Source organism: Hibiscus syriacus, unplaced genomic scaffold (assembly GCF_006381635.1).
Source record: "Hibiscus syriacus cultivar Baekdansim isolate YM2019G1 unplaced genomic scaffold, ASM638163v2 tig00110927_pilon, whole genome shotgun sequence".
Lineage (NCBI taxonomy): Eukaryota > Viridiplantae > Streptophyta > Magnoliopsida > Malvales > Malvaceae > Hibiscus > Hibiscus syriacus.
The window spans coordinates 4922-77010 of NW_024062914.1; the positions used below are offsets into that span (position 1 = coordinate 4922).

At 35.9% G+C, this 72089-nt stretch overlaps 3 protein-coding genes across 3 annotated transcripts; 2 read left to right on the plus strand and 1 right to left on the minus strand.

Annotated features, from left to right (window-relative positions):
- Positions 1 to 7905: 7905 nt before the first annotated feature.
- LOC120146474 lies at positions 7906 to 10257 on the minus strand. The gene is made up of 3 exons (XM_039160016.1): positions 9601 to 10257; positions 8809 to 9475; positions 7906 to 8543 (listed from the first exon to the last, which is right to left on the minus strand). The coding sequence occupies exons 1-3, from the start codon at positions 10255 to 10257 to the stop codon at positions 7906 to 7908; spliced, it is 1962 nt and encodes a 653-aa protein (XP_039015947.1).
- Positions 10258 to 19101: 8844 nt separating this feature from the next.
- Positions 19102 to 20005, plus strand: LOC120146480. Its single transcript, XM_039160022.1, has 2 exons — positions 19102 to 19357; positions 19445 to 20005. The coding sequence occupies exons 1-2, from the start codon at positions 19232 to 19234 to the stop codon at positions 19679 to 19681; spliced, it is 363 nt and encodes a 120-aa protein (XP_039015953.1). The 5' UTR covers positions 19102 to 19231; the 3' UTR covers positions 19682 to 20005.
- Positions 20006 to 26916: 6911 nt separating this feature from the next.
- LOC120146479 (probable serine/threonine-protein kinase WNK7) lies at positions 26917 to 29916 on the plus strand. The gene is made up of 7 exons (XM_039160021.1): positions 26917 to 27032; positions 27356 to 27393; positions 27565 to 27792; positions 27898 to 28118; positions 28259 to 28416; positions 28498 to 28912; positions 29003 to 29916. The coding sequence occupies exons 1-7, from the start codon at positions 26937 to 26939 to the stop codon at positions 29665 to 29667; spliced, it is 1821 nt and encodes a 606-aa protein (XP_039015952.1). The 5' UTR covers positions 26917 to 26936; the 3' UTR covers positions 29668 to 29916.
- Positions 29917 to 72089: the final 42173 nt, after the last annotated feature.

A 72089-nucleotide genomic window follows, 5' to 3' on the forward strand; every position in this document is an offset into this window, starting at 1 on the left:
CAACACGTGAATGTCTTCAATCAAATCGTTTTTGATTTGGCTCGGCTTGATGTAAAAATTGAGGATGAAGACAAAGCGATGATTTTGTTGTGTTCGTTGCCTCCCTCTTACGAACAAATGGTGACTACTCTTATACATGGGAAAGAGACTATCAAAGTTGAGGAGATTACTGCAGCCTTGTTGGCTCACAACCAGTGGAAGTAGAATGCAAGGGAAAGCTCTCAAGCTGATAGCTTATATGTCAAGGGTAATCGAGACCGTGGACGGAAGCCAGAGAAGGCAGGGTCTGGGAAGCGGAATTTCAGATCCAAATCTAGGGATAAGAAGACAATTCATTGTTACAAGTGCAAGGAGGCGAGACATATGAAGCGAGACTGTCCGAAGTTGAAAAAGCAGACTGATGAGAAGCGCGATGACTCATCCAAGTCTGTGAATGTGGTCGAGGATGACAATTCTGATTGCAGTGAGGGTGATGTGTTCTCTATTTCAACAACGTAATTGACGAATTTTTGGATTCTTGATTCTGGATGTTTTTATCACATCACGCCAAATAAGGAATGGTTTTCGACATACAGGTCGGTTAATTCTGGTTCTGTTTATTTGGGTGATGATCGATGTTGCAATATTGTTGGTATTGGTGAGGTCAGAATTAAGATGTATGATGGCTCTGTTCGGACGTTGAGTGGTGTTTGACATACCCCAGATTTAAAGAAGAATTTGATTTCTTTGGGCACTTTGCACAAGAATGGTTTTATCCCTAAGACTGATGAGGAGAGTGAAACCATTCGGATTGCTAAATGAGCTTTGAATGTGATGAAAAGAAAGATGATTGCAGGGAGTATTTATAGATTATTATGGAGTACCGTTATAGGTGGAGTTCATTCGGTTGAGTCCTGTGATGATACTACCAAACTGTGGCATATGCGTCTTGCTCATCTTAGTGAACGTGGTATGGCTGAATTACATAAAAGAAATCTGTTGCATGGTGTTAAAAGTTGTAAGCTCAACTTTTGCAAGTATTGTGTTACCTTTATTGATGATTTTCATGGAAAGTTTGGGTGTATTTTTTGAACAGAAGTCTGATGTTTTTGAGAAGTTCAAGCTGTGGAAACCGAGGTAGAAAACCAAACAGGACGAAAAATCAAGTGTGTGCGGTATGACAATGGTACGGAGTACACAAATTCACAGTTTCTACACTTCTGTAAGGAGCATGGGATTAAGAGACATTTTACAGTGCGCAAGACACCATAATAGAATGGTGTTGCGGAACGGATGAACATGTCATTGAAAGAAAGAGTCAGATGTTTGCGGTTGAATGCGGGGCTTCCCAAACACTTCTAGGTTGAGGCTGTTAACATGGCGTGTTATCTTATCAATAGATCGCCAAGGGCATCATTAGCTGGGAAAGTTGCAGAAGAGGTATAGACTGGTCATGATGTACTTTTGATCACTTACGGATTTTTGGTTGTCCTACTTATGCACATGTACCTGTTGATGAGAGATCTAAACTTGATGCAAAATCGAAGGAGTGCATTTTTCTGGGTTACAAGAAAGGTGTCAAAGGATTCAAGTTCTGGGATTCAGTTGCGAAGAAAATTGTGATCAGTAGAGATGTTGTTTTTGATGAACATCCCATGTTGCACCAGAAGAAAGACATGACAGTGGTGGATTTCGAGCAGTTTCCAGTTGAGAAACAGAAACTTCTCAACCGACTTCTGGTGGTTCCGCCACGGATGATTTGCAGGATTATAGTCTCGCCAGAGACAGGGTGAGACGGACGAATATAAAGCCTTCGAACAGATTGGGTTTTGAAGACTTGGTCTCTTTTGCACTTACTGTTAGCAGTGATGATCCAGTTACTTTTTATGATGCAATTACTAGTCAGGAAAACAATAAGTGGATGATTGCCATGGTTGAGGAGATGGAGTCTTTGAATCACAATCGTATATGGGACTTAGTTCGCCTTCATGAGGGTAAGAAGCCGATTGGTTGCAAATGGGTGTATAAGAAGAAACCAACAGTAACAGAAAAAAGGGGGAGAAGTTCAAGGCTCGTTTGGTAGCAAAGGGTTTTTCACATCAGAAAAGAGTTAATTATGATGAAATTTTTTCTCCTGTGGTCATGCACACTTCAATCCGATCAGTACTTGCATTGGTGGCTAGTTGGGATTTGCATTTAGAGCAGATTGATGTGAAAACTACTTTTTTGCATGGTGATTTAGAGGAGTAGATCTACATGCGGCAGCCTGAAGGTTTCACTCAACCTAGAAACGAGCATTTAGTTTACAGATTGAAGAAATCTTTGTATGGGTTGAAGCAGTCTCCAAGATAATGGTACAAACGGTTTGACTCCTATATGATCAAGATTGGCTACAAGCGATGTGAGTATGATTGTTGTGTCTATGTTAAGAGCCTTGATGATGGTTTTTTTATTTTTCTGTTCCTTTATGTTGATGATATGTTAATTACTGCGAAGAACATGGATGATGTTATCGGTTTGAAAACTTTATTGAGTCAGGAATTTGATATGAAAGATTTAGGTACTGCAAAGCAAATTCTTGGAATGGAAATTTGCAGGGACAAAGACTCAAGGAAACTGTGGCTATCTCAACGGGGTTATGTTGAGAAAATGCTAGAAAGGTTTGCGATGAGCAGCGCAAAACCAGTTAGCACTCCATTGGCGAATCACTTTAAGCTCTCATCAGAACAGTTCCCTAAGACAGATAAGGAAGCTGAAGATATGGCAAAGGTTCCATATTCTAATGTTGTTGGCTGCTTGATGTATGCAATGGTATGTACTCGTCCTGATTTAGCTCATGCTGTTAGTCAAGTTTATAAGTACATGTCTAAACCTGATAAGCAACATTGGAAGCAGTCAAGTGGATCTTTCGGTACTTAAAGGGTACTGTGGGACATGAAATTGTTTTTGGTAGTTAGCGGGATAATCCTTTGGTTGTAGGATATGTGGATTCAGACTATGCAGGTGACTTGGTTAATAGAAGATCTACGACATTGTATGTCTTTACTCTTGGTGGAGGGCCTATTTGTTGGAAGTCTATTGTTCAATCTGTGGTGGCACTATCTACAACTGAAGCTGAATACATGGCAGCGGCTGAAGCTGCAAAAGAATCTTTATGGCTTACTAGTTTAGTGAAGGAGTTGAGTGTTCAGCAAGGTGGAGTTCAGTTGCTTTGCGACAATCAAAGTACTATTCATTTGGCTAAGAATAAGGTATATCGTGCTAGAACTAAGCATATTGATGTACGTTTTCACAAGATCAGAGAGTTGGTTTCATCTGGAGAGATTTTGTTTCAGAAGGTACATACTGATGAGAATGCCGCTATATGTTCACCAAGTCAGTTACGACAGACAAGTTTAAGCATTGCTTGGACTTGTTGAATGTTTCGAGTTGTTAAAGAAGTAAGGTAACCCAACCCACATTGAATGCTTCCTAAGGGACAAGATATTCGCCAAGGTGGAGATTTGTTAGGTATGACTCATAAATGTACCGGTAAAGAGGACAGAGGATGGAGCGGAGTGAGCGAACATCAAATGTCCTTACAAAGAAAGTCTCGTAGTGGGGGTTATGATTATGTGAGTTAGGGGTGCGTGGGCGCAGCCCCCGCGGCAAGGTACAGGTTATATTTGTAAATATGTACCAGGGTTATATTTGTAACTATGTATCATGGTTTATTTATTATAAATAGAGATGTAACCTAAACCTATGAGACATAGAATAAAACTTCTAGCGCCGCCTAGGCACCGAGGACGTAAGCACATTGCTGAACCTCGTTAAATTCTTGTGTTCTTTCGTTTTACTTTACCCGATTCTTCAACATTTTTCGTTGAAAATTGGTGGCCATTTGAGTTAACCACACTACAAGAAAATATACCTTTAATGACACACGAACAATGACACACGCTAATTTATGACTTGCAAAAAATGTGTCATTAAAAAATGTCATGTTTTTTAAAATCTGAACGATTTATGACTTACAATAATGTGTGTCATATTTAATAGTCATAATCTAAAAAATTTAGCAAAAAAACGGAATACACTTTTAATTGTGTGTCATATGTAAAAGTCGTCTTTTAATTCTCCCCTTAATTTTCATCATTTCCTGCTTCTTCCCCTTGATAATCATTTCAAGCCTAATGTTTTTCACTCCTTTCATTATCTCCTTTTCTCTCCTGCTTTTCGTCCCGATTCTCTTCTTCTTGTTAGTCTCGAGTTTGAATCCCCAGCCTATGCCGCCCATTTCCGCCTCCGATGAACTCGATGATATCCGTCTCTTCCACCGCGCCACCGTCTCTCCCTCTACCTCGTCCCACCTCTCCTCCTCCTCCTCCTCCTCCTCCTCCTCCTCCTCCTCCTCCTCCTCCTCCTCCTCCTCCTCCTCCTCCTCCCCTAAAATCGCTTTCATTTTTCTTGACCAACACCGACCTCCATTTCCTTCCCTTTGGAACCGTTTCTAGGAGACAGAGACTCCTCTTTTTTATTTTTCTTTTTTCCCCCTTCCTTTGGATTCAAAGCTATATTTTTGGGGTATTGGTTTGGTTAAAACCCTAAATTCCCTCTCATAGTTATACGAAGGTAATTTATTAACTCTTAGATTTGTTTTTTTCTTTCAATTTGTTTTTGTATTTTTTAATTTTCTCACATCCATTCTCGTTTTAGTTTTTGACGTTTCTTTGCTTCCTTTCGGTTCTGCTGAGCTTAGTTCATCTGTATGTACGCATAGAAGCTTTAAATTTACAATTTTTTTCTTTATCCTACAATTGATTTTTCTTATTTTTGAATTATTATTCCGTTTTTACTTGATTTTTTCTATAATTCACAGGCATTGTTGATATTTTGCTAGTCAAACGAGCTTTTCATTCTGGATTTTATTTCTGCTTTGTTTAGTGTCTTTCTAGCGAGTGTTTCGTGATGTAAAGTAATCAGATTTTGTTTTTTCTTTCTCAACGGAGCTTGTAAAAGTGGTGGAAAAGCTTAAATCTCTTTTGTTGGGCTTGTGGGTTTTTAGCTCTGGATTATGCTTTAATTAGAAAACGTTATTTTTTCTTTGGAGTGAAGTTTTTAATTTGCTTATCTGCGATTTCTAGTAGTCTAATTTTGGTTTGATTTTGTGTTGCATTGCGAAGAATTGGTAAGCTGAATATTAAGATTTATTAATTTTGACAGGGGGAAAGCAAAGCTTAGCGGGTTTCAACATTTCAATTATGGGTTTAGAAGACAAATATCTTGCTAAAGGTATATATAATCATATTTGCTCTCTGTTTATTTTATAATTTCATGTTTTTATTTCTTTAACCGTTCCTATGTAATCTGTGTTCTTAGAAGAGATTGTTTGTCGAAGATGAGTAATACAATAGTTGTATCAGTCCAGCCTCATTTTGTAATGCTTTTACTATTGTTTGAAGTACCGATATAAATGATTTTAGAACTTGAGAAAAGATACTTTATTCATATGGGATTAGAAGGTTCTATAAAGATTTTACTCGATTATAATTGATGGAGGTTGATGAAATGGTTTGTTTGAAGATGAGTAATAAGGTTCTGTAAAGATACTTTATAATTGATGGATAGTATAATGTTCAGTCATTTGATTATGCTACTTCCAATAATTCCACGAAAGTTCTCTTTTTTATTTGATTTAAGGTTTCATGGTTTACATATGTACTCGGAATTTATTATCACTGGTGTTTACAAGTAATGTGCTTACAACTTTCTCTATGATCACTGATCAAGTTACAAATATAACTCTTTTGATAATTCAAACTTGTTTGAACGGTTGACTGCATTTATATATATCTTTAGATGATTTGATCCAGTCCTCACTGCATTTATATTTCCTTTATAGAGCATATAAATATAAGTGACTCTCTTGAATCCTCACAGTATTGGATAATTTGACTCGGGCTGATTTGCAAACCTCTGTTGCAGCCTGCTCCATGAATTCACTTCAGGAGTGAAATTCCTACAATTTGTTTCTTTTTTCGTTGTAGAGAAGGATCTTGTGTCTATCAGGTATATCTTGGCCATTTATAATTATATTTGGAGTGAATGATTTGTCTCTCTTTTTGTTTAGTTCACCAGTACAGTTAGCTTTTATGCATTTTTCTTTTCTTTCGGTAATGTTTTTGTTTAACAAACATGTGCCTTTTGCTGTCATTTTTAAAATAAATGGGATTATTTTCTTCATCTGTTTTTATTTTTTAAACAAAAAACTTAAGCTTCTTTTTGTTTCAAATATTTTATTTTATGCAAAAACCATAGTAAATTCTTGGATCATCTATATTCCTATTTTTAGTTACATTTGATATGCTTCAGTGACGCGCAGATAGCATGGGTCTTAAATATTTGAATTTGGATTATGCTTCGCATGAATCTCATGTAAAGAATGGAACTTAAATTTTTGATTCACCACTTTTCCTTCTTGTTTAAGTTTTTAGTAGAAATAGGTTGAATTGCATCTAGTCATGGATATATATAATAATGTGCTAATTCTCAGTGAAATTGTAGGAGTAAATAAAACTAGAGCATTCAACAGCCTATATTGATGCTAAATTGTAGGAGTAAATAGGTTGAATTACATTTACGTTATTGTTCCTTCTCTTTCTAGTTATTTTAGTCTTCAAATTATTGGTACTGCCAGCATCTTTTAGAATTTAGATGCAAATTCCTTATACTTGCATAGCTTGTCTAGTTCTGCTTATATTGATGCTAATATGATCTTTTATCTCCTTTTTTCTTATTCAATTTTTTCAGTTTAACTTGCTGAAATTTTACGGTTAAATTTTGCTTTCCGTATAAATATTTTGTCTTTTGAGAACTAATTGGCAGCTTTCAATAGCAAAATTAAATAACGAGTTAAAAGACTCCAATTTTTATCATGAAGTTTTTCAATAATGCGAAAGTCTTTAAAAAGAGCCCAGTTGTGAAGTTACAGATGTTAAGGGGTTGAGAATAGAACCAAAAAGTATATAATCAAATGGTTGCCACAAATCTCAGGCTACTTAATATTGAATAAAGGAACTTATAAATGAGGGTTCGCTGGGAAGAAGAGGAAGTTATGTTTCATGCCTATTGACATGGAACACCAAAGCTCAGCTCCTTTCACTACATTATTTATCCACAATATTAGCACTTTTTTATTTTTTAAGCTGTCTTTGAAAGTTCCATGGCGTGGTATCTTTTTTCTTATCTTAATACCTTGGTTTTTGTTCCTACTAAATCTTTTCAACCTCGCTAATAACTTTCTCATGCTTCTTTTCTCCATGCAGTTTCTGGCTTACAAAGTTTTCTTCAAGTGTGCAAAGTGTCATGGACTTAGCCTAGTTGGTTCGGTTGCTAATCCGTGTGGCACTCGAAAGGGACGCTTCCCAACCAAGTCAGCCTTAATCTCGTAGATCTGATTAAGCATAAACAAACATCGTGTTAGATCTTTATAGCCACATGGTCCTTCGACCAATAATCCGAGCCCGTGGGGCATAGCGGATGCACACCTCAACCCCCGGACTTCTCCGAGAGAAAAATGTTTTATTAATAAAAGAAACATCGGGTTACAGAAGACTCACCCACACCATCGATTAGGCCGTAGGGGCGGCCCTCGATGGTGTTCACAAGACACGTACCTTTACCTGTGGATTAGCCCAAACTCTGCCGGCTGTCCACCCCCTACATATATGCGAAAACAAAATAACAGAAATGCTACCTATAGACGTTGAAATGTTCGAACAGGGGACAGTAAGTCATACCTCCACTCCCTACCTAAAACATTGAAATGCTTGAAAAGAGGACAAGCTTATTCTACCCTGCCACTAGGCCCTATACATGGTTGGCCTTGGCGTACCTACCCGGTTGTGGCCCCATAAAAGGGACGGTCACGACAATCTCCCCCACCTAATTTGTCGACGTCCTCGTCGACTGCTTGGCCTGAAACTCTTCAATCTTTTGCTTGAATGCCCTGAGATCATACTCTCTTTCCCAAGTGTTCTCTTCCTGATCAAAGCCTCCCCACTTGACTAGATACTTCCGTCTTTGCTTTCCACCCACCTTAACAATTCTCCCTACCAGAATCTCGTCAACATGACGCTGTGAGGGTGGTTGTGTGCCGATTGACTCCCTGGCAGACATACTCTGATTATCGATATTGGGATCGGTGTGAAACGGCTTCAAATTGCTCACATGGAAGACAGGGTGAACTCTCATCCAAGTAGGAGGGTCAACTTTGTACGAAGCATTCCCCACCTTTGCTACTATTGAGACTGGACCCTCGTACTTACGCACCAAGCGACGATCCCTCTGGCGCAAAAATCTAAGTTGTTCTGGCATCAACTTGACTAGCACCAAATCTCCAACCTGAAAGTGTAGGTCTCGCCTGTTACGATCTGCGCATTTCTTCATACGCTTCGCTGCTTTCTTTAAGTAAGCCTTGGCAATCTCCATATTCTGCTTCCACTCCCCCATAAAATTTGAGGCACGAGGGCATCTACCTTGAGAGGTCTCATCCATAGTGTGAGGAAGTCTTGGCTGCTGACCTGTCACCAGTTCAAAAGGGCTTTTATTAGTAGATGAACTCTTTTGTGAATTAAAACATAATTGCGCCACATCCAATAATGGAGGCCAGTTCTTCTGATTGGCCTGAATAAAGTGCCTCAGGTACTCCTCCAAGAGTCAATTAAATTGCTCAGTCTGACCATCTGTTTGAGGGTGGTAACTCGACGAAAAGTTGAGTTGTGTCCCCAATAACTAGAACAATCCTTTCCAAAATTTCCCAATAAATCTTCCATCTCCGTCACTGACTATGCTCTGAGGAATGCCCCAATATTTTCACCACATGTTTGAACACCAACTTAGCAGTCTCTTCCGCTGAACAATACTTTGATGCTGGTATAAAAGTGGCGTACTTCGAGAACCTATCCACTACCACCAAAATTGATCCAAGATCTCCTACTCGAGGCAAGCGTGATATAAAATCCAAGGAGATACTCTCCCAAGGTCGAGCGGGCACAGGTAGTGGCTCGAGCAACCCAACAGTCCTCTGTCGATCTACCTTATCTTGTTGACAGATAAGACATCTCTTGGTGTAATCCATCACATCTTGGTGCATTTGAAGCCAATAATACCCTTGTCCCAACAAAGCAACAGTACGCCTCCAACCAGGATGCCCGGCCCATGGGGTATCATGACATTCCTTCAACAGCTTCTGTCGTAGATTTCCAGCTCGAGAAACAAACATTTGTGGCCCCTTTGTCATCAATAAGCCATTTTCTATCCAAAAACATTTCGAAACACCCTTTTTAACCATCTCCATAAGGGCCACCACTTGCGGATCTTGCTTGGAAAAGTTCACAATGAGCTGACGAATTTCATTGGAAACTCTACTAGCGGATATAGGGGCCACACATCGGAGTGCTGCCAAATTTGCCCTGCGACTCAAAGCGTCAGCAACCTGATTCTTTTTCCCCGCCTTATGCTCAAAGTTGAAGTCAAACTCGACCAGAAACTCTTGTCATCTAGCTTGCTTTGCTGTTAGTTTCGGTTGTGTAAGGAATAATAATTGGCCAAACCAAGGAAAGATCTAAGCTCACTAACATTTTGTGGGGTCGGCCACTCCTGGATAGCCTTCACCTTCTCTTTATCCATACGAATGCGCCCTCGTTCAATGATGTGGCCCAAAAATTGGACTTGCGTTTGGGCGAAAACACATTTCTCCTTCTTCACAAACAACCGATTTTCCTGTAATCTCGTCAGCACCAACCGAAGATGCTCCAAGTGCTCTTCTATAGAAGTGCTAAAAATCATTATATCGTCCAAGTAGATGACTACGAATTTATCGAGATAGTCATGGAACACCTGGTTCATCAAAGTGCAGAAAGTAGCGGGAGCATTGGTTAGTCCAAAAGGCATAACAAGAAATTCAAATGCTCCATACCGAGTTACACATGTAGTTTTTGGCTCATCCCCTTCGGCCACTCTCACTTGATGGTATCCTGACCTGAGATCCAACTTCGTGAAATACTTAGCATTACTCAGCTGGTCGAACAAATCGACAATCAACGGAATGGGATATTTATTCCTGACAGTCACTTTGTTTAATGCTCTATAATCAACACATAATCTCAAACTCCCATCATGTTTTCTCTGGAATAACACGGGCGCCCCGAAAGGTGACTTCGAGGGTCGAATAAATCCTGCTTGGAGCAACTCATCCAATTGTTTCCTCAACTCTGCCAACTCCGGAGGACTCATTCGATATGGGCATTTCGCAGGAGGTTTTACTCCCGGGATTAATTCAATCTCATGGTCCACCAACCATCTAGGGGAAACTCTTTCGGTAATTCACCCGGCATTACATCCTCAAAGTCTCTCAGCACTTCTTGAACATTCTTGGGCACCGTGCCAAGATTGTCATCCTCTTTGGAAATTGGAAAGACTAAGAAGGAGGGCTCCCCCTTTTTCACCCCTCTCTTAAATTGGATAGCGGACAATATCTTCTTCCCAGGACGAGGGAGAATCGTAGCTGGTACCATACATGGCTGCTCCCCCATGAACATTAAACAACTTGATGCCGGGACAGGAATCACCTGGGTTGCCATCATAAAATCGATCCCTAATACCACGTCAAAATCATCCATATGGGAAACAGTGAAATCTACACTTCCTTCCCAAGACCCAAGCTTGATACTGACCCTCTTCACACCTCCACATATCATTGAAGCGACAGAGTTAACTGCTTTCATTTTTCCCATCTCCTTGGTGACAATCAACTTACATCTCTCCGCTTCCTCAGGAGAGATAAACGTATCTGTGGCCCCTGTGTCGACTAGAGCTTTAGAAGTTTTCCCATTTATTGAGATGTCCACATACATCAATCCCCTCTCTGGTTCTTTCCTCAAGTTACTCAACTGAGACTGTAATGCAGTTATGAATCGGATGGAGCCCATTCTAGCCGGCTCAGGCTCAGTATCTCCCATCGGAGCGTTCACTCTTTCTCCGTCCTTTGTTGTTGCGACCATGGCATTAAAAGCACTTCGTTGTAGACACTCTGCAACCCGATGGGGTCCATTGCAAAGAAAACACCTTAACGAGGGTCTATTCCCTCCATTGCTCGATCCAGGACCAGTAGGTACTTTATGTCCCTTCCAGGGACTCTTCTATTTGCTCCCCAACTCGATGTCTTCTCCCCTCGAGCCAACTTGTTCCCACTAACCTGTTGGGTGTTAGCTCCACTCATAGAAGGCATCTTGCGCTTTACAGGATGATCGTTATAATCATTAAGGCACTCGGCAGTAGCTATTGCTACTGTCAAATCTTGCACCTTCTGTCTCTGCAACTCGAGTCTAGCCCATGGCTTGAGCCCTTCAAGAAAATGAAACAACTTATCTCTTTCTGACATATCCTTTATATCCAACATCAAGGTTGAGAACTCTCTCACATACTCCCGTATAGTCCCAGTGTGGGATAATTCCCTTAGCTTCTTACGAGCGTTGTAATCTACATTCTCGGGGAGGAAGGAGGTCTTCAACTCCTTCTTTAACGCATCCCAAGTCGTAATGGAGCACACTCCATCTTTGAACTTGGACCGCCACCATAACTTGGCGTCACCACCTAGATACATCGAAGCCATTGCCACCTTATCTTCCTCAGACTCCGTGCGCATAGCTCGAAAATACTGCTCTATGTCAATTAAGAAATTCTCAAGCTCTTTAGTATCCCTCGCTCCATCAAAGCGTTGAGGATCAGGGATCTTGGCTCGTACACCTACTCTTTCAATAGGGTTTGCAGTCAAACTAGTTACCGTTGCCTGAAGCACATTGACTTGAGCCTTCGGCTCATCATACCCAAGTTGTATCACGCCTATGGCATCTCTTGCCTTATTGCCCAAATCAGTCACTGTCTCGAGCAAATCTTCTTGGGTCTCCTCTACTCTCCTCATACGATCACCAGATATCATATGAGCTCTAAGGGCCGCTAGTGCGGCTTCGATCTCTTCTAGCTTCCGTCGATCAACCGAACTAGTCTCTTGCACAACTGGCTCAGTAGCTTCCTGCTCTACACCTCTGTGAGAGCTTGTCGATCCGCCATTTCGTGTGCGAACCATTCTCGGTGCAACCGGCTCAATAACTTCCTGCTCTACACCTCTGTGAGAGCTTGTTGCTCCGCCATTTCGTGTGCGAACCATTCCTTGTAACTCACTGGCACCTCTATGCCTGCAACACAAATAAGCACAATCGTGCCTAAATTAGGAAGGAAAAGAGCACCGCTGTGCTAAATCCATGACACCTCTGTGCTAGAATTAACGATTGAGCACCTCTGTGCTTCAATCGAGAGCTGACACCTCTGTGTAGCCAAAAGTGATTGAGCACCTCTGTGCTTCAATCGAGAACTGACACCTCTGTGCAGTTAAAATAAATGACTGAGCACCTCTATGCTTCAGCCGGGTGCTGACACCTCTGTGTAGCTAAGACGATTCAGCACCTCTGTGCTTCAATCGAGGACTGACACCTCTGTGCAGCCAAATATGACTGAGCACCTCTGTGCTTCAATCTAAATTCTGGAACCTCTGTGCATTGGAATGATTGAGCACCTCTGTGCTACAATCTAAAATCAAGCACCTCCGTGCTTTTATAAATGACCGAGCACCTCCGTGCTGCGACCTGAGGCGAAGCACCTCTGTGCTAGGTTTAGCACTTGTGCACAGCTGTGCCACAAGCAGGTAACAACCACTATCATGCTTTGTAACACCCCCAACCCATACCCGACCCGGATATGAGTCAGAGATACTACATTGACTTTAAAACACAACTCTTAATAAATAATAGTAAAATATTTGATCTTATATTAAGAAAATACCATAATATACATACTGTAATATAAGTTTACCAAAATATTCAGAGCATACACAACTTAACCCTTTAATTACATGCCAACTGCCATTTACATAACAAAATGACCTACTGATTAAGTTGCTTCTGATCTGATGGTTGCAGGAGTAATACTGTCAAGCTGCTTCACCTGTCTCGTCTATTTCCTCGGATCCTACGTGTGAAACACTCACACGCTAAGTCATCGACTTAGTGAGGCAATAATAATAAGGCAATTGTAATGAAAATGTCATGATCATATGAGATGAAATGCAAACATGTACTTAATCAATGTAGTATACATCATCAATACCCATACCTGTAAGCGTATGACTGTAACATTTATAAATCTGTATTAATAAGTTTATTGGCCCATGATAGCATATTGAGAACCTAAGGTATTTGAGTAATGTGAGGTTGTGCACTATGCTGTCACCACAGCTCGTATAAATGCACCGAAGTGCCCCGTAGAATTGCACCGAAGTGCCCGTAGAATTGCACCGTAGTGCCATATAATGATGTCCATAAGGACCACATAGAATTCCTTAAGAATCATATACATATACTATGGATCAAGTATGTGTCTTTCAAGACTTCACACAGGTTCCAAAGGATATACATATGTCCTAAAGAACCGAGTATACCCTCTACCCTTGGCATGCCAACTATACCTATAGTTCTCATCTACATAACATGGGCTTATACATTTCCCGTAGTTCATATCACGTAGTCATATTATTTCCATACCTTTATCACATAGCTCATATAACTTTTTCTGCATATTCATGTCATGCAATACATATCATATGAATTCATGTCATGTAATACATTTAATATAAATTCATGTCATGTATCATAATATGGAATGTGATCATATGTCAAAATATGGAATCTAGACTTATCACAAGTCTAGAACTGAATATAATACTATATTCATGCTATGCATATGCACTCACCTATACTTCTTTGTTTTTTCCTCGATCGATCCTACTTGTAGATTGTTCCCGAACTCGAGTAGGCTCGGTATCTACATAAACATAATTTTTAAGATGATCATCAGATGTCTATGTCTTGAAATTAAGCTTTAATAGCTTACTAATTTAAGAAATTTATAGATTAGTCTATCTTTCTTTTCTTTCTTCTTTTTTTCTCATGGGGGAATCGGTTCCCCCCCTGGGGGTATCGATTCCCCTCAAGCAATCTGGAATTTCATATACGATGAGGGGGTATCGGTTCCCCCCTGGGGGTATCGATTCCCCTCTTGCATTCTGGAAATTCATTTCGTTGAGGGGGTATCGGTTCCCTTGAATGGGTACCGATTCCCCTAACCCAGAAATTCTATTTTGAGCCCGGAAATCATCTCATTTCAACTCAAACATGCATATTTCAATCCCTTAATACTCTTAGCTCTCATACACTTACTTAAACTAATTATTATCCATTAAATACCTCTAAAACCTAGAAATCTAATTCTCCATGTAGAATTTAAGAATCCAACCCAAATTCCAATATGTTCTAATTTGAATTCTAACACCTCATACTTCTTAGTTAGCTTCTTGACAAGTCAAAAATCTTATTCAAACTTCAAAAACTCATTCCTATCAAAATTTCATCTAAAAATTCATTTTCCAAATCTATCTCTAAAACACTTATCTTGTTGTTTTAATGTCATATAAGCTTTCCTTTAGCTTATATAACATCCAAACTTTCATTTCCAATCTTAAAAATCAAAGAAACTACCAAGGTTCAGATTCTTACCTTTACTTGCAAGCTTCACGTTGAGAGAAGGAAGAGAAGAAAATAAGGAAGAAGGAAGAAGAAATGGGAGGGTTCTGGAACCTAATGTCACACGTGGGTCTCATATAACCCCATAACATTTTATTTTAATTAAAAAAATTCCTTACAAATGACCATTTGGTCCTTACCTCCTTCTCATTTTTACTAACCATACATTTTAAACTATATAATTATTCTACTTTAATCACCAAATGTTGAAACTTTGCAAATTAATCACTCACCCGACATGGAGGATGTTACATGCTTTACTCAACAAAATGAGCACCTCCGTGCTTTTAGTAAATGAACACGCACCTCTGTGCTCTGATACCAAGTGTCACAGACTTAGCCTAGTTGGTTCGGTTGCTAATCCGTGTGGCACTCGAAAGGGATGCTTCCCAACCAAGTCAGCCTTAATCTCGTAGATATGATCAAGCATAAACAAACATCGCGTTAGATCTTTATAGCCATATGGTCCTTCAACCAATAATCTGAGCCCGTGGGGCTAGCGGATGCACACCTCAACCCCCGGACTTCTCCGAGAGAAAAATGTTTTATTAATAAAAGAAACATCGGGTTACAGAAGACTCACCCACACCATCGATTAGGCCGTAGGGGCCGGCCCTCGATGGTGTTCACAAGACACGTACCTTTACCTGTGGATCAGCCTAAACTCTACCGGTTGTCCACCCCCTACATATATGCAAAAACAAAATAACAGAAATGCTACCTATAGACGTTGAAATGCTTAAACACGGGACAGTAAGTCATACCCCCACTCCCTACCTAAAACATTGAAATGCTTGAAAAGAGGACAAGCTTATTCTACCCTGCCACTAGGCCCTATACATGGTTGGCCTTGGCGTACCTACTCGGTTGTGGCCCCATAAAAGGGTCGGTCACGACACAAAGCACCCCAGAGAAAAATGGCCATTCAGATGACGCTTCGATAAGTCCAAAAGTTTTTTATGTTTAAGATCAACAAGATGTGAATTTGTCTGTTGTCGGCTTCAATTGGTGCGTAAGTAACATAAATTATCGAAACATTATAGTATATTATTTGATATATTTCATCAATTTTTATAGGGCAGTGAAATTTTACACTGCTCAAAGTGGATCTAACAAAAGGGTTATCCTCAATTGGATCAATGTTTTGGTGAGGACTTTGATCGATCATTCATTGTTTAAATTACAGCTTTCATTTTGACTAATCGTTTATTGTAAACTATTTGTAGTGTCCCCGTCAATCGGGAGGTACCGAGTGTGGATATTATGTTTGTAAGTTCATGAAAGAGATAGTCGATGACGAACTTGAAGTGTTGGTCAATAAGAATGTAAGCAAACGTTTCTGATACACATCTGTCATATCATACATACACATAATTAGTCATACAACTATCATATGGACTTGAAGTAGGATGCTATTCTAAATAAATTAATGCAAGTACTTGTTAGCAAGACTGAAAACTGTGAATTCGTGCCGTGATAATGTACATAATTTATATGGAAAGTTTTACTAATTAAATGTGTAAAATTTATTTTTACACATGCTTCAAAGAATGCATACGTAAAATTGGTCATTTTAGTACTCTTTGATAGTTATATACTTCACTTTAAATAAGTATAAAATTATATACTTATTTCATATTTTTTACTTAGGTTGGCGATGGGAAGGAAAAATACACAGATGATGACATTGATGATATTCACAAATAATGAGTATTTTATATGGAAAACTTTATTATGCTGTGATATTTTGTATCGACATATGGTTACAATATTTTTGATAACTTAATGTGAATATATTGTAAGCAAATAGATTGCTTATATATAATATGATATATATATTTAGTATTATGAGACATTAAATGTGATTTAGTTTGATTATTTGTCAATCTACAATATATATATATATATATATAATTTACGAAATACAATCACGACACATGAATGTGTGTCATCTTTTTTAATGACGTGTGCTTCAATGACACGCAATGTAAGTCATACATGTGTTATGACGAGGGCTTCAATGACGTGCATTGAGCGTCATAAATGAGCGTCATAAATGTGTGTCATAAATGCGTGTCATAAATACGCGTCATAGATTTATGACACACAATTACGTGTCATCTGAGATCTATGTCGGTGGCTTCAATGACGCGCATTTGTGTGTCATTTGCACCCATAGATGACGTGCAATGAACGTCATTAAAGGGATTTTTTCTAGTAGTACCATTAACATGTCCACTAAGATATAATAAAATTTGTTCACATAACTGTTTGAGTTGTATTTTGTAGATTGAGTCTTTGTTTATATTATGTCGTCAAACCAGTGCTTTAAACATTATGTCGTCAAGTAAGTGCTTTAAACATTACGTCATCAAGCCAATGGTTGAAAGCAACGACGATACCAATACATATTATTAAATTATGAGTTTATCATATCTCAATAAGCAAGTTAACGTTTATATTAGACGACCATCATTTTTTAACAAAAAATGTCAAGTTTGGAACATATGAATAGCCGAGTGACCCATTTTATAATACATTACAATCGGAAGATCACTTTATAACTTTTAATAATTAAAGGATTTAACAAAATAACGTCTCATAGTCAAAAGATCATTTGTATAGTTTACCTTATAATTTGGGGTTTTAGAAGCAGAAGGTCCATAATATTCTGCCGATGGGGGTTCGGCAGGTCCCTTAGCCACCCTGTAAACCGTGTGGACCAAAATCACACTCGTAACTCAAGTACTTCCTTTCCATATAAGTGTGATGAAGAGTTCTCGCATATGCAGTACTATGAACTATTTTAAACATTTTTTTCAATAATTTTAAGAGTAAATTATCTATTTGGTTATTTATTTATTTATTTTTATTTTAAATATTTAATTATTATTGTATAGATCATGTCTAATGTTAGGTTTTATTTTGTTTTGATAATTTATCGTTAAGTTTAATAGTTGATTTAATAAAAATAATGATGTTACATTGTATAGTAATAATTTTAGTCTCCAAAATTTATACGTTTTGATAATAATTCAAATTTAAAAAATCAATAAATTATGTATTAAAATTTTAGTATCGAAGACCTTTCAACAAAGCTCGCTTCAACTTGGCCTCAGGGTTCTTGCTACACTTTTTTAGATTAAATATGCATATTGGCACTGAAGCTTTTTTATTTATTCCATTAAATATTTTGATTTATGGGCTGTTTGTTTACTTCAGAATGATTTAGCGTTGAATGATTCAAATATTGAATGATTCAGAGGCTCTGAATGGTTTGGCTCTGAATGTGACATGCTATTTGATAATTGGCTCTGAATGATTCAGAATGTACTTCTGTGCTGAATCATTTAGCATTACTTTGTTGAATCAGTCAGCACTGAATCATTCAGAGGTACGAAACAAACGCGCTGAATGCTGAATGGTTCAACATTCAGCGCTGAATGGTTCCATTAAGAGACAAACAAACAACCCCTTAGTCTTAATATTCAATTTGCCACCTCAGTTTTCTATTGGTCCAATTAGATACTTGAACTTGACTTTTTTCTTTTCAAACTGATAATTGAATTTAACTTTATGATTCAAATAAATCATTTACCGTTAATACCAATTTGGACAAAAAATCAACTTCGAATACCATTTTAGAGCAAAATAACTTTGGATACTAAATTGAACTTTAAACTCAAGTTCAAGTACTTAACTGAATAAAAGAAGAGTTACATAAGATAAATATAGGTACCAAAATGTATATTTACCCTTTGATTACACTTGTTAAACATACTCTTCAAACTCAAGCTAACCCATCGTCTTCTTTTCAAATGATTCTATAATCGATTGAAGATACAAATTATGTAAGTAAAAAAGAAAAACGAAGATGACAATGAAATAATCAATCAATGTCAAGACTTTAAAACCAATTTTCTGGCAACTTGAATGATGAACCTGTACATTACAACAAGCTAGTTGTATTGACACACCACCCTTCAAATTGTGTGGAGCTGGAAAAAAACAAGTCTCAACCCTCAAATTCTAAAGAAATTAAAGCTATATGCCCACAAGAAGTTCTTAGATCCTGTGATGACCAAGTTTGACTGTCCTTTTGCTGAAGCCTTGACAAAAAAGACAGCAGCAAGATACCAGTTGAGACCAGTTAAGTGTAGAGGGTTCATTCAATTGGGCTGCAAGTAGTGCATTTTGAGAGATTGGGGGACTATGAGTCCTGAGCCATACCTTGTTTCCTTAGAGATGTTGTAAAGGATAAAGGAAGTGAGGCTGACCATATTACACCCAAGGATATTATCACTTTGCTTTGCTTTGATTGCTCCTACTCCTTTATCCTTTTCTTCCTACTGGATAACATCATAAGATTGCTTCATGATTCTTGTGGGGACTTTAGCCAGATTGGCTAACTGCCATTTAACACCCCATCATCCCACATGTATTTCTTCCCCTACTCAACCCCATTTCCTTTTCCACTTTCTTTTATTTATATTTAGAAACTAAAGGTTTCCTTTCTTGGTATCTTGCCTAAATAAAACTCATACTCAAAAACTAGCTCTTGCCCACAAGCTCGGATGGAGTTGGCTGTTGAGCTTGAAGATGATCAGTTTTTTGCAGACTTAAGCAGACAAATCTCTCTTCTAATCATGGACGATGATGATGAATACCAAGTTTCAAGATGTCCTTCGGTTTCTTTCCAGGTTTTTAAACCGTTCGTTCACATCAAATAACATGTTATCTCCTTCAATTTCTGGTGTTTGAGTTTGTATTTGCCCAAAAAATTGCAGACATTCTCCTGGGAAAATTATCCAATAACACAATCTCCATATGTCCATGGGCAAATCTGCAAAAGAGAAAGCAAAGGCACTGGAGTTTTCATCCCAAAGGCATCACATCCCATAAGGAAGAACAGGCAAGACAGATACAGTTCATTCAACAGAAAGACTAGCAGGCAACATGATAACACTACAAAAATGACTTCTCAAGCATGTTACAGTCGCTCCTTTTACCCAGGCAAAGGATAAGGACAAACATCATCTTCATCTTCATCAAGTGTAACTTCATAAAGGGAAGTCATTACTAATCCCCTTGTCAACAAGGATCTTAAAATTAAATATACATATATAAATATATGTATATATAGATTTATCATGAATTATGTGTATGTACATTAAGAATACTTATTCTGCTAGCTTCTAGTTAGTGAGTATTGAAGAGGTTTTACCAAAGGGTCTGCCTCCATAAATCATGGAAATACGTGGTGATCGTTATGTGTGATATAGGAGTAAAATTTGTACTTGTTCACAATGTAATTGATTTTATTTATATTTATAATTGATGTTAGAGAATTTTTTCTTCTTTTCCCTTTTAATTGCCTGTTCGTTCATCCATGAAACCATCCAAGCAACTTAATTAGACCATAGAACCGCAGAAGGAAGTTCAATAAAACGACTTTAATAAAATTATGGTGTTATTCATTATGGGACCGTCTAAAACCTTATCCCAAAGTTGTGAAATTGATTTTTTTAGTACAATTGGCATCACTGTCACACATTAATCATAAACAGATAAATTTTACTATTCGAATGTGTTGGATTATATACAAGACAAATTTTATGATTAGATGGCTAACAATCATGTGGTCATTGGCCCTGAGAATCGAAGGGTCCCTCGTGTCAGTAGACCATGAAAAATTAAAGATCATGAGAGTATTTTGTCTGGTTTTTGTTTAAATTAAAAAAAAAGAGGTGATTTGTTAATGTCTTGGAATCTAGTAAAAACCCTTGACAACTTGTACAAGATCTATAAACAGATAAAAAGAGTCCACCCAAACATTCTAAATGAATTATTGAAGGCAAATAATGGAACTTCAAGTGTGGGTTCCCACACGTTAGTTCCCCGTATACATCGCCAACACCACCCAACTGGGAATTATAAATGTAAAGAGCCTTTGCTTGAAAAATGAAAAGACCAGCGGGCTCAGTTTGAAAATGGTCGGCAATGGACCCATTTCAACTGTCTCTAGGCTGGAATTCCGAGATTTCCAGTTTTGAAAACTCTTTCAAGCTAACATTTGATATGTTGGAAAAATAGGACCGCTACATAATACTAGTTAGATGATGTTCTAATGTTTTATGATCTAGACTTCATTTGAAATATTTTAGAAGAGTAGGCTAGTTGAATGTACGTTCCTGATGTACGTGTGACTTAAGTCTAACCTGATGTACTTAATAATATGAGTTAATGGATATATGTTCATGATACATGTGTGACCCAAGCCTTATCTAAAGCACCAATATTAATAGACTACAGGGATGTGAGTTTTTGAAACTTTGTGATGACCGAACTACGTCATAATATTTATTTGTGTGATTTAGATTGTCTTGCATTTATGATATTACTTCTCTGAATATACTTACCGATATATTTATGTTATGAATGTATGTAGCATAGTAAAATTATTTGTGTGACACTAAGCTTGTTAACTTAATGTTCAAAATATGTTTATATTTGCAAATTCTTAGATAGAGATTCATAGAGCATATCGTCGAGTCAGAGTTCCAGTCGCTCATTGTTCAGAGATCTTGATTTATTATAGTGAGAATTTATATTCATTAACCTTGTGTCATATTTTAGTCATAATTTTATTTTTTTCAAACTTATTATCATTATCAGGTTGTATTATTTGAAGTTTCATATTTTATAAACTAAATTTATATTTTTTTATCTTGATATTATATTATGATTATGCATGTGTGATATGGGTAGAATTTAAAAAACTTAGTTAGTTATTTTGCTTACACCTAAATCTCTCGGTTTTAAACCGGGTCATATTATGATGTTACAATTTACATGTGTATATATTATCAAAGTGTCAACCCTGCATGAACCTTGAGAATTGATTGTAGGGTTTAAAGGAGCTCATTCTCAACCACAACCAAGAAGAGTGGAAATTTGGACCAAACCAGAATTAAATGGAATTAAAATAAATGGGATGAGGCTTACTTACCATATCTCCTTCACTACATCACATTACATAATTAAAATATACATTGTATTCGAATCCACTTCATATTTGGTTATCATAACCTAACAATATCTTATAATTCCAATACATTTCCATCACATAATTTTGTTAGCCATTGCTAACTCTTTCCATCTATAATGCAAATCCCTTATCATATCCACACTCATGCTTATACACAATACTATTTACAATTCTAATATTCCTTTTCACATATCACCTCTTCAATAAATCTTTCATGCTATCATAATCTTCACTTCATTACTTTAATTCTTTCATTACCTTTTTCCCTTATGCTTTTATATTCCTTTCATATCATTTATACTTTTCCTTCTTTATCCTTTTTAACTTTTCTATAAATCCTTAGTTCCCGTCAAACATACAAATCCTTTAACGTTAATACATTCACAATCACACTACTTTATTATTCAACTTATTTCTTTCAATCCAAATGTAAACCTTCATCAAACTATCCAAATATATATATATATATATATATATATATATATTCTTTCCAGTCAAAATCATTCATTCGCTATTTCCTTCCCTTATCAAACCTTCATTCTCACTCGTCCACAATACAATTCCTTTGGTTCGGATTCAACCATTCCATTTACCTTTGTCTTATAACTGATCACTGATATACATATTCTTAAACTCTTCATTGGTATTTTAATATTCTCCAATTAACATCCATCTCTTCCACTTTATCTTGTCCATGCTGTAAAGAAACTATTCCATTTCAGAACGATAAAATCCCTTTAATACTATAATTTCAATCCGTCTAAACTGATTGGCTTTATTCTCTAGCGGAGAATACAATTAATTCATATATGGTTTAAAGTTGAAAACCAGAATATCTATCTTTCTTTGATGGTGCTTAACTTTATGAAGCACTAATTCTCTTAATCAGCTATCATTTTTTTTCTCCAGTCCTTTCATTTTGAGTTCTTACTAGAGCTTTAACGCGATTAACCATTTCTTGAAATGAGAAAAAATTCAAAACCATTAACACTCTTTTAATTTAAGGCGCAAGCCTTAAATAATCAATCACATGTATCCCTCTTATCATTCTTAATCAGAATCAATCCATCAATAATTCTGCTTAACTTATTAAACTTATACTCATACACATGCATGTGTAATTCCCTTACTTCAAGCTCATATATTCGAGCTTCATTTGTCTTATACACAGGTCATCCATGTACTTATTCTTGAATTCTTCTACAAATAATACCCACATCACTGAGTCTTTTAACTTTCTCATGGTGACATTTGTCCACCATACTTCTAGCTTGCCCATGTAGTAACGAAACTACTCAATTTAACTTCTCCAATTTGGAGAAATGAAAACTTTCTAACATTATCTTTATATCATTTAATCAAATTTCCATAACAATGAAACATTTCTCAAATTCAACCTTGAACTCGGGTGTTCTCAACTCTTTTCAATACATTCATTCTATGAATTATAGAGGTATAAAATTAAAAACACATCATAATAGTATTTAACATCATGAAACATTCTCTAATCTTGTACAGGCACGCCCTGAGGTTTTTCGCTCTTCTCCCTGCCTGGCCAGGGCAAGAGCATGCTATTACATTCATTCTATTGCCTTGTGCTTCACTTTAGAAGCTCTCATTGTCATACATATAATATAACATAGCATTTTAATTCTATTAGCAAGACAGCAAACTCCTTACACTATCAGATCAATTTTTTTTTACTTTATGTTGGCATGTATACTTTTTAAAACACTTTTGACTTCGTTTTTAGCCTAGAATCGGCTAAATCGTAGCTCTGATACCATTAAATGTAACACCCCAACCCGTATCTGACCCGAATACGAGTCCGATATGTCAAATTGACTTTTCAAAACCTTTTTCTTACAAAATATCAAAACATTTGAACTCATTTTAAGAAATACCATAATATTATATTAAATTGTGTTTCGTATAAAGTTTCCAATCAAAAACGTATTTATGAACAGTAAAATACGTATGAACAATGATGAACAGTACCTGCTACAGTACCCAAATGTTAAAATTTTCCAGATTCAAAAAGAGGAACCGATTCCCCTGCTATAGGGAAGTGATACCCTGCTACAGTACTGCTACAGTACTTCCGTAAAATACATATAAATTTATAAAAAAATCTGAGGTTTCATTCGTATAAAATTTCCATTTACATATACACATTCAAAACATTATAAAATTCAATCATATGATTTTACAAAACCGATTAAAACATATCATATTCAAATCTTTTATATTACATGCCAACTAATTTTTTTTAACAAAATACATGTAATTCGATTTACATTTATGATATGATCTTAGATAAGGAGAACTGACCTGTCTTGTTCCTCGTTACTTCTCTTTTCGCTTTCCAAACCTACGTGTGAAACAATCACACGCTAAGTCGATGACTTGGTGAGGCATATAAAAACATGTAATAAAACCCATAAAACATTTCATATATCAAAATGCATACATGCACATATTCCATCATATTTCTATTCATATATCAAATCCACACGTGTACACATATAATTATCTTATTCCTTGTCATTATCCTATTATTATCATTAATATATTTTTATCATATTATCATATACTTATCATTTATACCCATCGTATATCATTTCATAAAGAAATATACTTAACCTCATATAGTTCATGTAATACAATTCATATAACTAAAAACATATATCCTTTCATATAACCAATACATGAATCCTGTAATTTCTTTCATATAACAATTCACATATACATATCACATTCAATATATTTATTTAATTTCTTTATTAGCCCATGTACACTGTTGAGAACTCAAGGTATGTGAGTACATTGAGGTTGTGCACTAATGCTGTCACCACAACAGTGTACGTCTTGATTCATCTTTGAGAGAGCATGTATTATTTATAGATCCCTATTTTGTACTCGAGTCGTAACTTTTTTTAAACTCATGGATGTATCATTTTGAAGTATTATTTTGGGGAGCTTCCGATGTAAACCTTATTTAAGGATATTGGTTTACTTTATTTAAATGGTTTTAAATGTATGATTATGATGACTTTTAAGAAACGTTTTTGGGTTAGTCGCTCCGGTGGCCCTGTGTGACATTCTATTCGATCGATTTTATGTCGTATCAGATTAGGGTGTTACATTATGTCTCTAAACGATTAGTGGGATGAAGGCAGCGAACATATGAGGATCAATCTTAAGTGTTCTTGGTCATACTTCACTTCTAAAGTCTCTAGATCAGAGACATTTTCTTTGAATGTGGTTATGTGCTCTTCAAGAGACGAACCTTTTGTCAACTTGAGTGAATAAAGACGTTTTAAGTACAACTTATTACTTAAAAATTTATACATGCATAGTTGCTTTAACAATGTGGTTGAACTGCAACAAATTAAGAGGTGCAAGTGTATGTTGAAGAACGGAATTTTTCGACGATAAATATAGTCGTTGGTGGTTGGTTTCGATGTTTGTTGTGAGGATGATTACAAATTTAAATAGGTTAAGTGTTCCAGCCCTAGGCAAATAAAAATTCTTTAAAATAATTATATTCCTATTAGAATTTAAACGAAATAATAATAACTGAATAATTGGGGATATCTAATTATACCTTTTTATATTTATTCAATAAGAACAATTTAGTTAGTGTTTGCACGGATGTGTCACATTAGTGATGTGTTTCAGTGTACAACGGACGCTCTATATTTTTTTTCTTAGTGTAATCGATTATTTGAGTGCCAATTTAATTATGAAATTATAAAAATGTTATATTTTTAAATAATAATAAATATTGTGTTAATAGTATTTTTAATATTTTCAAAATTTTATGTAATCTTTAAAAGAATAAACAACTAAAAGTTACTTCTTAAATGAATAAACATGAGCTAATGAATATAAAAATATTTACTACTTTATCTATAATTATAAGTTAATGAATTTTCTATAAATAAATTTTTATAAAAAATATTTTATTTCACTACTCTCATTGGTGTGCCAAATATATATGTTTAATGTGTATACTAAAATATAATATATTTTTAATATGGCAAAAGATATATTATATTAGTTCTGTCTAGTAGACCTTATTTCATATGAGATGAAGAGTCCAAATTGATTTAAAATAAAGTAATAAAAATTCATTAAATTTAATTATAAATATTAATATAAAAATTCAATATTTTATCATAATTAAAATAATAAAACTTTGAATATTGATTGTTTAAAACTAAAAAAATCTAACAAATTCAGATTATTTTTAAAGTCCCATCAGGTGAGTGACATTAAAAAGATAATGAGATGTATGACAAACGGATAGTAGATAAGTATAAATAGAGTTTCTTTTTTCAACTGGTAAGCTTCCGCTCTTTTTTAGAGAAGATAAAATAAAAACAAAAATTGAGAGATTGATTTCAATTCAACAATCAAAACGACACTTTGCTTCCATCTCTATTTTTTCTCCCAATTCCCTTCGTTAGGGTTAGGTTTTTTATTTCTCTCGTAATTTTTCTTTCTTTGATCTTGCATTGCGAACCTCTTCTTTTTTTCTCCAGGTAACCAGAAATTTAATTTTTTTTTAATTTTTTTTTTTGCTTAATTTTGGGCGTTTCGAATAGCCAATTGAGATGCAATTGTTTTTATATTTATGTAATTCTGATCATGTTTTATGTTTGTTCGTTTGTTTATCTCGGTTCCTTGATCGAAAAAGTAGAAGAGTGCATGCAAACCAAAATACAAAATTTTAATTTAAGATAGAATCATTGCTTAAGAATTGGTATTATTTTATTATTTATTATTTATTTATTTATGTTTTGGATTCTCCCCGTGCTTTTACCTTTTTGCACTTCTTGAGGGGCGACGGAAATACAACATATAAAGATAAATTTACAAGCCACCAGAGCCTCGGGAACTTCTTCTTAGATTTTATTTCTTTCTTTCATTCAATGTAGCTGTTTAAAGATTGCAATTGCAGAATGTGTTTAAACTAATCTGTTATCAGGCTAGAATTCAAGGTTATATTTTTTGGTGAATTTTGGTGTAGTAAGTTTCATGTATGCACCAGCTTATTAATTGTTTTGTAATTTTGCAGAATACAATGGTAGCTAAAGAAGATTAGGATTTAATTTGATTGATCGATTTTGTTAATGTTGAAGTGATCCTAGTTATTGATTTTGTTTTTGAATTTTTTTGGATTGTTTTGGTGATTTTTCAGTACAGGATTTGCAATTTTATAGAAAATGGTAGGAACAGGATGTTCAGAAGATGGTGGTGCACATGCAGAGCCTCCTGATCCTGACATTCTTGAGGTTGATCCAACTTCTCGGTACATAAGGGTAAATATTAAATTTTTGATCAGATAATTGATTTTTTTATTAACTTCTATCTGGTTTGTGGGAGCATGTGGAAATGATACTGGACTTTTCAATAATGGTTTGTAGCTTATTTGGTTTTTCATTTAAAAGAGGAGGTGAATATTTCAACTAGACATCTTAGGTTATCTGCATTTTGTTCATTTGGTTTTCTTTTGCTCACAATATTTGAATTTTTCATTATATTTTAATTATATTATTATCCTGCATTCTTTCTATAACCGAACTAAATGTTATGCTGTTGGCTACTATAGCATCACCTTGTTGACTGATATATTTTCTTACAGTATAATGAAGTGCTTGGGAAAGGTGCCTTCAAGACAGTGTATCCTTTACCAGAATCTGTGGGATTGGGGCTATTATTACTTTGTTTCTGCAAACATGCCTGTTTGAAATGTTTAATAAATTTGGTGGTAAAGCAATGGTATAAGAAGAAACAAGCAAAGCATTTTCAATTGAATTGATCTTCCCTTTCCTTAATTTTATAACCAACCAGTTACAAAGCATTTGATGAAGCTAATGGCATTGAAGTTGCATGGAGCCAAGTTCGGATTGATGAGGTCCTACAGAAGCCAGAAGACTTGGAGAGACTGTATTCTGAAGTGCGACTCTTGAAATCTTTGAAACATAGTAATATTGTGCGGTTTTTCAATTCTTGGATTGATGATAAAAAGAAGACTGTCAATATTATAACTGAGTTGTTCACCTCAGGCAGCCTCAGACAGTAGGTTTACTCTTATCATATCATATTCATATCCCTGCTGATGTTTCACCCTTTGTTTTATGATTAAATTATCCTTGTTGTGAATGTGTGTGATATGTGATTTAGGTACCGTAAGAAACACAGGAAGGTTGATATGAAAGCAGTGAAGAGTTGGGCAAGACAGATTTTAGCTGGTTTAGTATATCTGCATAGTCATGACCCACCAATTATACATAGGGATTTGAAGTGTGATAACATATTCATCAATGGCAACCAAGGTGAAGTTAAAATTGGTGATCTTGGGTTGGCTACTGTTTTGGAGCAATCTAATGCAAAAAGTGTGATAGGTATATTTTCAATTTGCCTCGGTATATTTATTTCTGTATGTTCACGGGTATGCTCGTTTTCTTGATTTTGTGTTTATGTTGATCTATCCTGTTTTTGACTGCCATACGTAAAAGAATCGCTGAATCTTTTTATGGGATAGGAACACCCGAGTTTATGGCACCTGAGCTGTATGATGAGAATTACAATGAGTTGGTTGATATTTATTCATTTGGAATGTGCATGCTGGAGATGGTGACTTTTGAATATCCTTACAGTGAGTGTAGAAATTCAGCCCAGATATATAAAAAAGTTTCATCTGTAAGTTCTTCGTTTACTTTAGCTTGAGAATACTGGTTAACCCTACATTTCTATACATATTTCCTTCTTCAAACTTTGTAGGGAATAAAGCCTGCTGCCCTTTCTAAGGTTATTGATCAAGAGATGAAACTATTTATTGAGAAGTGTTTGGTTCCAGCACCTCAAAGATTACCCGCAAAGGAGCTTTTAATGGACCCCTTTCTTCAACGAAATGCATCAGCAAAGAATCATCCCTTATCACTCCCTGATATTGTTATGCCCAAAATGGGAGGCTTTGGAGATCGCTGCCTCATGTCAGAAGCACCTGCTTCCACAAAGAATAGACCTTCCACAAAGGATCTTAATAGTGATAATGAGCTGCCTGTCATCAAATTTCTTGATAATTCCTCTGGCATTGAAGTTAGAAGGACAAACAAAGGCAACGTTTTCTTGTTAAAAGGAGAGACAAATGATGAAAACTCCGTATCATTAATACTTCGAATAGCTGATAAGAATGGTAAAAAATAGTCTCAGCTGAAATCATATTCTTTCTCAATTTCTCTGTACTTGTACGTTAATTACTTTTTACTTTGTTTCATATATGCAGGTCGTGTGAGAAATATTCATTTTCTCTTCTTCCTCGATAGTGATACTGCCCTCTCTGTTTCAAGTGAAATGGTTGAGCAACTGGAACTAGCGGATCAAAATGTTGTGTTCATAGCAGAATTGATTGATTTGTTGTTACTGAAGCTCATTCCCACTTGGAAAACTTGCGTTCCCATTGAGCATCTGATTCCTCCAACTAGAAGACAATCTTCAAGAGATAAACAGCGTTTTCCGCAAGAACATGATGCTATCATAGGACCAATTGATGAATCAACAAAGCAAGGTCCTTGTTCTTCGAAATATAATGGAAAAATGTCACATGCCAATTTGATGGCCGAAAATTCTGGTTCTGAGACGTCATTATATTCTGCAAACTCTAACGATTTGAATGATAAACCTAGCTCCATTCAATCACTAATGTCTGCTGAAGCAGAGCCTATGGGCAGTGTTGGAGCAGAATTAACCGTCGATGCTCAGAGTAAGTTGAATCCAGTATCTTTATCTCATTGTGAAGATTCTGAGGATGAGGAGTTGAGAATGGAGCTGGAAATGATTGAGCTGCAGTTTCAAGAGGCAATGAAAGAAATATCTAAGAGAAGACATGATGCTATCATGGACACACGAAAAAGATTGTCACAGAATAAGATGCAGTCAGATGATTATTAGTTCATCCCCCCTTCACAAGAGAGAAATGGTAAATTGCCCTGCAAATGTACATATTCTAATATGGGTACATAGTCTCCTCTTGTTTTTTTCATTTTTCATTTTTTATTCCTTTTCTTGTTGACGAGTGGTAGGAACTAGGAAGATTCATTGTTAAATACAAAACATTTTTGCTTTTCGGAAATTGAGAGCTTGAAGTTTGTTTCTCATTTTGGTTTAATAGATACTCTGGATTTATTAATATTTTTGGAACAATTAGGGCATTTCTAAGTTTTGTATGGCTCCAATAATTTTTTCTATTTGATTTGAGAACAAACTACTAGAATGGTCACTTTTATTTCGTAAGTGTCCACTTTTGGTCATTGAATTTGAAAAAGTAATGATTTAGTCACTATTTGTTTATTAATGTAAGTTCATTTAGATCCCTTTTAGTGTTTGAAACCTACTCAATGTTAGCAAGGTGGTTTGGGGGCTTGACACCCTTATGAAGCATGGTGATTAAACTAGTTAAAGCCTAGTTAATAATTTGTATAAAGAATGCATAAGGGAACTCAAGTCAAACATGTTACATTTATGATATCAAAGCTTAGATTTTGTTGATTCTAGAACTAAACTAAAGTTTGTATTGTGTTTTAAGTCAACATATGTTACTTAAGAGCTTAATTTCAGTTATTTGATATTGACTTGTGACTAATGCAATCAAATCTCCTTTTATAAGCTTGAAAGATGCCTAATGATTTGATCAAGTTGATTGGCCTCGAATTAATTAGAGATTCCTCGAATAATAAAGAGGAAACAACTACCTCCAAATGCCTAAAACAATCTAAATCCCCACCTTCAGTCCATGTTGCTGAATTACCTTCAGCATAGGCAACTTTCTAATTAGAACATGACCTTTTTATATTTGAGAGGTCCAAGAATTCGATGCCTAAACTTCAGTTATCAACTTTTCATGCGTTAATCTCTTCTAATATTGAGCCTATACCTTTACTAGATTAGATGATGATCATCCCAAGACAGTCAAATAATGCTAGATGATTTTGAGTAAGCAACTGAACACAAACTCAAATGTCTCAACGATGCTCGTAATTGGTAGAAAACCACTATGTTGATTGCCACTAAAAAGGAAGCCACGTGGGAATTTTTCACGAAAGAACTTAAGAAGTATATCAATGACAACTATTTAGCTAATATAAGGCATTGATTCAGTTGTCTTCGTCAATATGGCACATAATACATTAAGAAAGAAAAAGAAAAATACAAAATGTTCATTGATGACTTGAATAACAACCTTTGACCTTGGTTTACTGTTTGTGAATATTTGATTTCCAAAAATTAATGAATCGTATGATTGCTATTGAATCTGCTTAAGAGATATAAAGAGAAAAGTTAATAAAGCTCGTAAATCTATTAAGTGAGGCCGAAACTCTTCTCATCCACTTTTACCAGCAAAAAGGGTGTGAGATTCATAAGACCATAGGTATTTTCTGGTCAAGCCTCCGAGGCAAGGTATTTTATTAAACCAACCTTGTGGCATGTGTGGCTTTAGTGGAAAGTGGTGGCTTGTTTTGGAAGAGAATTAAGAGTTTAAATGTCTGAGCATTGTTAAAAGTATCATTTTAGTCACTCCAGAGGTCAGTTTGTTACAGTAACTCACCATGAGTCGAATGCTCTCGCCTAGACGTATAATGTTAGCAGTTGAGAGAAATATAATATATATTTTTCTAAACTTGAGCTTTATTAAAAATATATAATATATACTTTCGTATGATTAGATTTCATCGAACTGAATTACTTTAACGAAACAATAATTTAATGTCACTTTTGATTTTAAATTCAATTATTTTAAAATTTAGATTTAGATTCAGAATTTTAAATACTAATTTCATTATTATAGAAGAACAGCGTCTAACATGCTGTCATTCCGAATAAAATCATATATTCATGAATCCAGTACAAATGACTGAGGTGCCTCATTAGTCATTTCCTTCCTTTTTTTTCTTTAAGTACGGTTTGATTAAAACTTTATTATTATTATTATTATTATTATTATTATTATTATTATTATATTATTATTATTATTATTATTATTATTATTATTATTATTATTATTATTATTATTATTATTATTATTATGGCGTGCTCTACACACGAGCAACATGTAGAAGTGGAGGACATGACATGACTGAAAAATGAAAAGTATTTATTAGTTGTTATCATGTAGCCAATGCCAATTGCTAGAACCTCAAGGGCCATACACATATATATTACATTTCAACTTTTATTATATTTATAAGTATCACAATTCCTTATTTGAAGTATCTAAACTGTTACTAAAATATTTCATTTGAAGAATTTGGACCCACATTTTGTAGTGCATCTGCCATCATTATAATTGCTTACTCTTTATTTAATTTCGTTACTATTGGAGGCTTCTTTTGCATTCTTTAATTTTCCCTTTCGCCATGAAACAGGGAACATATTCATTACAATTCTATTTTATGCTCAGTCAAAGGAGAAGAGAGAATTTGAGCGAAGTGGCCCTGAAAACCACCTTAAAAGAAACTCCCAAACGTGCCCTTAAGCTATTCTTTTTAATTAGGAGGGGGGAAAAAGTCAGCAGGGTCACATGGGGGGTATTAAATATAGAAAGATTGCAGGCAAAACCCGAGACTGGAATCCAATTTTCTACCCACCGACCACCAAACGGCCCCTTTAAAATCCAGCCGTCCCTAAATCTTTCAAAGGAGAGATGGTGTTAGTCATAGAATCAAATTTTATATGCAAATAGATTTGGATGTCAATTTGACCAAAACTCTCTGATTTCAACTCAACTAGCAATAAGTATCTGAAATATCCTATTCAATTAATAGTCATATATTAAAGGTTTGAATTCTAACAGTGTGAATTAGAAAACTTAAATTAAAATAATCGTCTCATGATAAATATCTGTAGTATCCTCTTCAATATAATTGTGGAGAGGTCAGATCGATTTGTGGCATCATCAGATTGATTAATCAACCATCCTCAATTTCGCGTCTCAACAGAGTTTTTCGATAATTCAGATCATTGTTTTTTAATTATGAAAACAGTAGGTCACCAACGAGATACGTGGCATGGTGAACGTGGTGATCTTTTTCGTTACGAGGATTGCTACTCTAACGAGAAAGACTGCTATTTACGGGTTATGTCTGCCTGGCAATTTACCATGCCCTTGATAAAATGGAGGCAGTTGAAGTCTCATTCAAGGATTGGCAATTTAATCGATTATTCTCTAATCGGAAGAGAATCGCGAAGCTTAGAAAATTTATAAATGATGGCTTACACATGAATTTATGTTCGGTTAATTTGACATGATTCCTCAATGCCAGAAAGGAACTACAAACTCTTCTTGATAAAGAAGAGAAGTATTGGTTCCAACATTCAAAGGTCAATTGGTTAGCCTATGGCGATCGATATACGATATTTTTTCATGCTCGATCAAGTTAACGTCAAAAGAAGAATAAACTTCGTGCTTTAAATGATGTAGACGAGTGTTGGACTGAAAACCATGACGAGATGAAGGACACTGTTGTCAGTTATTTTGAGAATTTGTTTACTTTGTCGCAAGTGATTTCGAATATTACCATTTTAGATGCCATTGAGACTGTAATAACTCCGGCTATGAATGATGAATTAACCACACCCTTTACTCCGAATGAAATACTGGTTGTGTTTCATGAAATAAACCCTAGAAAAACAGCAGGGTTTGATGTTTTGTCCTCGAGCTTCTTTCGATAGCATTGGTCGATTGTTGGAGATTTTTTTTGCTATGGAACGTGTGAAATGGACGAAATTCGATTGTTCATGATGGACGGGTTCAGCCTTCCTGGGTAATTGTAACTAACGCTCGGGCACTATACTGAGATTTTCTTGCTGTTCAAAGTTTTGTCAACCGCTCGACTATCAGACCTTCTCATGATGAGAAGTGGTTGCCTCCGCTTGTGGGAACTATTAAAATAAATGCAGATGGAGCCTTCGACCCAATCTCTCGAACCGAGACAGTGGGGGTAATTGCCCGTGATAGGAACTCAATGAAAGGAAGAATTATACTTGAATTCTTTGTATATACAAAAGCTTAGTGGTAATACAAGGATGTTATAGTTTATATACAGCTTTAAGGTGCAGGAATATGCTTAATAGACTTATCAACTGCTTTTAACAACTAAACTATCTGACTAACAACCTTAGCTAACAACTTAACTAATACCAACCAAACTAAGCAGCATCACATGCATGATGCATATTCATCATGTCAATATTCCCTCTACTTCTTCCTCTTCTTCTCTTCTGACTTAACACATTATTGAACTCCAAGCTTCGCTCGAAATGTTTCAAACACACCTCTAGAAAGTGGCTTTGTAAAGCCGTCAGCCACTTGATGAGCTGCAGGAATGTAGTTGACACACATCTACTGAGTAGCCACCTTCTCACGAACAAAATGCACATCGAGGTCAACATGCTTCGATTGTGCATGGTAAACCGAGTTGGCACTCATAGCAACAACTCCTGTATTATCACACCAAATTACAGGTTTCACACGCTGCTTCAGGCCAAGCTCGGCTATTAAAGTACTCACCCATGTAACTTCAGCAGTAGCATCAGCCAGGCTTTTATATTCAGCCTCCATCGTTGAGCGAGAGACTGACTTTTGCTTCTTCGAACTCCAAGCAACCAGATGATTGTCAAAGAACACTCCATACCCTGAAATCGATCGACGATCAGTAATATTTTCACCCCAATCAGCATCAGCAAACGCTGACACTAAAAATTTTGATCTAGTAGGCAAAAAAATCAAGCCAAATTCCACAGTTCCTGCGAGATACCTTAGGATGCGTTTTACTGCTACTAGATGTATTTCTCGAGGTTTATGCATAAATTGGTCTACCTTCCCAACGCTGAAGGCAAGCTCAAGTCTGGTATGATAGACGTACAGTAAAGATCCTACAATGGACCGATACATAGTAGAATCAGCCAGTAACTCTCCATCCTCAGAAAACTTAGAGGAAGGGATCATGGGTGTGGCACACGGTGAAACATTGCTCATGCCAGCCTTTTACAGAAGCTCCAAGATAAACTTCTTTTGACTAAGCATTAGAGTTCATTACTTCGTTTCACCTAAATTCCCAGAAAGTAGCTGAGAGATCCCAAGTCTTTAAGGGAAAACTTATTTTGTAACATGCGTATGATATTGGAAATCGTAGGCGTAGAAGCACCAGTAATGACTATGTCATCCACGTAAACCAGAAGGTATACAAACTCTGTCCCCATGCATATAAAAAATAAGGAAGTGTCAGCTCGAGACACTTAAAATCCAATCTGTAGCAGTGCATCTTTTAGTTTGGCATACCAGTTGCGAGGGGCTTGCTTCCGTCTATACAATGTTTTTTGTAAATGGCAAACAAGGGGAGTGCCATCAGCAGTAGACTGCTCGAACCCTGGTGGTTGTTTCATAAAGACAACTTCTTGTAAATCTCCATTAAGAAAGGCATTATTGATATCAATATGCCTTAGTTCCTAGTTATTTTCTAATGCAATGGATAAAACAACATTGAGAGTTGTGAATTTTACAACTAGACTAAACGTGTCAAGATAATCTTGACAAGGCACTTGGGAAAACCCATTTGCAACCATTCGTGCTTTGTGTATGTGCACTGAGCCGTCTGGATTACTTTTCACTTTGAACATCCATTTGCAACCTACTGTTGTTCGTTCAGGAGGAAGCTCAACAAGTTTCCAGGTTACATTCCTTTGAAGAGCATCGAATTCATCCTGGACTGTTGCAGCCCTATTTGGTGACTTCAAGGCTTCAGCAACGGTTGATAGTACATTCTTGTCAAAGTAGCTAGAATATGCTTTCGGTTTAAAGATGCCACATTTCCTTCTTGTGACCATAGGGTGAATGTTAATAGGTGGCACAACAGCCCCAGGGGGGGCTTCAGAATCAACAATGGTTGGAGTCTCATTAATAGGCTCATCATTACTTGATGCGGCCATACTAGGGGGAGAATCCACAGCTTCATCGATTCCATATTCAAGACTAGTTTCAGCAGCTGGTTCAATGGAGGTATTCACACTCAAGGATTCACCAATATCTTCTTCCATGTCCATATTTTCCATATCATGAGGTACTGGAGAATTTGGTTCAGTGCTGCCTGGAGCGTTTTCATGGAGCATTTGTTGATCAGGTGCGTGTGGTATTTTAGTCACAATTTCTAGAGATTGTGATTGTTGACTTTTAAGCATATGAGGCTAAACTGCAGTCGTACGACCTGCAAAAGGGAACAAGTTCTCATTAAAAATTACATGACGAGAGATGTAAACATTCCCATCAGCTGCAAGGCACTGAAACCCTTTATGTTGAGGACTGATGCCAAGATAAGTGCACGGTTGTGAGTGAAATGCTAGCTTGTGTGATTGAAAGGGTCGAATATGGGGAAAACACTGACAACCAAATACTTTCAGTTCATTGTAGTTCGGTTTCTTTCCCAAAAGTTTTTCACTAGGAGAGATCCCTTGTAGAACTTTAGTTGGAAGCTTATTAATCAACTGCACAGCAGCAATTATAGCATAGGACCAATATTCCATTGGTATGGAGGCTTGTTCTAGTAAAACAAGTGTCATATCAACGAGGTGTCTGTGCTTTCTTTCAACGATATCGTTCTGCTTGGACGTATGGGGGCAAGATAGTCTGTGCACAATACCAGCTTTGGTTAGTTGGGGTGAGAGACTGCGAAACTCTCCACCCCGATCACTCTGGACAGATTTAATGGAAGCATTAAATTGGGATGACACCATTCATTTAAATAACAAGAAAGCTTCAGTGGCTTGAGACTTGAATTTTAGCAGGTAAACCCATGTATGTCGAGTACATGCATCGACAAATGATACATAAAACCTGAATCCATTCGATGAAACATGAGGAGGTCCCCATAAGTCAGTAAAAATAAGTTGAAAAGGAGTATCATACGTTGTACTTGATTGAACAAAGGGTAATTTGTGGCTTTTCCCATATGACAGGCAGTGCATGTTTTATTAATATCAGCAGCAACTGTTACATCAAATTCTTTAGTAATTTGTTTTAGCACATCACTAAAAGGATGGCCAAGTCGTCGATGCCACAATTCCTTAATTTCAGTAGGTACAGTTTTAGCGGTAAAACTAATGTCAGCAGGTGTGCACATGTCTTTCCTCGCAGACTTGTTTATTACAAAAGAATGCAACCCTCCAGTTTTCTCACCAGTCAGAAGCACCTGTCGAGTAATCTCATCTCGTATACAGCGGCTACTGGCATGGAATTCAAAAAATATGTTGTTGTCCCAAGCAAGCTTTGGGACCGAAAGCAGGTTCTTGGTTACACGAGGAACATGCAATAAATCATGTAAAAATAGCATTCGAGAGGCAGAGTGTAAACTTGAATTACCAACCATCTAAATGTCTAACAAGTTACCATTGCCAACAGTGAGTTTACCTGTGCCATGAAATTCGGATGCGTTGTAAGATTTGTTCTGTCTGGGGTGACATGGTGAGTGGCACCAGAATCCACCAACCAACGATCAGAATTTGCTGAAGTAATATTTACTTGAGAGTCTAACCTACTCCGAGAAAAACATTCACACGCTTGGTTACTACTTGTAGAGTTTGAACCATTCGTGGAGTTATCCTTGGAGGAAGTATAAGTGTTGGTTGACACACAGGAAAAATCTTCATCAAAGCGGTGCCAACAACGATCGACCAGATGGTCGAGTTTCCCACAAAGTTGGCATTGAACGCACGATCGACCCTTCCTCGACCACCATTTATTATTGTAGTTTATGCGCGACCAGACCTGTGATCCTAGCAATTGGAAAAGACACAATCAGCATCACTCCGAGCATAGTTTGCACTTATGGGCAAATTGTCATGTTCCTCGTCAAATCTTACAATTTGAACTTTAGCATCCATCAACATAGCATATATGTTATCAACGGAGAGGGCTTCTTTCATGGTTGAGACAACAACCATGAATGGATGGTATTCACGAGGGAGACCCCTCAAAATGCTAACAATATGTTCGACTGGGAGAACAACACTCCCACATGACGCAAGAGCGTCACAAATTTCTTTAACATGTGTAAGATACATGCGTATACTGTCATTGCCTTTCTTGATGGATTGCAATTTATGGTGGAGATTCATAACCGACATTGTAGAGCGATTTGCAAAGATCTTGAGTATTGTTTCCCATACTGCAGCAGCTGTCCCAGCTCCAACAAATTATGGGAGGAGATGTGTACTTACAGTCGATAACAACCAAGAAGCCAAGGCACTATCCTGGGCAATGAATTCTTCATAAGCCTCATTCACTTAGCCTCACCATTGTCATCAAGAATCGTCATTGGTGGACTGGAGACACCACCAGTCAACAGCCGTTCCAATCGATGGCTTCTAAATGTCAGTAGAATCTGTTGTTTCCATAACAAGAAGTTGGTTCATCAAGAACCACATTCACCTTCTTGTTGGTAAAACCACGAGAAGTACTAAATGAAAAATCCATGAGCAGGCAAAACTTCAGACCACTGTCGATTACAGGCGGAAGCAAGAACAAGTGATCCCACGATCGATAGCGATTGATACCATGTTAGGAACTCAATGAAAAGAAGAATTATACTTGAATTCTTTGTATATACAAAAGCTTAGTGGTAATACTAGGATGCTATTGTTTATATACAGCTTCAAGGAGCAGACATATGCGTAACAGACTTATCAACTGCTTTTAACAACTAAACTACCTGACTAACAACCTTAGCTAACAACTTAACTAATACCAACCAAACTAAGCAGCATCACATGCATAATGCAGATTCATCATACCAATAGCCCATGATGCACATGGAGTTGTTATTGAAGGTATAACTCTTTCTTCTGTTGGCTTTTTCGACCCCGGACTTGTCGAATTTTATGGGCTCGCTGCAACAATTACTATGGCTCAAGAAGAAGGACGAACAAAAGTTATTTTTGAGCTTGATTCTATCGTTGTCGTGAATAAATTTCATAGTCAGTCTGTTGATGGTTCTACTTTAGGGATTCATATTTAGTCTATTCGTCGTAACTGTGTTAATTTCAACCAATGTAATGTAGCCTTTATACGTAGAGAAGCAAATAGAGTGTGCCTCATGTGTTGGCAAGGCGAGCCCTACATTCTGTGGTATCTTTCTCTTTTGGCTCGGATTATCCCGAGTTTATTGCCAATGATGTAAAACCAGACTTGTTTCCACCTTGATGAATAGAACGTTGGGTATTATTTTCCCCTTATAGACCCTAACCTCTTATTGATAGAATGAACTTTTATTAAGGCCCTCAATTATTCAAAAAGAATAGAATAGATAAGAGTATTTTAATTTTCAAATTTTAATTTATTATGGTTTAAGATTTTGATTAGTATGTTAAAATTAATTTGATTTTAAAATAATATTAAATTAATGAAAACGACGTTATTGATATGGAACCAACATTAAAATCATTATAGGTAATGATTCATTCTAAAGGACTCAATATTCCAAAAAATTTAAAAATCTTTAGACAAAGATAATGCAATGAAGCCTTGACTTATGACCAAAAACTTTGCATCCATCAACAGCCCCACCTTGGAGGGCATGAATGGGCAGCTTGAAATTGATAGAGGCTATTGCATTAGTTATCATGTTTCGATTTCAAACATATAAAAGAAAACCCTTGTCCTACATAATTGACCCATTTTGTTGTTTTTCCTACATCAACCTCAACTCCATATATTTTTTCATCATTGTCCCTTAAGAAAGTGTGAAAAAATAAATTAATAGATAATTACGGGTTTTTAAAGATATTATTTGACTATTTACAAAAGTACAAATTAATTTTCTTGTATTAGTTAGTGGCAAAAGTCTGCGTAAGATGAACTTGTCTTGTAAGCTTACTATGCAGCGTGAGCTTGAGGTTGCGTTACATATGATTATGAATTTACGATATGACATTTGTTTTGAAAACAAGGTACTTGAATAATTTATTAATGCAGTTCAATATTTGGCTCATTAATTAGCTCTTTTATATTTTATGAATATTGGAAAAGATTCACATAATAACATAACAGCAAGCCAAAGGTAATAAATGAACACCCCTATGAATTAAATTGTAGCCGAGAATATATATCCACCTTGAGAATAACCCATTCTTTTGAAAATAATATTGACTTTTCTTCGGCATGTATAATTAGTTTAATCCCCGACTTGGTTAATAAATACAATATTCAACACTGAGCTGCATCTGCAATATTTTCCTTTTCCAGGAAGAACAATGAAATCAATAAGTACAAGAAAGGTCAAAATAAAACTAGAAAAAATCACGTCGAATGATTATATCTTCTTTATACACAAGATTTCTCCTCATACAAACAGAGGAAATATAGACCCAAAAAAATCCAGGAATTAGATCCTTTGCCATGCTATTAGTTTCCTTTTTTTCTACATATGATTCACACTAGAAAAAGAGAGAAATATTAAAGCAACTAATTTATTCTTCATTGAGCTTCAAGGAGAAGCTCCCCAAAAGATGATCAACCCAAAAAGAAGAAAAACAAGTCCATGATCACCTGTTGATGTTCATGGCGATTTCCAGCTTTGTAAGCCGAGGTCATTGTGTTTCCTCGAAGGACCCGAAGCTGGAATAGGAAAATGTCTGGGCAGGAATCCAAAGAAGTGGCCTGTGTGCTGAGGTTTCGGCTTGGCCTTGAAAACGTTGGAGGCGGTGGTTCTTGAACAGTGGCACTGCAGGCAGGCGATGAAACTCAACGCTAGAAACACCCACATGAGTAGAACCAGTTGCCTTTTACATTGAAACATCATGCACCCGAGCTGATCGCAGTGACGGAAAAGGAAAAGAAGAGAGTAAATGAGTGAATTGGTAGGCTTGTATGTTGTAGAGAAAGCAATGAAGATGTGGACAAACACAACGCACGAGCAATTTAGATCGTGCGTCTTGAGATTTTTTGGGGTTTTCTTTGTGTAATGAGGTGAAGACGAAGAAAGAGAGGGGAAGAAGAAATAATGAAAAGAAAAAAACGACTTTTAAAAGAAAATCAAGTGCTTCTACAAGTAGGAGTATGAAGAAGCAAAAAAGTTGAATAGCTTTGGGCTAAAAATACTTGTATTTTTAATCGGTATGAACTCTAATGCACGAGCAGAATTACCAAATTACCATAGCGTACAATTGGAACAAAATATGGCACGTCTAAAATATAACAAATTAATATATCGGTTCAAACCGAAAAATTAAATGAGTAATCTTTTACAATAAATTAAATAATATTTTAGCTTAAAATAAAAAATATTATACTTTTAATAATAAATCATTTAAATTACATAAATATTGTTGTTGCAATTTAAATAGTTATTGTCAAAAACATTATAAAATATTATCGGTTATAATTGAAATTACTATCAATTATATAATATTTTAGATTAAAATTCGTTATGATATAATATTTTTTTGTTGTAATTGAAATTATTATATGTTATATAACTTTTATAATAAATTAAAAGTATGTTATAAAAATTTAATATTATTTTTGTAAAAATATTTTTTATAATATCCAAGATTATGAAATCTAGAAAGTGAAAGGGTTTATGCAATATCATGTTATTTTTCTATGGTTAGGTGAGTATTTGGTCCCAGTCGAATTGAATGGCCGACTACAAGGGAATTGTAACTGTTATTTTAGACCCCATAAAACTAAATTTGTATAAAAATTCAAACAATTTGATTTGATTTGACAAGAATTTCTTAGATTTTGTCTAATCTTTTTAAAAATTAATTTTGAATCACAAAATACTACTATTCAAATTTTATAACTAAAAATTTTTGGAGATGACTCACGTGCGGTAGGCTTAAAAAGAGCTAAAAAAATGTTACTAGTTTTGTTATCGTTTAAATAACAAAATCGGTAACAAATGACCGGAAACATTATTAGACGCTATTGATTTTGTTATTATTGGACATTTTTGACCGGATTTTCTAAAAAAATTACCGAAAACATTCTTAGGTGCTTAAAAAATGACCGTAAACATTATTAGGCTTAAAAATGACCGGATTAACATAATATTTTAGATAATTTTTTACCGATTTTATTATTTAAACGATAACGTTTTATTTTAATTATTTTTAAACCTGTTGCACAGTAAAACTTCCCCAACTTTTGAGTACTCCATGGAATATTTACTCTAATAAAGCCTATATTAGTGTCAGATGGTAAAAATGACGTAATAGTGTAATACAGCATCAATCGATTTCCATCTCGTCACTGTTAGCTTTCATCAGCAACCATTCCTCCTTTTATGAATAAGGTCTCACAGGAATTTCAGAGGGCTGAATCCGATGATGATCGAGCAAGATTAATCTGCTAGCTCCAACCATCAACTATATTAAAATAAAGGGTATGATGTTGATGGATTAAATCAATTGTTATCCAGTATTCTTTGCAGGGGACAGGCCTCCTTTTTTTCGTGTTTGAAAGCATATTTACTTGTCAATGGCGTAAAGGGGAATAAAAGAATGCAAAGAATTAGCTTCAGCTTCCAGTTTTTTTAGACGCACTTTACTTTGTTCTTCACAATCCAATTGTGTAGGACTTGCAAGGATTTTTTTTAATATACATTATAGCTTTTTTTAATATACATTTTATTTTAAAAGTATAGATAACACGTACACACCCTATAAACATAACTATTTAAATTTAAAACTTAAAAAACTAATATTTCTTTTCATCAATGAACTACTTAATAAGTTAATATACATTATAATTTTAAATAATCAAATTCGAAAAAAATAACACTACCAGTCAAATCTAAAAAATTAATTTTTTTTATATAAATGTATATGTCATATCCAAATTTATGCATATTAAAATTATATATAGTGTTCCAAGATTTTTTTTATACATTTCTTAATAAAAAAAATTGAATATTTAAAAAAATTAAATCTAATTTTAATCCTATTGAGAGGAGAAGTGAAAACTCTAGTAGAAAAAAGAGAATACTTTTAATGAATCTAGAACATATGACTTAAGAAAATATGAAAAAACAATTATGAACAACTTAACTAACCAATTAAATATATTTGTATAAAATATTAAATAATTGTTAATTAATATGTATAATTTTACCTTCAAAGTATGTCGACTCAAAGAAAGGGACCGGCAAGATGAGCCGTAGTATCGGCCAAATGATTCCTCTCTCGAGGTGCATAAGTGAATCTCAAATTTCAATCTTTATGTTATTTTCATTTTTAAACTCAGAATTACGAGAGACAATAAAATATTTTCTGATAGATGTATTCAAATCTTTTAATATTCTATAAGTATTTTTAATTATTATTTTTTTAATAATTTATATTTTATCACTTTATAGTTTGTGGTATTTTAAATTTTTAAAATCTTACTTTTTTATTTTAATAGTATTTATTTTGGGTAAAGTACATTGATGGTGACTGAACCTTTAGGTTCTTTTACTATAATCGACAAACTTTTAAAACTCACATTACAGTCATTAAACTTCTAATTCATTTTCATTACGATCATTATCGTTAAAAAAACTGATGTAACCCCAAAAATAAAGCTTAAGGTTTTAAATTTATAGTTGTTGCAAAGGCCAATTTTTTTTATGAATAGAGAGAGATTGTCGATCAATCCCAACAGTAAGAATAACATTTGACCAGAAGATAAAAATAGTTCAACTTAAGTTGAATTAAAGATGAAAAATGGTAGATTTAAAAGTTCTAGTTTTAGTTTCGATTGAGATCCGAGGTGATTGGAAGGTTTTCCAATGAGTTTGAACTGATTGAAAAAAATAGAATAATAAGATAAATTTAATGATATTTTCAACCAAAGAAACCACTGAATGGTGCCGTAAAAGATGTTGAAAGAAGCAGTGACAACTGTCAAATTTTAAAAAAAAAAAAACCTGCCAAATCAGTTATCATTAATGGTTTAACAACATATTGATTGAAATGAAAGTTTTTTAAAATAATAGTGACATCAAACTAATAAATGTGTAATTATTGAAAACTAAATGAAATATTAAACAAATTTTAAAACTATCACGTCAATATTTTATCAGCGACAATAATTTTTTTTGAATAATCTGAGGTGAGTACAATGTAATATATAATTATAATTTTTTTTGTAATTGATAATGCACACACACTATACAGACAATTGTTCGAACCTATAATCTTAAGGAGAACAATAATTCCTTTAATCAATTACTCATAACATTAAGTAATTTAGTTGACACTAAAATGAGTTCAGCCACATAATTAATAAAAGTTTTAAGTTAGAGTAGTTTACTCAAGAAATAGCATGGGGCTTTTACTATTGGCAACCTTTCGAGCAGGGGTGAGAAATAAATGCAAATGTCAGGTTGTTCAGGGTTCAGGTAGACCCAACCCGCTCCTCATATCTAAAACCAAATAGCCACTAGGTTCATTAATATCCTTTCTCCTTCAAATTCTGAGAAACTAATATTTGGATTTCTTGCTTTTCACTCTTCATCATATATATCACGGATTACTTGGAGAAGACGAAGTTAGCTTGAGATATGAGTGGAATACCAAAACCAGGACCTTGTCCCTCGCATCTGTTTCATGGTGTTGTGTCCCCTTCATAGCCTTCACCAGTTGCCCCATCAATCAGGGATGGACCAAAAACAACAGTCATTTCGTCTAAAATAAATTAAATATCTATACATTTAAAATATTTTTTTATATTTTTATTAATAAAATATTTTTTAATTTAAAATTTATATGTTCATCTCTTAGCATAAAATGTTATATTTATTCGTATAAAAACAAATAGAAAAGTCGCATAACTGCTCCTGCTCTACACTTCTAGTGTAAGCCATACGTTAACACTACATCACACCATTTTTTTTTAATGTATTTATGAAATAATTATCAACAAAACCTTTTTCTTGATCAAAAGTCAAACATGTTAAAATGATCACACAATAATCAAGTCTTATTGAATATTTTCAAATAAATATCAATTTTTATATGATGTATATTAAAATTAAAATTATATTTTATATTTTTTAAATAATAATTGATTCGTACATCGTGTATTCTATTTCAAATATGTCAGAATTTTCGTGCATAAAAAATATTTGTTCAAATATATTTTAAAAAGTGTAATCTCCATTGAATTACTTTTTGCAAAGTTCGATTTTTATTTGAATAACTTTGAAAGATTTACCCCTGATTATAACATTTAGCCTAACAACATAAAGATGTAGGCATTAAGGAAACCAGTTTACAGTGGTTGAAAAGGCAATTAGAAGGGGGGAATAGGGCAAATGAAATAAAGCAGATGATTTATTTGATGGTACAAAACCATCGAATCCTAAGGTCCTACTAAAAAAAAGATATGATGGAAGAAGAAGAACTTCACTTGGATTATCTTCTTCTTTCTCTCGTTAGGCTCATAGATGCCATGACCTCATAATAAAGTGTAGATGGCCTTTTTGAATGGACATAAATTTTTTTATGAAGATTATAAGTTTAAATAAACGGCCACGTCTAGTTGATTTGAAAGTATGTTTAGGGTTTGGACCCCATTTTATTGTGTAACTGTAAAGGTGAAGTTGGAAATCACATGATTTTATTGTTTCCTTTTAAGCTTTTCATGACCTGTAAAATCTGCATCTGTTGAGGTGAAAGATGATTTTTTTTACCAATTAGGAAATGTCATGGAAGACACAAGGGATGGATCCAAAGCGAAATTCACATGATATCCATCCCTCAACTTAAATTATTCTCATCAAAATCTATGGGTAATTTTGTTTCAGCTAAAATAAAATTGGGAAATAACTCCTAAAAATGGATTATTTTCTTGATTGTGGCATTAGTTAATTTCAATCACAACAAATATTTAAGTTGTCTGGACCGGCCTGATACTCGGGGATCTGCGGATATTTTACACACTAAATATTAAATATTTTCCTTAAATGAAACATATATTTTGAATATTCTAAATTTATAAAGGATATTATACCTTTTCCTTTTAATTAAAATACTAATATGGTATGACTTACAATTCAAGAATATATTCGATATGATATGGTTTTAATTGATTATTTCCGAATTAATTCGGATACTAATTAATGATCTTGGTTTTTCGGAATATATTATTTTCAATTTTCTCATGTGTGAAACCACTATATATGTTGTGCTAACCTACTCGGATAAACACAACTTAAAACCTTTTATTCTTCTCTGTTTTTTCGGCGATATTCTCTACCAAGCTAAAGTTCGTGGTCTCGTAAGTTGTGTTTTTGTGCGTTGACCATATCATTATTTTATCCTTGGAGACAGATGACCAAGACATCTTGAGCACCAAGGAGTGGTCGAAAATCTTTCTTAGAGTAATTACAGGCCTCAACCATCTTCAAGTTCATATTCTGCCAATATCTGGTGGTTCAAGCTTAAAATGTATCTCTTCCCTTCTAATAATAAAAAATCTATTTTTTTTATTTTCGTCTCAGATTGTGTAACAATCTTAAGACAAATTCTTCTTCTACTTTTTTTTAAACAAATCTGAGACAGTTCAAAAAACCTTGTGGAAATCAAAGCAAAAAAATCATTTTAGGAATTATCATGTCGTTTTAATGGGTTTGCTTAGAGTAGACAAATCTGTTTTAACATAAATTATCGGTGCAGTAACATTGGTTACTAATTCTGGTTCCGTTTCTTTTACAGAACAATGGAAGCAACAGATTCCAATGGGTTACCCATCTTGGATATGAGAATGATGGTTTCAGTTCAGAATCAAAATTCGAATGCCAATCAAAATCTGAATGTGAATCACTCGATAGTGGCAGTTAACCACAGTGAGAGGACATGAAAATTCTTTGGGGGAAATTTCAAGATATGAAAGAAAAAAATGTGGTTCTATCTTACCACGGTGAACTATGTGAAGTTCTTGAAGGAAGATCCTCTTGATTTTAAAGGAGAATGCAAAGGAGAGGTGGATAATATCGTCACCTTCAATATGGTTGATGTTTGGAAGCATTCTGACTTCATATGCAGGAATTATATCCTAAACTATTTGAATGATTCATCGTATTCAGTGTACTCTACTTATCAAACGTCAAAGAAATTTTAGGATGCATTGGATCACAAATATCAATCCGAAGATGCTGGAGCTAAGAAGTTCTTAGTTGCAAAATTCTTGAAGTATACTATAGTTGATTCCAAACAAGTAGAAAAACAAGTGGAGGAATTCCAACTAATTATTAATGGAATTCTCGCTGAGAATACGGTCATAAGCGAATCATTCCAAGTGATAACTATTTTAGAAGATACCTCTTATATGGAATGCCTTAAAGAATTACCTGAAGCATAAGAGGAAGGAAATGACAGTGGAGGATCTTATTGTCAGACTTCGCATTAAACAGGACAATAGAGTTAATTCCGAAAAGCTCAACAAAGAATTCTTCAAGGAGGCTAAGGCAAATGTGGTTGAAGTTAATGACTTCAAAAAGGAAAAACATCCCAATAATAGGTCAAAGTTGAGACCTAAAGGTGGAATTTCCAAGAAGGAAAAGTTCCAGGAAAAGTGCTACAACTATGGAAAAATGGGGCACAAGTCTACTGAATGCAAACAACCAAAGAAAGTTAAAACTCACAACGCAAATATTATGGAAGAAATTGTCAAGAACGTGGAGGACTTGGATCTATGTGTTGTGATCTCTAAAGTTAACTTGGTTGACTCTAACCCAAGAGAATGGTGGCTTGATATTGGATCCACATATCGTATCTGTGCAACAAGGATTCTTTTTCTGAGTTGATATCATGCAACAATGGGAAGCTCTACATGGGCATTTTGTGACTTCTAAATCAAGGAGAAGAGTAATGTGGCCTTGAAGATGACTTCTGGAAAAGAACTGAAGTTGTAGAACGTATTGTATGTTCCTAACTATGGAAAAAATCTTGTATCTGGGACACTCTTAAGTGTTCACGGTTTTAGGATGGTGTTCGAATCCCAAAAGATGATTTAGTCTAAGGGGGAATGTTTATGGGCAAATGATATATGAAAAATGTAATCTCTGTAAAAGCTAAAAGCATGAATAAGATATCGCTTCTTCTTCCGTTTATATGCTTGAGTCATTTAATTTATGGCATGATAGGATTATACAGTTAATTATAATACCTTACGTAGGTTGATCAATTTAGAACATCCCTTTCACATCATTATAAACATAAATGTGAAATGTGTTGAGGCAAAATTAACATGATCATCGTTTCAAATTGTTGAAGAAATAATCATCTTGATCTAATACATAACGACATTTGTGACTTAAAATTTGTACAAAAAAGGGAGAATAAATATTTTATTACCTTCATTGACAATAGCAGAAATACTGCTATGTCTATTTACTTAAAAGTAAATATGAAGCTATAGAGAAATTTAAACTCTATAAACAGGAAGTCAAAACAAAAAAAGATTAGATGGTAAACAGTTTGCGTAGTGGTGATATGTTAACCATTTGGTGAATTTTGTTTGCAAAGTGGTATTGTACACGAAGTAACAACCCATTATCAATTCTAAGAATAAACCGAACGAAAAAAAATCAGACTTTAAAGAAATGATGATTGCTTTGTTAGGAGGCTCTAGGTTATCATGGAACATGTGGGGGAAGTTTTTCTTTCAACAACCTTTTAATAAGGTACCCTAGAAGAAAAACGACAAGACATCATATGAGTTATCATGGAACATGTTGTCTTGCCAAGGTAATGAACCCATTACAAAGCAAATGAAAATAGGTCCTAAAACGGGGATTGCATTTCATTGTCTATGTTATACAGAACATAGCGATGCATATTGGTTTGTGTATGAATCTAAGAATCCTGAGATTCATAAGAACGATAAAATCAAAATGATGCATCATTCTTTGAAAGTATTCCCTTACAAGTGATTAATGTTTTAAATAATATAGTTAATTTATTTGTTCATTGGATTTTGTTATATATTTGATGTTCTATTTATTTTCCATGAAGGACCTATATGAAATTACACTTAAAAGAAGTTATGCAAGGGCATTATTTTTCTAGAATAATGGGCGACCTAGTGGTCATGAAACCATGCATGAAAGCATTGGCGTGGAATCCAATCAACATCTTCTAACTTAGCCGCGAATTCGAATTTAAATTTGGGATTTCTCTTTACTTGGAGGATTTAAGAATTATCTTTACGATTTTAAATTATTTTAGGGTTTTCAAAAGCTATAAATACCCCATCAGGGAAAGCTTGAAAAGATATCTTAGATTCATTTGTTCTTTCTTTCTTTCTAGTTTTATAAAAGTTCTTTCTTTTTCTTGATTTTTCTTAAAGCTTTCTTTATTTTAAAATGCTAGTATGGTAATAATTTTTATTTTCTCTTATTTTAGTTATCGTACTTTTAATTTTTCAATTGCTTACTAAATTTTAGACATTGAACTTTTGGTCACTTGACTGTTTTCTCATTAGCAAAGTTATTACATGGCTTATTTAAGGTCTCCCACATCATATTTAATTTTTAAAAATAAAAAAAAAAAAAAGTTCTATTATCAGACCCTAATCTTAAACCTTCAATCCCAAATCTAAACCTCAAATCTCAAATCATCAATGACATCTCTCCCCTCTTTCAAAGACCCAAATTCTAAATCTAAAGAAGACATGCAAGATAAAGAAAAAAAATTCTCAGATTTGATTTGCAGAGCAACAAAAGCAAGGAATATATGATGACAGCATAAGGTAATGAATGGTGTTAGGATTGGTTAAAAACCACCAAAGTTGTTGAAATCAAGGTTCATAAGGAGCTGTCAGGCTTATTATCGAAAGATTCAGAATCTGAACACGGAAATTGTTTTGGGATTTACTTGTGAATGGGCCATCGTCAGAATCAAGAAAAAATTGAAGATGCTTCCATGAAGGTGCCGCCATGGTGAGGGAGGGGTGAGGTTACAATTTGGGATTTAAGGTTTGAGTAATTTATGGTGTTTTCTAGATGAGAATTTTGAGAGTCATTGACCTCCGATGAAGGTGGTCGTGGTGGTCAGAATGGCATTTGACATGGTGACCGAAATCTGGATTTGTATAAATTGAGGATAAAATTAGAGAAAAATGATTAAAAAAATATTTAAGTATTCCACGTCATAATGCCATTAGAAAGTTAACATCTGATTGACAAAAAAAGTTCAATTAATAGATAAAAAAATGAAAGTATGGTAAGTGAAATAAGAGATAAAGTTCAATAAGAGTGCAATTTACCTAGATTAAAAAAAATGGTATGTTGAGTATTTCTAGGCGGTAAGCATGCCTTTATTGATTTGTATGATTTCTTTACGCTATAAAGTTATAAAAGTGATGTTAAAAGATTTGATAATAATCTTATAAGCTTAATAAATTAATTAGAGCCCTAAAGTAAGTGTTTACAGATAAATTAGAATGATTTTTAGAGCCTTATTATAAAAATTTACGGGTTTGAGTGTTGATATTGTTCCTATAGTATTAATATCATAAGAAAAGCCCTTAAAAATCCAACTTCTCTTTTCAAGGTGGAGTATCAATATATGTTGTATCTATTATTCATATGATATCAATATTCACATGAGTGATATCAATATAAGGTGAATTATGAAAATTCTAATAAACTATTTTAATACCAATACCCTATTTTAGTATCGATATTCTTGAATTAGTATCGATATTCTTGAAGGAGTATCGATATTCTTGAAGGAGTATCGATACTCAAGGTACAATATCAATACCTACTCTAAGTTTAAGTATAAAATCTTCTTCAATTACACTAATGGATTCATAAGAGATCGTCAAAGCTATTAAAAGATCATAAGACTCAAAATGATTAAAATATCTTTGAGCATTATGGATATAAGAACACGAACGAGAATAAGACCGAATAACCTTAATGGCAATTAATACATATTATGCTATTATAATATGAACCTCTATAATATTGTAATAATGGTTAGTCATTTTGACTTCGCGCTTCTCGGTCATTATTTTGATTAGCGGTTATGCCTGACAATTAAAACAATACCTCGGATACATGATATTATTTTTATTCACCTAATGATCATGTGTGGCATGCGACCATCCAAATATATGGTAAGATCTCAAACATATAAGCAATTTTACCAGTATTACATGATTCTAGAGCGAGTATGAACAGTTCGTGAACTATTCGTATAATACTTGTTTATGTTTATTTGTTAAGTTAAATAAACGAGTATGAGCAAAATTTTTCATGTTCATTTAATAAACGAACGAACACAAACAGAGGTGTGTTCGGTTTGTTTATGTTCATGAACAAGCTCATTTATGAGTTTGTTTATTTATATTCATGAACAAGCTCGTTTACCTAGTTTTCATTTTTATTTTTTTTACATTTTTAAATATTGGTGAAGGTAGTGACTAAATTGAACACATGATAAAATTTTTAATTTAAACTATGAATTTTAAAGAGTATCATTTTTCTTTAGCTTGAAAAAGTAAAACTAAAAATTGAACATATAATCGAACAATAAACGAACATGTTCATGAACGTTAAATGAACACGTTTGTGAACAATTAAACGAAAACTTTTGGTGAACATATAAATTAACACGTTCACGAACATTAAATGAACATGTTCATGAACAATAAATAAACGAACACGCACATGATACTAAAAAATTAAACGAACATGAACCAAACATGAATACCTTAAAAAATAAACAAACGATCATAAACATAACATTTGTTCGTTCAAGCTCAGTTCATTTACCCTTAAATAGAAATAATGAATATGAAGAAGAAAAATGGATCAACTAGCACTCTTATTAACTATATAAGTTTTCTTGTTTTTTTTTTGTCATTTAGAGGTTTTGTTTGAGATTTATGTTATTAAGAGTTCCTATTAATTTTATTTTTTTAATTTGATATCAGAATTAATTTACAGTCCTTCATTCTATTAATATTCTTATAATTAATTTTGTTATGTATTATCGGAGAAGATGATGATTTGAAAAGTATAATGTTAATGTATAAATGACATGAAAAAAAATTAATGATGTGAATTTTTTAATTATTAGGGATAATAGATGGAATCATGGAAAAGATTCATAGAATAATTTCTTCACAAAACTGTATATGTTTGTAGACACACTTTTGTTGACCGAAATAAACATATATATATTGTTATATATATTATAAGTTTTATTATTTTATTGAAGCATCACATTTACATCCATTTTATTTTTGTTTCAGGCCTAAAAACGGGGCCTAGAATTATTACAAGGGGCGATCCAGTTGCACGTGACCCAACCCAGTCTAGAACTCGCATCCAATGAAGCCCTGAACTGGACCCACGAACCATGCTCGGGCTAGGGTTTCTAGAACCCTAGCAGATTCATCCTCAGCGCCGCAAGCTTCAACGAGAGCCCCCACAGCCGTACGCCTCTCAACAACACCAGTTTTCTCGGCGTCGTGGTCCCATGAAACACCCAAAAACAAACCAAGCCAAGATCGTGGACGTGTGGGACTCCAACCAACACGCTTCAACCTGCCGAACCATCCGGCGCTAGAGTCTCGGTCATCACCAACAAACACAAACAAGATTGCATTAGAGTTTTATTCGGTTGTAAATACCTAAAAATAGGATTTTTATTCCTATAAATATATGTAATCAAAACCCATTGGGGGGGGATAGTCATTTTCGAGCACGATTTACAACAGTGGATACACGAGATACATACTGAAATTTGAGAGAAATACCAGGGGAATCATCCAAAAAAAAACTCAAAACAGTCGAAGAGTTTTTACTATATTTCGAAAAGTAAAGGTAAAAATCTCTTACCTTTGTCGTTTTTGCATGCGTAGAGATCTTGTTTCGTTGTTTGGTTACACATCAACCCCAAAAAATCATTTCTTAGCCGATGAACTGGGGGCGTTTTTCAAGATCTATGTACGTAGATCTAGCCCCCGAGGCGAGTGTCTTTTGAAGAGTTGTTCGGATTTTTAAAACAAGGAAGGGAAGGGGTTCAAAAAAAATGAAATTTTTTATATTTTGACGCCGGCGAGCGACGGTCGGCGCCAGCAACGGTGGCCGGAGTCTGGGAACTACGGCGGCGTTCATGTGTTCATCAAGAACACATGAACCAGGCAGAGAAAAAGAGAGAAATGAGGAAGGATCCGGCTTGGAGAAGAGAGAAATGAATATTTTGATAAAAAAATTTGATTTTATACTTAAACCATCCGCGTGTTTCTATCTAAAATAGGGTAAACTACCCTTTTGATCCCCGTTACCTCGAAAAGAGTTGTTTTCCCCCCCTCAAATCGTAATTAACCCTTAATATTGCTTTGGAGTTTTGACCTCTAGCCTGCAGTTCTTTCATTTTAATCCTTTCTCTGGATTTTAATTTTAATTATCTTTTTATATTACATTATAATATTTATATATATTTTATATTATTATTAGTTTTTTTATACACTCGTATATATGTATTATTAGTACAGTATTATTTCACCTATATGTTATATTATATATATATATATATGTATATATGTATACATTTTTGTATTTTATCCTATTTCGTTACTTCTTTATTATTATATTTATTTACATTATTTATTTTTTCTATTATTATTATATATATATATGGTATTATATTATTATATGTTTTATTAACTTTATTTTTTCACTTTATACGCTATTATTTTACATTTTTTTACATATGTACATTTTATTTAATTCTCATTATTTTTATTTGTATATATTATTTTATTTCACTTTTATTATGCTTTATTTATTTATTCTTTTCTTTTTCCATTTATTTGTCTTATTTTTATTTCTTTATTTCTTTCATTTTTACATTTTTTATCATATTTTCATTTGTCATACATCTTGTTTTCATTCTTATTTCCTTCATTTTATATCTCCATGTCGATTATGTTACCTTTAGTGTAGCATTTATGTTATTTTGTTCTTCATTCCGTTTCTTCGTGCTTCAATTTTAATTATTTTCATCACCTTTTCTAATACATATTTTGATTCTTAAAGGGTTCATTTTCAAATCAATCAATTGTAAGTAGTCGAAATCGCTATTTTACCTCTTAATTTAAATTTACATTTTTTTCTTAATTAAGACAATTGGAAATTACGTAGTACCGAAAGGACGGTTCAAGGGTGCTAATCCTTCCTTGACCGTAACCGACTCCCGAGCCCGATATATTTCTGGTAAGACGTAGATCAGGTAAGAAATAGGGTATCCGATCGACCCATTTATTTTTTAAGTAAATGATCGGTGGCGACTCCAATCCAATCAATTCAAGTCGAAGCCCAATTCCGGGTCCAACGGAAAGACGGTTCCGACAGCTTGGCGACTCCACTGGGGACGGTAAGTGAGTCAGGCTAAGGTAATTTCCAATTGTCTTTTTAACGAAAAGGGTAAGTTTAAATTTTAAGGTAATATTTCGATCCTTTTTACTTACTTGTGATTATTTTTTTTTTGAGTAAATAGTTGGACTGACCGTTTTCTAATGATTTCAGCCTTCCAAACTTTTTCATCCAAAGACTCTATACCCGAGCTCCGAACCCTTTAAGTGGGGGTGAAAGCGACGCATTCGTGTGAATTTATTCACCGCATATGCCTAGCAAGTAGCCTTCGGGATTCATATACCTTATGTCTTCGTGTGAATTTATTCTCCGCATAGACATAAGGGAATGTGTCCCCTCGAGTTTAACTTAGTCCACACAAGCCTGTGATGGGTTTAGGACTAAGGGTCTGGTAAGCCCAAGGGGGCACCAGCAAGGAGAACTCGGGTACCGTTTTTAGAACCTAAACCAGGAGACTTCGAAGAAATAGAGCCTACCCCAAAACCACATTCCCAAACCTAGGATATTGTTTACCTAACCATGTTTTTGTCCCTATGTTTTTTTCCCTTGACATTTTTTTCCATTTATTTATTTATTTATACTTTTACTAACTTTTTACCTTTGTGTTTGGTTTTTTAGCATTTGCATCATAACAAGAGGCCATTGATCCCTTAAAAGACGTTCATTACGCACAAAATAATCTGAATTAATGGATAAAGGTGTTGTAATACAAGAGATTAAAAACCCTGAGGTACGACTATGGTCCGAGAAGACTCAGAAGGAAAAGGGAGACAATCTTCAAGATAACTATGTGTCAGAGCTGGTTAGCTACGCCTCGATCAGCCTAAAGCAGAATGACGTACAAGAGCTCCGGGATATTTGGGACAGTTGGAAGAATGAGGTGAAACAGAAGTTCAGCCAACGGTACGGTGATGTTGCACTTTTGCTTCATGTTAAGATTGATGAGCCCTTAATTAGAGCCTTGGTTCAATTCTGGAACCCGGGATACAGTTGCTTCACCTTTAACCGGGAAGACATGGTGCCCACCATAGAAGAGTACACTACACTGCTGCATTGTGAAAACATCAAACTCGAGCGGGCCTACCTTAAGCACATTAAAAGTCAACCTTTCAAAAATACACTAGCTAAGGTTACCGGAGTTGATGAAAAATGGGTAACTGACCGAGCTCGATGTAAGGGTAGTGGAGAAGGAATCGCTTGGCTTCATATCAAACAACTAATAAAGCACCATCCCGATGAGTGGAAGACAATAGACCTGTTTGCATTAGGTCTGTATGGTCTAATTTTATTTCCAAAGACCTTGGGATACATCGATGCCACTGTAGTGGAGTTATTCGAACAACTATCGAGAAGAGTCAATCCAGCACCAGCCATCTTGGCTGAGACCTTTCGATCTCTCAATCATTGCCGAAGAACTGGCGGAGGAAGATTCACCGGGTGCATTCAACTCCTTCAGGTCTGGATTCACAGCCACTTCTGGAAGACTAACGGGGTTGCCTACCACCGTTTCAGCACCACCTATTCACCTCTAGGTGAATTTATTACCTTAAAATGGCATGAAGGTGCCTCGAAATAAAAATGGATGAAGGTCTTTACGCATCTTCAAGACCGAGATATTGTCTGGAGAGCCCCTTGGTTATTCCTCAGTGATGTTCTTTTTCGATGTGGTGACTCTAACACTGTGACCTTACTTGGACTTTGGGGAGCAGTCGGGTATGCTCCGCTATTAGCACTTAGACAGTATGGAGCACGTCAGTTTGTCCCAGCAACATGCGGGTTAGCTAGGTCAGAGTTTGAGTATCACGGCGACAGCTATAAGAAGATGATCAAAGAAGTAGCCGATTCGTGTAGGAAAGTATTCCGGATGGATGTTGTAGCTGCCAGAAGCATGCTCACTCCGGATTATGTGGAGTGGCGAAGATTGAGAAAGAATGACAATATCCCTGTGCCAGACTGTGATGACACCCGGACCATGGAAGAACATCTCAGGCATGTCCCTTCTGAACTCGAGATAGCCAAGACCGAGTTTGAAGCCGTGAATAATGAGCTGAAGCAAAGGATAAAGGAACTTGAAGCTGAACGTTATCAGTGGAAGCTTGATGCTGACTCTTAGAAAGATCGGGCAGAAAAACTGGAAAAAGAACAAAAAAGAGTCCGTTTTGAGCTCGAAGACTTGAGAAAGGGGTATCAAGATAAGGTCAAGGATAACTCCAAGTTGAAGGTAACCTCTGAATACTGGAAAGACGAAGCTCATAGCCTGAAAAGGAAGTTCGAGGGGCCTGATGAGAGAGCTTGGAAAGAACAAACAAAGACTGCCCAAAGACGCTTGGCAGATAGTCAATATCAGAACCAACGCTTGAGAGTTCGGGTAGCTGACTTAGAAAAACAACATGAGCAAGATGGCAGGACAATAGCTGAGTTAGAAGCTATTGTAGATGGGTTCAAGAGGGAAACAAACGAGCTTCAGATAGTGCCTTTCGACGGAGGATTACAATGGCGTTTCCGTTGGGAACAAGCACAACGAAGGGTGAGGGCCCGAGACGCAACCATACGAGATTTCCTAGATCAAGTGCAAAAAGTAGCCCGTCATCTTCACGGCCTAGCAAGGGAAGCTGGTGTGGTTCGACAAGGCATTCAACCAGTGACAGATGAAGGCAGAAGACTTGTCAACCTACTGGAAGCTGTTCGGGGTCTAGAGGATTTAGTCCAAATGTACCTTTAATATGTTTTTATGTCTCTAAAAAGATAAAACATTTTTGTCTGAATAAGGATTATTTATAATAATGAACACTTTTCTGGATCAATGCCTCCAATTGCATACATCATACATTGCATTTCTTGCATTTTATATTTCATGTTTGTTTATTTTATATTTTCCATATTTTTACATTCGTATTAACTAACAGAACATGTCTCAGACACCGAGCTTACCACCGCAAGCATCAGATACACATCACCCGCACAATACTCGAGCAAAAAAGAGACAAATGGAAGCCAGAATGGAGAAGATCGAAGAGCACATGGCAAGACTTCAAAAGGAACTAGAAGATAAGATGGCTCAGAACAGTGAAAGTACTCTTGAGTCCATCAAGAAAAATCAGGAGTCCTTGGTCGACCAAATCGTAGCCAAGTTGTTGGGTCTACAGCAAGCTAGTGCATCAGGGGGCATCTCTTCCGAGGGGGTGGCCATACCACCAACCCCGCAAGTGGTTCCCTCACCCGGAATATTACCCGGGGACGCATCTGCTACTAAAGGGAAAGCAGCACTACCCGGGGACTCATTCGTTACCAAAGCGAAAGTTGCACCTGCTGTGAAAATACAAACTTCTACAATCATCCCTGATGATCATCCGGATGATTATCATGTCCCAGACTTTGACGAGGAAGATAAAGCTAAAAAGATGGAAGAAAAGATAAAAATATTAGAAGATCAAATAAAGATGGTCCAAGGAGACCATGATTATTATGGAGTGGACGCAATGGAGCTAAGCCTAGTTCCAGACTTGGTGCTTCCACCAAAGTTTAAAGTTCCTGAGTTTGAGAAGTTTGACGGGAACAGTTGCCCTTTAGCCCATATTACTATGTTCTGTCGAAAGATGACAGGATATGGCAGGAATGACCAACTCCTGATCCATTGTTTTCAAGATAGCCTGTCCGGTTCAGCTATTCGGTGGTACAACCAGCTTAGCCGAACTCATATCAAGACGTGGAAAGACTTAGCCAAGTCTTTCTTGGAGCAGTATAAGCATATCAACGATATGAGACCAGACCGGGTCATGTTACAAAGCCTAGAGAAGAAACACAATGAGAGTTTCCGACAGTACGCACAGAGGTGGAGGGATTTATCTGTGCAAGTTCATCCGCCCTTGGATGAAAAGGAAACAAGAAAGCTGTTTGTACAGACCTTGAAGGCGCCTTACTTCGGGCACTTGGTAGCAATCACGTCGGGAAGTTTCTCAGATTTGGTCATGGCCAGTGAAATGATCGAGTTGGCCATTAAACAAGGAAAGATTGAGGGAGGAGACTCCAGTAAAAAACCTTCCATGAAGAACAAAGAGCGAGAGATCAACAATGTAAACACCTACAGTGTCAGCAAGGGAGTTACGATCTCAAGCTCAAATTCCACAGCAGCTGTACCATCCGGTACTTCTAGACAGAACCAGAGAGAACCGAGAAGAGAAAGGGAAAGGGAGCAGTTTGACCCCATTCCCATGACGTATAAAGAATTATACCAACAGCTCTTCGACACTCATGCAGTGTCGCCTTATCCTATGAATCCAATAAATCCCCCTTACCCGAAATGGTATTACGAGAGCGCTCACTGCGAATACCATGGCGGTGTGCAGGGGCATTCGATTGAAAGTTGTCTCGCATTCAAGAGACTTGTGCAAAGAATGAGAAACAAGAATTGGATCACTTTCAACTCCGGAGCACCAAACGTCGCCCAGAATCCCTTGCCCAATCATCAGGAGACAGGAATCAATGCCATTACTACTGAAAGGGGAAGGAGAATTAAATCAAGTGTTTCGGAAATCAAATCTCCTTTGGCTTGGGTATGGAGCCAAATGGTAAAGGTAGGATTTCTTGCACCATATCCAGATACGACAGAAAATGAAGACGGTAATCATTGTTATTACCACAACAAAGAAGGGCATAAAGTGCAAGATTGCCCGGAGTTCAGATTGTTAGTCCAGCTCATGATGGATCGAAAGGAGCTGGAGTTTTATGAAGAAATTTTAGATTCTTTGGAAGCAGATGTTTGTGCCACCGGAGAATCATCAGATAGAAAATTTGGTAGGGGTAGTCCTTTGATAATTACCCCTAAGGCAAGTATGACAGTGACAACACCAGCCAAAGTGGTAATCTCCGTACCTCGGCCTTTTCAATATAAGGACAATCGACAAGTGCCCTGGAAGTACGAGTGTCAGGTGAGTACTTCCGGAGGAGGTAATAGTAAGATGGGGCAAAGACCATTGGAGCCATTCAAAGAAGATGTGCTAGTCGTCAATGAACCTATAAAGGAAGAAGAAGCTAAAGAGTTCCTCAAGATCTTGAAGCACAGCGAGTACAACATTGTAGAACAGCTCCATAACTTACCTACACGTACTTCAATGCTAGCACTATTTTTAAGCTCGGAAGCACACCGAGAAGCGTTGTTGAATGTCCTTAATCAAACGTTCGTGCCGCAAGACATACCAGTCAGCAAAATGGATCGACTGGTGAATAATATTCAAGCTGATAATCTCATCTCGTTTTCAGATGATGAGATTCCATCAGGAGGAAGAGGCCGAACGAAGGCGTTACACATTACTACCTACTGTAAGGGGCACGCTTTACCAAGTGTCTTAATCGATAATGGTTCAGCCCTGAACGTGATGCCTTTGATTACATTGAAGAGGCTACCAATAGATACCTCTCATATGAGAGCTTGTCAGAATGTGGTCCGAACATTTGATGGGACCAAAAGAGAGGTAATCGGAAGGATCGAGGTACCATTGACCATTGGACCAGCCACCTATGATGTCGAGTTCCTTGTGATGGATATCATGCCGTCCTATAGCTGTCTTTTGGGAAGGCCGTGGATTCATCAAGCAGGTGCAGTACCCTCCACGTTGCACCAGAAAGTTAAATTTGTCATTTATGGGGCCTTAGTAATTGTCAACGCTGAGGAAGATATTGTGGCAAGCGTGACCACGGAGGCTCCATACATTGAAGTAGACGAGGAAGCGGTAGAATGTTCGTTCCGCTCCTTGGAATTTGTGAATGCCACATTCGTGGCAGAAGGAAAGAGAATCCCAAGACCTCGACTCTCCAAATGCACAAGGATGGAGATCAAGCAAACCCTAGGCCGAGGCGCAAGAACCGGGAGAGGTTTTGGGAAATATTTGCAAGGAATGATCAATCCTGTCTGTCCTATCCCAAAATTAGACCAATTTGGGCTCGGTTTTCAGCCCGGTTATCATGAAAAGAGAAAGGAAATCCAAAAGAACCGGGAGAGAAGGTTAGCCAGATTGACTGGAAACGAACTCCAATGGAAGCCTATGACATTCCCGCCGCTCTTCAGAACATTCAAGTCAGGTGGTTATGTGTTTGAGACCACCATATCTGAGTTAGAAACGGCTCTGGAAGATTTGAGCGTTAATGCCGTGACCACAGAAGATGTTGAGAACAGAGATAGATCTGGGATATGCCATCTGCCACATGGGTTTGTACCTAGCAGTTGGTCGGCGGAAGAACTACCTGTGGTTTACAAGAATCTTTCAGAGTAATATTCGAACTATCCCTATTTGCCTATACCCGGGGCAATAGGTGATCTTTTGTAAGGGTAAATAAACATTTGGTTTAAGTTTAATAAAAGATGCATTTTTCTTCTCCATGGCAAACAAATTTTTCTTTTATTCATTATCTATCTCCTTCATTCCAGTACTTCATTTCCAGTTACTCTCAAAGTTAGTTCTTGACCGTTCCATGTGGGATATTATCCTCTCACACATACACATCTTCCTCCTTTCAGGTTCCCAGATAACGATAATGTGGGCACTGATGATCCTGATCCGGAGGTGGATTTTGAATCAACCATTTGTCTTGGGGAATTTGATGAATGCGATAATGAAGAGGAGTACAACTTGCCTACCGAATTGTTGAGAATGATAGAAAGAGAAGAAAAGCAAATACTGCCATATGAGGAGGCGATCGAAATCTTAAATTTGGGCACTGAGGAAGATCGAAAGGAGGTCAAAATCGGCACAACTCTTTCGACTGAAGCAAGAAAAAACCTGATAGTCTTACTTCAGGAGTACGGAGATGTGTTTGCTTGGTCGTATCAAGACATGTCGGGACTAGACACGGATATGGTAGTTCACAAACTGCCAATCAAACCAGAATTCAAACCTGTGCAGCAAAAATTGAGAAGAATGCGACCAGAAATGCTCCTTAAGATCAAAGAGGAAGTCAAGAAGCAATTTGATGCCGGTTTTCTCCAAGTAGCCAAATACCCTGAGTGGGTGGCCAACATAGTGCCTGTGCCGAAGAAGGACGGGAAAGTGCGCATGTGTGTCGATTACCGGGACCTTAATAAGGCCAGTCCCAAGGACAACTTTCCTCTGCCACACATAGACACTCTGGTGGATAATACGGCCGGGAACGCATACTTTTCGTTCATGGACGGATTTTCGGGGTACAATCAGATCAAGATGCATCCTGAAGATATGGAGAAGACCACTTTCGTCACAATGTGGGGAACTTTCTGTTACAAAGTGATGCCTTTCGGATTAAAGAATGCTGGGGCAACATATCAGAGAGCTATGGTGACCCTGTTCCACGACATGATGCACAAAGAAATCGAGGTTTATGTCGACGACATGATTGTCAAGGCACAGACTGAGAATGAACATGTCGAGAATTTGAGAAAGCTCTTCCAGAGATTGAGAAAATTTCAGTTACGGCTGAATCCTAGCAAGTGCACCTTCAGGGTGACATCCGGGAAGCTATTAGGCTTTGTAGTCAGTAGAAAAGGCATTGAGGTTGATCCTGATAAAGTCAAGGCTATCCAGAGTCTACCTCCACCACAAACACAAAAGGAGGTCCGAGGTTTTTTAGGAAGATTGAATTACATAGCTCGGTTTATATCTCAGTTAACCGACAAGTGTGATCCAATCTTTCGCCTTCTTCGAAAAAATAGCCCTGGGGCATGGGATGAAAACTGTCAGATTGCATTTGAGAAGGTAAAAGAGTACTTGTCTCGCACTCCTGTCCTGATGTTCCCTATCCCAGGAAAACCTCTGTTTTTGTATCTCTCCATATTCGAGAACTCCATGGGGTGTGTCCTGGGTCAACACGACGAGTCTGGGAAGAAGGAAAGAGCCATCTACTACTTAAGCAAAAAGTTCACCGATTGCGAGGTTCGATATCCTCCTATTGAGAAGGTTTGTTGTGCCCTGGTCTGGGCTACAAAAAGACTTCGACAATACATGTTGTATCACACCACTTGGCTGATTTCCAAGTTAGACCCACTAAAATACATGATGGGTGTACCTGCTCTATCCGGAAGGTTAGCCTGATGGCAGATGCTTTTGTCTGAATTTGACATCGAATACGTGAGCCAAAAAGCGGTAAAAAGCAGCGCCATATCCGATTTTTTGGCAAGCAGAACTGATGAGAGCTATGAGCCGCTGGACTTTGATTTCCCATACGAAGACTTAATGGCCATATCTTTGGAGGAAGCAAGCATTTCAGCGGACAGTTCCTGGAGAATGCAGTTCGATGGGGCATCAAATGCACTAGGACATGGCATCGGGGCAATCCTAGTCTCCCCAGAAGGGAGTCACTACCCATTTACCAGCAGACTGAACTTTGATTGTACCAATAACATGGCAGAATATGAAGCATGTGTCTTGGGAATTCGGGCTGCACTGGGGCAAAATATAAAGACTTTGCGGGTGTATGGAGACTCAGCCTTAGTAATCTATCAGCTCCGAGGAGAGTGGGAAACCAAGGATATAAAGCTGTTAGAGTACCGAAAGCTAGTGTTGGATCTGCTCGAAGAATTCGACGAAGTTACCTTCCACTACGTGCCTAGAGAAGAAAATCAAATGGATGACGCTTTAGCTACCTTGGCAGCCACATTCAAGGCTGGCGGGGAGTCTGAAATGATGCCAATTAACATGCAGTCGTATGAGTACCCAGCTCATTGTTACCAAATTGAAGAAATGAAAGACACTAAGCCTTGGTACTACGACATTCTGCAGTATATCAAGCATCGGAGTTATCCAGAAAAAACCACTGAAATCGAGAAGAGAACCCTTAGAAGGTTGGCAGCTGGATACGTCCTTGACAGAGAGGTTTTATACAAGAAAAGCCATAACCAAGTTCTGTTAAGGTGCGTCGATGCTGAAGAGGCAAAAATGATAGTGGAAGAAGTACATGATGGAGTTTGTGGAGCACATGCAAATGGGCATATGATGTCAAGACAAATAATGAGATGCGGATATTTTTGGTCCACACTGGAAAGTGATTGCATCAACTATGCTAGGAGATGTCATAAATGTCAGATTTATGGAGACAAGATAAATGTTCCACCCCATCCGCTTCATATAATGACGTCACCATGGCCTTTCTCTGTGTGGGGCATGGACGTTATCGGGCAAATCCATCCGAAGGCTTCGAATGGTCACCGTTTCATTCTCGTAGCAATTGACTATTTCATGAAATGGGTAGAGGCTGCGTCCTACGCCAGTGTCACTCAATCCACTATTTGTAAGTTTCTGAAGAAAGAAATTATATGTCGGTATGGTCTACCTGAAAGGATTATCACCGATAACGCAACAAACTTGAACAACAAGATGATGAGTGCTGCTTGCGAACAGTTCAACATAAAACATCACAATTCCACTGCTTACAGACCAAAGATGAACGGAGCAGTAGAAGCAGCAAACAAAAATATTAAGAAGATAGTGGAGAAAACAACTGAAACTTACAAAGACTGGCATGAGAAGTTGCCTTTTGCTTTGTTCGCTTATCGAACCTCGGTACGAACTTCGACTGGGGCAACTCCATTTTCACTAGCCTATGGAATGGAAGCAGTGCTACCCATTGAAGTCGAGATTCCGTCTCTCAGGGTCTTGTCAGAAGTCAAACTGGATGATGCAGAGTGGGCACAATCCAGATATGATCAGCTTAATCTGATAGATGAAAAAAAACTGAAAGCCATTCATCATGGTCAAATCTATCAGAAACGAATGATCCGAGCACATGACAAAAAGGTGCGCCCGAGAATATTCCGTGAAGGGGATCTAGTGCTAAAAAGAATTTGGCCAGTCCAGAAAGATTTCCGAGGAAAATGGACGCCAAATTGGGAAGGACCTTATGTCGTGAAGAAGGCTTTCTCCGGAGGAGCCCTTATCCTGGCTGAAATGGACGGACCTGAGCTGCCACATCCCATTAACTCGGACGCAGTCAAAAAATACTTCGCTTAGGATGAAAACCCGAGAGGGCGTCCTAAGTTGAAAAAAAAAAAAAAGAGAAGAACGTTTAGGGTGAAAACCCGAAAGGGCGCCCTAAATTGAAAAAAGAAAAAGAGAAAAAAAAAGAGAAAATAAGGTGGGTTCAAGATGAAAACCCGCAAAGGGCGTCTTGCAACCAATGATGGGTCCAAGTTGAAAACCCGGAAAGGGCGATTTGGATATTAACGGTGGAAACATCCCGGCACATGAATCTTCTACGAACTCAACAAATCGGAGAAATGTTGCACCCTTCCAAACGTTGTCGCATTTTCAAAGATCCTTTGGCAAAGGCTGCATTCAAAGTCACCAAACGGCTTTTCAGCTCAGAAGTGCCCACGTTATCGAGATCTAAGACATTCATTTACACATCATTGTGTATTCGTCTTCTAGAATGTTTGCCATGTATTATTTGTTCTTCTCCTCCCTTATGAATAAAGACCATCTTTCCTCCAAATCCTTTCGAGCATCTTGAATTAGATTTAAACCTAATGGTTTATTTATTTTTTATGAAAGATAATCGCATATTACTGTACAAAGATTCATTGAAAAGTACAGGTACCCAGAAGCCGATCAAGGCTCATGCACATGATTGAGATGGTTGAGGAGCATCCCAAAAAAAAATGTGCACATCAGATTCAGACATTTGAAGAATTCAAGATCAGAGATCAGAACTTCAAGCTTTCAAAATCAAGAGTCAACAACGACAGGCCACCGGAAATCAAGATTTCTCTCCAGAGCCCAGAATAACATATGTTGCCCATACATTTTTAGGCATACCTAAGAGCATGACATCCATACCATCGCATATATGCACATCTTTGCAGGTTTTACCTAGAGCCAATTTCAACTTCACAACGAAGGATATTGGACTCCAGACAACGCAAGTTCAACTTCACGACGAAGGGACCGCTGGTTGTCAATGAACATTTCTCAATTTCAGAGCCAATTTCAACTTCACAACGAAGGATATTGGACTCCAGACAACGCAAGTTCAACTTCATGACGAAGGGACCGCTGGTTGTCAACGAACATTTCTCAATTTCAGAGCCAATTTCAACTTCACAACGAAGGATATTGGACTCCAGACAACGCAAGTTCAACTTCATGACGAAGGGACCGCTGGTTGTCAACGAACATTTCTCAATTTCAGAGCCAATTTCAACTTCACAACGAAGGATATTGGACTCCAGACAATGCAAGTTCAACTTCATTACGAAGGGACCGCTGGTTGTCAACGAACATTTCTCAATTTCAGAGCCAATTTCTGCTTCACAACGAAGGATATTGGACTCCAGACAACGCAAGTTCAACTTCACGACGAAGGGACCGCTGGTTGTCAACAAACATTTCTTAATTTCAGAGCCAATTTCAACTTCACAACGAAGGATATTGGACTCCAGACAACACAAGTTCAACTTCACGACGAAGGGACCGCTGGTTGTCAACAAACATTTCTCAATTTTAGAGCCAATTTTAACTTCACACCGAAGGATGTTGGACTCGAGACAACGCAAGTTCAACTTCACAACGAAGGGGCCGCTGGTTGTCAACAAACACTTTCCAAGTTTTAAAGTCAATTTCAACTTCACACCGAATGATATCGGCCTTGAAACAACACAGCTTGTATTGGATTTCAACCTCACGATGGGGGATATCCAATTCTCAGGCTCAACTTCACGACAAATGAGCCATATACAATTCCAAACAGATTAACTCGACTTCACGACGAGAGGGTCATCTGTAACACAGCGACACCAAAGTCTTCAGATCAAGTTTCACCTTCACGACGAAGTATCTTGAGCCAGAAGACGATCCATGAGTCACTTGCCAAAAGTTTAGAGCTCGTTTTCAACTTCACGACGAGGGATTTCGTGCTAGGCGTTTTCCATTTTAAACTTAACCTCACGGAGAGGGAGTCATTTCGACAATTTCAACTCTGCGACAGAGGATGTTTGATATAGACAAAATTTGTGTCTTGTAATCTTTGCTCCACTTTCGTTACACGACAATGAGCAAAGAGGGGCAGCTGTAGACACACTTTTGTTGACCGAAATAAACATATATATATTGTTATATATATTATAAGTTTTATTATTTTATTGAAGCATCACATTTACATCCATTTTATTTTTGTTTCAGGCCTAAAAACGGGGCCTAGAATTATTACAAGGGGTGATCCAGTTGCACGTGACCCAACCCAGTCTAGAACCCGCATCCAATGAAGCCCTGAACTGGACCCACGAACCATGCTCGGGCTAGGGTTTCTAGAACCCTAGCAGATTCATCCTCAGCGCCGCAAGCTTCAACGAGAGCCCCCACAGCCGTACGCCTCTCAACAACACCAGTTTTCTCGGCGTCGTGGTCCCATGAAACACCCAAAAACAAACCAAGCCAAGATCGTGGACGTGTGGGACTCCAACCAACACGCTTCAACCTGCCGAACCATCCGGCGCTAGAGTCTCGGTCATCACCAACAAACACAAACAAGATTGCATTAGAGTTTTATTCGGTTGTAAATACCTAAAAATAGGATTTTTATTCCTATAAATATATGTAATCAGAACCCATTGGGGGGATAGTCATTTTCGAGCACGATTTACAACAGTGGATACACGAGATACATACTGAAATTTGAGAGAAATACCAGGGGAATCATCCAAAAAAAAACTCAAAACAGTCGAAGAGTTTTTACTATATTTCGAAAAGTAAAGGTAAAAATCTCTTACCTTTGTCGTTTTTTCATGCGTAGAGATCTTGTTTCGTTGTTTGGTTACACATCAACCCCAAAAAATCATTTCTTAACCGATGAACTGGGGGCGTTTTTCAAGATCTATGTACGTAGATCTAGCCCCCGAGGCGAGTGTCTTTTGAAGAGTTGTTCGGATTTTTAAAACAAGGAAGGGAAGGGGTTCAAAAAAATGAAAATTTTTATATTTTGACGCCGGCGAGCGACGGTCGGCGCCAGCAACGGTGGCCGGAGTCTGGGAACTACGGCGGCGTTCATGTGTTCATCAAGAACACATGAACCAGGCAGAGAAAAAGAGAGAAATAGGGAAGGATCCGGCTTGGAGAAGAGAGAAATGAATATTTTGATAAAAAAATTTGATTTTATACTTAAACCATCCGCGTGTTTCTATCTAAAATAGGGTAAACTACCCTTTTGATCCCCGTTACCTCGAAAAGAGTTGTTTTCCCCCCCTCAAATCGTAATTAACCCTTAATATTGCTTTGGAGTTTTGACCTCTAGCCTGCAGTTCTTTCATTTTAATCCTTTCTCTGGATTTTAATTTTAATTATCTTTTTATATTACATTATAATATTTATATATATTTTATATTATTATTAGTTTTTTTATACACTCGTATATATGTATTATTAGTACAGTATTATTTCACCTATATGTTATATTATATATATATATATGTATATATGTATACATTTTGTATTTTATCCTATTTCGTTACTTCTTTATTATTATATTTATTTACATTATTTATTTTTTCTATTATTATTATATATTTTTCTTCCCTCTTATATTTAGCTATTATATATATATGGTATTAATATTATTATATGTTTTTATTAACTTTATTTGTTTTACTTTATACGCTATTATTTTACAATTTTTTTTAGTTTTTCTATTATTATTATATATATATTTTTCTCCCTCTCATATTTAGCTATCATATATATATGGTATTGATATTATTATATGTTTTTATTAACTTTATTTATTTCACTTTATACGCTATTATTTTACATTTTTTATACATATGTACATTTTATTTAATTCTCATTATTTTCCATTTTGTATATATTATTTTATTTCACTTTTATTATGCTTTCCCTATTTATTTATTCTTTTCTTTTTCCATTTTATTGTGTCTTATCTTCTTATTTCTTCATTTTTTCATTTTTTACCTGATCATATGTTGTCATACTTGTTTTCATTCTTATTTCCTTCATGTTTTATATCTCCATGTCGATTATGTTACCTTTAGTGTAGCATTTATTGTTATTTTGTTCTTCATTCCGTTTTCTTCGTGCTTCAATTTTAATTTATTTTCATCACCTTTTCTAATACATATTTTGATTCTTAAAGGGTTCATTTTCAAATCAATCAATTGTAAGTAGTCGAAATCGCTATTTTACCTCTTAATTTAAATTTACATTTTTTCTTAATTAAGACAATTGGAAATTACGTAGTACCGAAAGGACGGTTCAAGGGTGCTAATCCTTCCTTGACCGTAACCGACTCCCGAGCCCGATATATTTCTGGTAAGACGTAGATCAGGTAAGAAATAGGGTATCCGATCGACCCATTTATTTTTTAAGTAAATGATCGGTGGCGACTCCAATCCAATCAATTCAAGTCGAAGCCCAATTCCGGGTCCAACGGAAAGACGGTTCCGACAATGTTGATAAAAAAATATGTTATTAAAATTGTATTAATTTTATTAATTTCTAAGATTTACTAATATATGAATTTCTTTAATGATTTTTATCTATAACTTTTTTTGTTTCAGTTCTCTTAAAAATAAAAATATTAAACTACATTTTCTCAACATAGAAATGCTTATGCACCCAACCTTCTCTACTTTCAATTCTTATTACATCCTTTTATCTTTAAATACCAAAATTAAATTCAAAACTAAAATCATATTTTAAAGTTAAAGGGTAACACAAGTCTTGGTAAAAATAATATATATATATATATATATATATATAATTTCTAAATTAACACTTAATGTCTTGAGGTACATTGACACGTTAAAATATTATAATATTTTCAAGATTTGAAAATGATACAAAAATGTAGTAAATTAACAGAAAACTTTCATAAAACTATTCAATGACAAATCTATCCAAAGGTAAATCTCAAACAATTAGTTGAAGTTCTTTGAATAAAACATTAATTACTTTAGTGCAAGTTAAATTTATAACATATAAGTATTATTATAAATTAATAGGAACTCTTAATAACTTAACTTTGGATGCTAAATCTCAAACAATTAGTGCAAGTTATTTTGATAAAACATGAATTACTTTAGTGCAAGTTAAATTTATAATATATAAACATTAGGGTAAATTATGCATTTAGTATCTAAACTATCAATTTTGATCCGTTTTAGTACCTAAACTATATGTTCGTATGTTAGTATATTGGACCATTCGAGGAGCACAACCGTTGCAGGATTTTCAGCATTCCTCACTAAGTACACTATGATTACTTTTAGTGTGCATGCATATTCAAAAGACCCTTACTTATGTATTTGAATTTGTGGACCTTGAGCTGTATTATTTGATTTAAATTGTGTGTCATGGAACTCCGTTTTATAAAAAAGATTTTATTACTATTTTGAACTATTGGGTTTTAAATGATAGTTATCAATATTGATACTAGAAAAATGGATAACCATCTCAGTGGTTCCGTATAACACTTAGATCCTCCAGATTTAGATTTAATACAAGATTTCATCTAAATTTCATATCGGAAATAATAGAATAGTCTTTTCGTTGTATTACAGATTTTCTACTACATTGGTTTCATTAACCTATACAATGTTTCATCTTTCTAACGATGATTATGTTAGGTAAATTTCTGGGAAGCTAGGGGACAAGTCTTTTCTTGGATGCAAAACGATCACATTTTCCACCCAAAATTGGTAACAAACCTAGAAAGTTACATCCTTAAATGAAATATTGGTTTTAAGTTTTTCTCATACACTAGAATTATTTTTTGTTGTTACGAAGATACCAATAAAGCAAGCCCTTTTAGGGTGAATCTACGAGAAATGTGGTGGGATTATATTTTCTTTCAAGCTATAAAGTATTCATGCCCATATGTCATAGTTGCATCTTCACATGTCGATATCAATTACAAAAGATACATTGATCTTGTATAACGAGTTTCATAAATGTTCAATGTATACGAATATTAGTTCCCCGGCAGGTAATGAAAAAATAGAATGAGGTTCAAACTTGGCTTAAAATTCTACTGAATCTTGTGTTGTGTAGACACTATTCATGTCGTTCTAAATCCACCTAGATTCGTAGTAATATAAATATCAGAGAGAAGACTGAATAACCTAAACAACTAGGGTTACACAATCCGAGGTGAAAATAAAAAAAATAGAATTTTTATTATTATAAGGGAAGAGATACAATTTAAGATTAAATCACCAGGATATTGGTAGAATATCGAACTTGAAACTGGTTGAGACATACAATTATGTAGTTTCCTTAAGATAGATTTTTGGCCACTCCTTGGTGCACGAGATGTCTTGGTCGTCTGTCTCCCAGGATACAACAATGATATGGTTAGTGTACAGTAGCACAACTTGCGAGACCATGAACTTTATCTTGGTAGAGAATATCACAAAAAAAAATAAAGAGAAGAAGAAAAGATTTTGAGTTGTGTTTAACCTAGTAGGTTAGCACAATATATATAGTGATTTCACACAAGAGAAAATTGGACATAATATATTCCGAAAAAGCAACGTCATTAATGAGTATTTGAATTAATTTGGAAATAATCAATGAATAACGTATCATATCGAATATATTCTTGAATTGCAAGTCATATCATATTAGTATTCTAATTAAGAGTAAAACGTATAATATCTTTTTTAATTCAGAATATTCAAAATTTAAGAAAAATATTTAATTCATAGTAGGTAAAATATCTGCACAACTTAAGATAGATTTTCGGTCACTCCTTGGTGCTCGAGATGTCTTGGTCGTCTGTCTCGCAGGATACAACAATGATATGGTTAGCGTACAGTAACACAACTTGCGAGACCATGAACTTTACCTTGGTAGAGAACATCACCCAAAAAAAATAGAGAAGAATAAAAGATTTTGAGTCATGTCACCCACGTCATGAGGGTATGCCCCATCCCGAATGGGTTCAACAAGCTTCGATTTGCACCCCCTTGTACCTGCGCGCAGGGCACAGTTTCTAACCAAGTCATTCAATAACTAGCAAGTAGGTTTGTGTATATAAACCATTTCCTTGCTTAATATCCCGCCAATGTCGGATATAGGTTTCCTATTTCCTTACAAACACAATTCACATGTACCTACTTTGAGCATCAATTTCTCATTCATTACTCAATCGTTTTGAGAATATGAGATATCGTTGTAAATATCTCACGTAATAGAATATGAACAAATAAATTCATTATTCGATTCACCATCTTTACACTTAGAAAATATGCCTCAAAGTTTACTATTTATCACATTTTCCAACAATCCCCCACAATGAAATTGATGATTTTATCAAAATATTTTGACTCGATGTGGTGATTTACCCTGTGAATTATAGTTGTGTAAGATAGGTAGGTAGCCTCTTTTGAACCTTCCATTATGACAATATATGTACTTTACTGGCTAATTAGTGGATGTGATGTCCTTGAACTATTCTTCTGTTTGTATAAACGATGATATACTTCACTCAACTATCATTTTGACAAGTATATTAATTCTCATGGGTATGTCCTTATATCATGGACATTGCTTGGTTCTGCAAGAGTTTGAGATAATTATGTCTTATAGTCTCTTTGAAGCGCCTCACTTACGTGACTTCTTGTTATTGACTCATCGAAGCACACAATGGTCATTAAAAGCCTTGTTTAGCCTATACCAATTTTATCACTATTTACATCATAGGAACATACTTGGGATAATAAACCCCCATAGTGACCGCACACAGTTTATGTAATTAGGTTGTTCCTTTGAACCTAGATCTAGGGTTTTCCTGTCAATAAGATAGGGTTTTCCTTCACATAACACCTTTAGATTTTCATAGGCTTTAATCTTATTCCTTTAGATGTTTTATCAACTTGATCTCAATTTAACCATTTGGTTAATGGATCCGTGATGTTATCATTTGTTCTTACAAAATTAATATAGATAACTCCATCTGAGATCAATTGTCTAACGG

Excerpts from the sequence above, each read along its gene's own strand:
- LOC120146474 (XM_039160016.1), bottom strand. The coding sequence starts at position 10,257 with ATGAGTCCTCCGGAGTTGGCAGAGTTGAGGAAACAATTGGATGAGTTG. Across the intron at positions 9,476-9,600 it reads AGTGGCCGACCCCACAAAAT|GCGGGGAAAAAGAATCAGGT; the intron begins GTTAGTGAGCTT and ends TTTGAGCATAAG. Across the intron at positions 8,544-8,808 it reads GGGGCATTCCTCAGAGCATA|GTCAGCAGCCAAGACTTCCT; the intron begins GTCAGTGACGGA and ends AACTGGTGACAG.
- LOC120146480 (XM_039160022.1), top strand. The coding sequence starts at position 19,232 with ATGGAGTTGGCTGTTGAGCTTGAAGATGATCAGTTTTTTGCAGACTTA. Across the intron at positions 19,358-19,444 it reads GTCCTTCGGTTTCTTTCCAG|ACATTCTCCTGGGAAAATTA; the intron begins GTTTTTAAACCG and ends AAAAAATTGCAG.
- LOC120146479 (XM_039160021.1), top strand. The coding sequence starts at position 26,937 with ATGGTAGGAACAGGATGTTCAGAAGATGGTGGTGCACATGCAGAGCCT. Across the intron at positions 27,394-27,564 it reads AAAGGTGCCTTCAAGACAGT|TTACAAAGCATTTGATGAAG; the intron begins GTATCCTTTACC and ends ATAACCAACCAG. Across the intron at positions 28,913-29,002 it reads TCGAATAGCTGATAAGAATG|GTCGTGTGAGAAATATTCAT; the intron begins GTAAAAAATAGT and ends TCATATATGCAG.